Raw genomic sequence first — 72,089 nt, 5'->3', positions numbered from 1 at the left:
TTTTAACTTACATTGCTTAAATCTAAGCACGGTACCCTTGCCAAAGGACCTTTCTTTGGTTCTTTACAAATGAATTGAATCAATGTTTCTCTGTAGACATCAGTTCATTTTCATATTTTAGGATTACTTCTGTTGTTGCACCCTTTGTAATTGTCTGCGTGGGGGTAAGTTTCTGTTTTCAAGGTGGGGGGCTGTGCCTTTCTGCCATGCATCGTTATGACAAGACCCAACAGTTGTAAACCCTTCTCTTCTAGCTCAGTGGGAGGTGGGTTTTCATGACATCCTTTATCCTCTGACCAAGCACCTGCTTAGCCTGATTTTTGCCTTGATGTTTCTTATCTAGCTTATATCTAATATATCTGAGCTACAATACTGATAAAATATCCAATTATCTCATACACACCTTTTGGGGCAATTCCATTTGTTAGAAATGTTTTAAACATATACTGAATTTCATTGGATTATCAATGAGCCTGAAAGTCTAGCTTTTAGTCATAGTTCTTACTTAGCCTTAATTTATAGTTTACATTTTAAAAAACTAGAAAAGTATACAAATGCTTGTTCATATGTATCTTATATGAATATATCACCAAGATGTGTTTCATTTTTAGAAATTTGCATCCACAGTTTAATGAGGAAACCTTTTTCTAAACTGGGTTAAGTATAAGATTAAAGCCTCTAGCAAATACTATCCAGAGGATTATAGACTATAATTTTTCATTCACTTAACATTGTGATTTAAACAATATTAACCATCATATCATTACACAGTAATAGAAAGACAACCAAGATGAAATCTTAATTACTAAAGAACTGTGTCAAGAGACATTAACAATTTCATACTGAATTATATAAAAGTAATGATTGTCCTATTACATATGCTGTAATTTCTTTTCCTGACTATTATAATAGTTTCCTCACTCATTAAGCACTTACTTTTCCACTGCCAGCCATTTCGTAGGTGGCCTGATTAAAAGAAATTGAAAGAATATGAAATAAGAGAATATGAAAGAAAAAAATAAGGTTGGAAAGAAATAGAAATGTAAAATATAAAAACTGGTCATTTGGAAAAAAGAAAAAAAAAAGTACATGTATTTAAGAACTGCATTTGAGAGATGTTTAGAAGATAATGAATTATTAAGAAAAAATGATCAATAGCTATGTACGTATGAAATATGAATCATGATTACAACCTTGAATTAACATTATTAAACTGTTAACGTAGTCTATGTAATATTTTCTTCCAAAAAAATACATTAACATTTATATATCTGTTTAGTCAGTTCCAAGGGATATACAATTCTAACCCTAACTTTCCAGGATAAGATGAATACAAAATCTAGAAAAGATGCAACAAAGTAGAATTTTCCATATCAAAATTGATAGAAAATTTTGACAGAAACTTCTTGCCTGCTCACATCAAACAAAATCTTAATCAAGAAAAATCATTCAACATGCACTAGAGTGTAGTCAGATGCAAACAACCTCCAAAATAGTTAGGATCATCCAGGATAATCATACGCTTTTGAAGGCATACCTTTGAATAACTTCTCTGCTTGATCCAGAACAGAGATTTGAATGTGTTTATGTTGCAAATCCAGTGAATGATGGAGCAGAGAAAGTATACGCATACATACATGAGACTCTGAAAGGTCTCATTCCACCCCAATGAAATTAGTAACATTTTTGAAAGTTTGGATTCATGAAACAGGAAGAAAATCCTGTTACACTTGAAGTTTTAATTTTAATGTTTTTTTTTTTTAAACAAACAAACAACCCCCCAAACTATTTTTAAAAAGCATAGAAATGTTGCGAAAAGATTTATTGAATCCCTATAAGCTAAAAAGGCTGACATTTGTTAGTAACTTCCACCCACCTGCCAGGGCAGAAGAAGGGACTTTTGGTCACAGAGTTTGTATTTCTAAAAGCAGACACAAAGTGTGATTCCTACAAATTTTTTTCTAAACTAAACACAAAGAAGGCCACTGATAGAATAATAATGCCCTCAAAATTCACATACAGTGTCATAAAGATTCTGTGTCTACTTAAAGAGAATTCAGCTGTAAAATTAAATTTTGATCTGCTGTATTTATCTGCTATCATTTTTTACTTAGGCTTACTGTAAAATTAGTTAAGGTCACCTGGTTAAAAACCACTAAACTTCAGCAGTGTCCTACTCAGAATCATTCACCTTAACCATCAGTTTTGTGGGTTGGTGACCAGGTTGTTGGGTCTGTTTTGGATGACTCTTACAGTGAAAAAAATACCTGTAAATAAAACAACAACAAACCTGTACGCTCACATTTGACACTTTGGACAAAGATACTGTACGTATGTGAACTGTATGGGAATGTCACAGTCAGGATCCAGTTCTGGCTACTTTGGGAAGGTGGATTTACAGATCCCTCTTCCAGAAGATATTACATTAGAGTCTAGGAAACAGGAAACAGACCAGAGATGCTATCTTTAGCATCTTTAGAAACCCAGACACAATACTCTAAGTATGTCCAAGAGTGACTTCAAGTCAAAGGACCTGCTTGGAATTCAGATGGTGTAAACTGAGAATGTAAAATCTGGGTCATCAGATTATCATGAAGGCTGAATCTAACTGGCTTTTAGGGTTTAGGAAAGATTTTCCCTTTTTCCATATGGAGATTATGCCACTGTCATGATGCAAGAGGGTTTGTGCATTTCATTCACCTACTTCTGAAGCCCCTGGTCAGACAGAAGATAAAGGATCAGAAATACACCGAGTTTAATTTAACGCACTGGCAAAGCACTCTGAAATATCTAGAGGCGCTTCAACAAACACCCTCCATATACGCTATATCGTATTACCTTTAATCTGCATCATCCTTTTATACTGACATTTCAAGTAAGTAACAATGTCAACAGAGAGGACAGATTCAAAGGTTTTAATCAAGCTGGAGCTGCTCAGCAGTTGCAAACCACGTCACTTGTCACTTGGTTTCTGTCTTGAGCAGAGCTTCCAGTACACAGTGCATCTCCGTTTCCCAGCTACGTTCAGGGCTTGTGGTGCCCATCTCATCTCCCCCTGGCTCCGTTGATGGAATCTGAATGAAGTACCTATCTGTACTCCAACATTTGGGAAGGCAGCACAGTGTTTCAGAGCCCCACAGCCCACTTATTTCATAGTTCCTTACTTGAAAAGTTACAAAACACAGCTCTTCCAGTAACAACTGGGTGCTCAAGTCCTGTACTGTCCTGTGAAATCCCAGCCCAAGAAGGACTGACAGGCTGGGCTTTAAGCAGACAGGATCTTCTTGGAGCTCAGCAACATATCTAACGGCATGGGCCAGCGCATGGGATACTATGGAATTGCCTGGCTATTGTCAGCCACTGTCAAATCCCTAATTCTATTTAAACATGGTTTTCTGGCACTTAATTCCAGTCCCCAAATCATAAGAACCCATAAGATGATTTTTTGAAGTGTTTCAACATTTTGCGCTGCATTGTAAATAACATGCTCTGTGGCACGTTTCATAAAAACTAAAGCATTTGTTTTTCTGTATTTTACTGTTCACAATTTTTCCTTTGAATGAAGATTTATAGGGTATTTCAGTTCCAGGCTGACAGAGCAATATTAATGTTCTCACAGGGGTGTGTGAGTTAAAGTAATCACTTGCTGTATTGAGAGAATATCAGTAAATGTCGTTCGGGGGATGTTCCTGCCCTTCCCCCTTGCATCCAGATTTAAATAACATCATCCTCTTTAAAGTGGGCTTTAAAACCCATCAATATATCTTTCATCTTAAATTAATGACAAACCTATACTCCATGTTGGGGTTATATCTCCCACTTCTTAATATTGTAGCAGTTTCACAGTTCCTGTTGATTGGCAATAAGAAAGTGTAAGGATGCTCTCTCATTCCACTATGATAGGCTTGAATTAATATTTCATATAAGCTTTTTGTGCAAACTCATCTTTCTTAAATATTTACAACAAATATACTCAAAAAGAAAACGTTTGCAAAGTCCTTGTCTGATTTTATACCTTTCCCTTCACTTTAAAATACCCTGTGACTTATACAAAATGCACAATACTTTTCCCCTTGGAAAGAACAAAAAAGCAGGAGAAGTAGCACAATGCAGTTTTGCAAGCAGTAGCATTTCATCTACTAATGGGCTGCAATAGAAACAGCCCATTGTACAGCAAGTTCAGTCTTTCCTGTGAAAATCTGGGTTTAGGTTTTTAGACTGCTTTCTTATCCATCTGTTGCACTCAGTTATCTTTAACTTAGTATTTGTCAAGAACCATTAAGTCCAACTGACATATTAACAACTACAGTTAATACAGTTAAATATCCATCTAAAGCTCTTTCATACGTGGCTTTATTAAGAGAGCAGCAGAGACAGGCATGTGCGCTCCCACATAGCTCTATACTTTACTACTAGTGACCTGGAAGTGACATTTATACAAGACAAATTCGGATTATCAAGCACTCAAGTAATTCTTAGCATTATGTGGAGACTTACGAAGTCAAATTGTAGTCTTAAGCCAAAGAAAACAAAGACATAATATAAAAACATTGGTGACTAAAAGTAAGTTCTGCAGTGCTGTTTTAACCATAGTATTCAACGATATAAGCAAGATGAATCACAGAGAAATAATTACTACCTTTTATTACAGGAGTCAGTGTGGATGGGAAGAGGCAAGAGGTACTTTTAATAATAACTTTAAAACAGGGTGGAATTAACGCTTTGCTTAATAGGAATGCATTCTGTTTAAAGAAAAGTACTTCAAATCAATCGTGTACCTTCAGTTTTCTTACTCAGGAGTATTAAAGTATACCAACTAAACCCTGAGTATTTGAATGGATGCATGATTCCAGCTGCGCTTTTTTCATTTATAAAGAGATGCGTTTTAGCAAATCCAAAAATTATACTGAAAAATACTCCTCCTTTTCCTTGGATCCACTTGAAAGTCATCACTTAGTCCTTTCCAAGGTAAACACTGAAACTTGTTACATACAACATATTATTCCCTAGTAAGAGATCTCCAATTAAACACTAAAAATATTAATCTACTAAAGAAGTACAAATATCCTTTTAAATTCACTCTAAACCAGCTACAACTTCCAGTGCTTTGTGTGAAGTCAAAGCAAACACTCACAAGCATCCCTCTCCCACAGGATCCTAGTTTGTCTAATATTTTTATATCACGAATAGCTACAACAGAAAGCAAGACTCCAGAAATCAAAAGCTAACGATTTGTAAGATTAATATGCAAGAAAAAAATGAAAGAAAAACTAACTATAGCTTTGAAATGAATGTTAGATTTGTTTTCTTAGTACTTGTTTGTGCTATTACAACAATAAAAGATTACAAGAATTGTATATAGGCCATTCAAAGTAAACAATACAAATATCTATGCAACTTTTCAATTAAATGAAAATTTGGTTTTGGTATAAGTACCCAATGCGCTTGTGGTCAGCATACAGCACTAAAGACCATCACTACAACATAAATCTCTTACATAGTTCTAACTTACTACCCATCCTATCTCCCCACGGACAGTTGGTCTCTGGCTGCCTCTAGGCCAGGGTCTAACACTCGGAGCTAGCTCCCTGGGACAGTCGCTTTCCCTCTGTGCATGAGCTGTACCATATCGGGCAGAATACTTCAAAGCTGCAACAGAAACAAGCTATCAAAGGAGGCTATGGGTTTTCAGATGAACTTTTCAATAGCCACACTTAATATTAAGGAAGGCTTTGCAAATTGATGTAATCTCTGATAGGCTCTCACCTTGTTTCAGTTTTATTTCTATCCCCGTCACAGCCATATGATTCCCAGCTTGGAATAATAGTACAAAAGAAAGAAAAAGAAAAGGTAACAAAATCCCTATAGCTACATTTCTTAAACATGCTAGACCTCCAATACTTCATACTTTATACATTTCTTTAGTAACAGACGATGTGGAGGATGAATTGTCAGTTGGAAATCTTAAAACCATTCCTCAGTTCTGAATACTTTTGATATTTTCTCTTTTCACATCAATTTCTAACTGAATCTAATAACCCAACCAATTGATACAGATTCTATTCACAAGCAGGAAAATGATATATATATATATATATATATATATATATATATATTCAAGAATGCACTGAAGTCTTGTATTCATTCTGAATATAGCATTTCTACCGTATGCACTGATATCATCTTAAAAGAACAACTCTTGAGATTTTGGTGTTTATGCCTAAACCTGAATCCAATTTTACCCATGATTTGGCTTCAAAACAGTGTCTGATTTTTGCTAAAACATGCAGTTGTAGTTGAACATCTTTCCAGTGGGCACCTCTCCTCTATTTATATGCCTATTAAATTGCTTAAGAAAGTCTTCTATAAAAACAGTCTGTAACACTATAAAAGCTTAAGTGAATTACTTCATTTACCTAGCAATAGTGAAATGTACTTGTCACATACTGAATAGACTAGCTAATTCTAACAGGAAAAACTTGTTTTTGGCATTCTTAAGTTTCCTATGTGCTTAAGAGACTTAAAATCTAATGCAAATACAACAGAGAATACGCAGATTACAAATCTGTCACTTTGCAGAGCAATACGGACACTCCAGAACAAGTGTTACAGAAAGTTATAAGACTACCAACAGAAAGTTAAAGTGAGGAAGTATGTTTTAATTCAGCCTAAATTTACCTAACAGAAAAGAAAATGGTTTATGTCATAAGACAACCAACCAATCTTACATGGGGAAATTAGAAGGAATTAGAGACCTTAAAACACAAAACTCTGTAGAGGTTCCCAAAAAGTATCATTACAAAAGCAATAACCCAGGGTCGCCCCTGTGTAGAGCACTCCATTTTTTTTGTTAAAAGCCTTTGTCTCCCTTTTTATTTGTTTTTTAAAGTGGAGACTTCAGAGGCAGTTGTTAAACTAAAAACATCCCTCTAGGTTTGGGATGAAACTAAAAATAAAAATCTTCCTCACTGTAGAGCAATATTACATTCCCCCCCTCGCAGACTTATTTCATAAAAATGTCAGCTATTAAGTTAACATTATTTAAAGGGCTTTAGGTTGTAGTTACTGAATGCAACCTAAGCTATATCCATAAAGGTCTGACATTGATCCCTGGTTGTATAAAACATGATACAGAAAGGCACTAAATAAATAATCTGTATACTGCTTCCAAAGCATCTCTATTTATCACTGCATTAATGATAAGGATCTGATTTAAAGTGAACCCTAGTGAGGGTCAAATCCTAGTACAAGCTGTAATATGATCTGCAAGAGTGCTGATAACCTGAAACAATACGAAGAAACCCTGTCAGATAAATAAAACAAGCCAGTTGTCCATTAAACCTCTCAGAAAGAGGCCAACAAAACCAAATGTGGATGGAACCATTTCCTTTTGTAAAGAAGCACAGAAAAGCTGCACCTGAAGTCAGTCTAGGCTAAGCAAGCACACTGCACAGAACAGCTAAGAGTGATCTTAAAAAAAAAAAAAAAAAAAAAGTACAGCCGCTCATGAGAAATATTTTAGGTGTGACCTTGCATCTCTCAGTGGCCTCAAGAATTACCACAAACCTCAAAATATTCAAAGACAAATGTTTTTAAGGTATTACTGAGTGGTTAATGTGAACTTCACCCCACATCACAAATGAAAACTGCATTTTTAGGGTTAAATACATGGATTCTTAACATTTCCTAACACAAATGAAACTGCCTGAATAAACTTACTGAATTAAAAATTGACTTACTAAATAAAATTCTCACTCATCCTTTAAAAAAATGAAACAAAACAAAAGATGTCAGAGTTCTGTGGAAAAACAGGGAAAAAAATCATTTGATTAGAGATCAATCATACATATGTGGAAAATTACAGAAGGAAGGGTGTCTGGTTGCCCTTGACTCAAGCTCCATCCAAATGCAGAACGCTTGCCCAGCCTTCTCATAGCATTGGGGTTTGGTTTCTAATGTCATTTGTGTTAGGGCTATCAGCCAAAACAATAAGAACTTCAGAATTGAAATTCAGGAAATTCCCATTCTGCACTCATTCTGCTGTCCAAAAAAACTCTCTTATGCTGTAGCATATGAAACTAGACAGCTATAGTTTGATCTTTTTCCTTTTTTTTTTTTTTTTTTTTTGGTTTGCATTCAAGCAGATAAGTGACATCCCATCACTTCAGGCACTGTCAGAACAAACAAGTACTCTTGGCCTGAAGACCACAAGGATGAAATGTTAGGAAGGGAAACCAAAACACTGATAATTTATCCAAGCCTCATACTCATCTTAAAACTTAGAAGGGCTCCCAGTTTGTGGTTAGTAGCTTTCCCTGACATTATAATATTTTATTGCTTACTAAAATGATTAATATAAATGAATAACCTATTTTATATATGTATATATATATATTTTTTTTTTTTTACAGTGGATCATAGTTTTTTGACTGGTTAAGAATCTAACATATATATATATATGTTAGATATACATATACATACACACAAGCTACAGTGGTATAAATCATCAACGGATAACTCTCATTTGTACTGTATAGTCTCCAACAAGCTAAGACTGTAATTTAGAAGAAATACCTTTGCAACAGCAGCTCTGTGTGAGGCCTTACTCTACTGGACACTTTATATTGTGCGTAAGCAGGTGGAAAAAATACTTTCAAATTTTATTTTCTTTCTGCACACTATGGTCTCACGTTTTAATTTGAAAAAGGATTTTTTTTTTTCCTCAGTAAGTACTACTTCAATTCTACACATTCAAGGAATTACTGTTATTTTAATTTCTTACAGAGATGAAAACAAATGTGTGTGCAATGTACAAAAACTGAATCTTTATGCCCCTCCCCCCCCCCCCAAAAAAAAAAAAAAGGAAAGAAAACCAGAAAACAATAAGCATCAAATACCAGTAATAAAAACTTCACATCTCAAATGTCAGCGTTGGAGCCCTATTTTCTTGGCAAAATAAGATTTAATTCTTCATTGCTGTTGCTGTAATCCTACTGATTCCGTTCTTAAAACTAGATCTTCCCTCTTTTACAAAATGGCATATGTGGAAAGAGAAAATAACAGCTTCTCCATTTTCTTCTTTGTGACGATTCCCACTACAAAATAGTTTTGTTATAATTTTGCCTGTGATGGCATGACACCCTTCTTGCTTCCTGATTTTACTAAACCATTTCTATGGAACTTGCTTTCTGCCTCCTGGAGTTCTAGACCAGCCAGGAGGGACAAACCCGGTACGGGGCACGGGTAAAGGCGAACTGGAGCTTCTCCTCCAAGGTCATTGTTCATTAGCCTTCTGTTCTGCCCACTCTCCATTCATCTTAAATAAACCCCTGTTAACAAGATGATTATATAGCTATTTCAGGGAATCAAAATAATCTATTATCCCAAAGTACGTTCAAACTGCCTGCTCAGGACTCGGAAGTGCTCTGTGGTTCTCTTACAAAGATGCAAGCAGTAAGGGGTGAGCAACAGCTTCCCAAGCAGTTTAACTGTGACAGAAATCTTTATAGAAAGATTTATGCCTTTTCCAGAACTGCATGCAATTCATATTATTTCTGTAAAAGAGGAATTATTTTATGAAAACATCAATTTAATGCAAATTTAATGAAAAGCTAGTCTTCATTTTAAAACCCGAAGAAAATTTTAGAAATACATCACTATTAAGAAAGTTGCAATAAAAACAAATATTTGTACATTATTCATGACCTTGTTTCTTTGCTTTTTATAAAACTCTGCAGCTCTAGACAACTGTGTAATTGTAACTTTTCAAATCACTTTTAATAAGTGTTTAGGCAGAACATCTTGAAACTTCTTGGTGGCTTAAGAAGCCAAAATTTCACATATTGCGGGCCAACTTTATGATCGCTCCTAAACAACTAAATATTACTACAAAATCTGAAGTAATGAAGGGTACAGTATGTTCTTAGTGCTCAACATGATGGATGCTTTCACTGAGTTCATAGATACATCTATGGCTGCTTGTCGAACAACTTCAAATAAATAAAAATCTGAAAACTGAGAGCCTGTTGGAAGGTAATTTAAAATTACGGGAGTAATTAAACTGCACGCTTTGGTAAGAGTACAGCATGGGTAAGAGTACTCTTGGTAAGAGTGCTGCATGGGTGTGCTGGAAGCTGCAGCCCTGCGACAAGGGGTTTCCGAGGCTCCCCTAGCATCCTGGAGGGCTGGGTAGGGGCAAGAAGCCTTCTGTTTCCATCAAATTTTTCCATTCAATTTCCCTTCTGCCCTTCTGCTTTCCATTGAATATCTGCTCTGCCTAGCGAGCATCCGTGTGGGAATCTTGAACTCCTAAGCAGAGCAACTTCCAAAACTTTGGTCAGTTTTTAATATTAATGTAAGTAAAGTTAGGCTCCCTTTTCTCCATTCAGCTGAGCACCCATCCACATAATCCTAAATAGTACTGTATTCTGTCAGCTTGGTTGCAAATACAGCCCTGTTTTTTCGCAGTTACCATAATTTACTACAGGTCCTGCCATACACATGTCTATGTATTAAACTTCGTCTGCAGATGGATTTTTAGGAATACACTAGACTTCAAAGCATGTTGATCCCTTTTTCTACTGACAGAGATGCTCTGCATTGCCTAGTACTTTTATAAAACTCCCTTATCTTAACTTAACTATCACTATGAACTAGAAGATACACTGAACTCACCCTGAAACACCAGTAAAAATAACATTTTCTTTATGAAAGATTTTTTTTTTTTTTGAGACCAAGTAAACATTTTGTTTCAAGATACCTCTAAGGAAAACCAGGGACATGACAAACTACGTCCACAGTGATGCCAAAAAGAGCCACGATCTTTCCTCACATCCTTTTCCCTTCTCCCTTGGAAAATACATTCCGATTTCTGACTTCCTGAGAAAGCCAAAATTATCTGCTTGAGCTAAACAGCTCCACTTCTCTCAGATTTGGGGGCCTGCTCCAGTAAGTGCTTATTCTGATAAAGTAGAAGAGGGCCCCATATCCCCATCTCAAGAGGAACCCCTTGGAGATAAAAGGCACAGGTTCAAATCCTCCTAAACAAAAGCAATCTCAATTTTTACAGTTTTAAGAACATGTTACTACACACAGACTGATTAGAAATAAGAATTACGTCAGATTGATTTGGGGACCACCGAATCTACTTTTTTTCAGCAAATGTAACATTCAAATAAGTTCCAACAGCTCTGTCAGTAAGTCAGTTGAACTCTTCATCTCTCAAAAAGGCTGCATGCCATTCTTGTTTTACTGTTGTAATACTTGTGGTAACAAGGAATTTAAACCATTAACAACCTAAAATAAACGTTGAACAATTTTATCAAAGAGAATGGAGACTTGTTTTCCACAGCCAGAAATCTGACCTGCTGACATTTGCCAAAAAGGTACTTTGTGTTTTCTGCACTGACTGGAAATCCCATGTGCTCATACCACGTCCCACTACAAAAGTAAGTCAGCCATGGATTAACTTCCATATGTTCTTTTAATTGATTTAACAAATATAGATAAGATAAAGATACTTATGTGGCATTGTAAAGAGCACAGACTAAGACCTGGTCACCTTCTGCACCTTCTCTGCACAGAGCTTTGTGAGCATTTCAGACTATAAAGTAGATATGCAGCAATTCGTGAGCTATGATACAAAATAGAGGATTTCATTGGCTCATTTTAAGTTGAAATGAATATCACCATCATATTACTTTCAAAACGTTTCCACTGTCACTTTCTATACAGTTCAAAATAATACCAGCAGTATGTTTCCAAGCTTAATTGCTACGATTTCACTTCTATGTGCATGTATAATCTCTCACAGAACACACCCTCTAAAGCTGAAATCAGCTTTCTCAAAAGCCCCGAGAACCAGGAGCCCTTAACAGAATATTTTTCTGTCCCTCTGCAGACGTGATCACTCCCAGACTGGCTACTTTTCAGCTGTAATCTCTGAATGGGTGCAGGCGGTTGTTTCTTTTTGGTCATACCACATTACATGCTGAGACAGTGACGATCTGTGGGAATTCAGGAACCCGTTCAGAATTCTCCATTTTATAAGGGAGAAAATGTCAGCTGTGGTCAGCTCCCTACCCTTTTATGGCTGACTTTTATTATTCACTCCTGCCTCTTACTGCCTACCTCCTGAGCAAATGTTCAAATTTCTATTCAAATTGCAGAAGCTAACTTCCTCTGCAGAGAATAATACAAATTCAAAGGAGGACAAGTGTTGTTTATTAGCAATTACCATGAAAGTCCTTCCTGTAATTAACCTCAGCTTCATGGACACTACTATTTGCACTTCAGCTATCTCATAAACAGGGGCTACATTTCCATTATTGTTAGGGAAGATGAGTCACTGCAGAAGAATGCTTATCTCAAGTCAGTTTTAACTAGCTTTTGTCTGCTTGATATATTAGTCACTGGTACCTACAAGCTCACAAGAAAGTCTGGGATCTGCGCTGCTTTTTTAAAAGCCTTTTTCCTCTTCCCCTTCATACATTTGCAATGCATCAGTAACAACATCAGGGCTGAGAGATATATAAAAATTCTCTTTTCAGTTAAACATACACTTTGCCTGTATGATCCCTGAATCAGAATCAAGAAGAATTCCAGATTCTGCCCAGCTAACGGGAGGTCTAAGACACTGAATAACCCAACATTCGCTCTCTAGACCATAAAGAGAAAATGGTGAAGGATGTTTTAACATTTTTCAAGCACTCAAAGAGCCGAGTTACAAATCAGTGCAGTGATGTATGCCTTTTGCCAGACAAAACAGAACTTTATTTGCAAAACACCAAAAAATATGAAAATACCACAACATGCCCCTTCCTGGATTTTTGATCTGTACTTTCCTTTTTATTTATAATCAAAGAGTCTGGACATTAGGAGATGTTAATGAAAGCACTTAGCTCACATGGAATTGCAACATCTCACTTAATTCCTTGAAACTAAAAGGCTAAAAATCCAAAGCCCTCCAGGACCTAATCCAACAAAGATGTATGCAGACAGAATTCCCGTAGTCCTCCACTGATTTTACCAGGAGTCAACCCACACCGAGCTACGCGCAGGTATTCCACCACAAGGCTGGGGCCTTCTGAAGGGTATTCAAGAACATCTTTAAATGTTTTTCAGAGCATGAATGAGTAGAGAGGAAAGTTAAAGCTTTACCAGTAACGCAGTATTAAACAACATTGTTGTGATTCTTGCAATCTGACTGTATCCTAAAGTAAAATGTGATTAAAGGTATACACCATCTGCCTTCTTCACCTAATTTAGTTACTGGGCTATCAAGGAGAACTCCCAGAAAAATAAAAACATTAATTAAGACTAACTGGGATATGAAATTCTTCCCACATTCACTACTTTGAGTAATTTCATTTCACATTCCCAAGTGCTAATTCCAGACAGCCAAATCAAAGTCTGCAGAAGTTCGTATGAACTGCAAGACCACAGACAGGAATATTCCTTTACTTTATATGCGAGTTTATTGGGCATTTGCCATTTTAATGTTATTTTTTCTCTTGTGGGAAATGCTAGGTAATAGCAATACAGAGGAGTAGACCTGGATTATTTCATGCAAAAGCATCTATATTTGTTCGTCCACAGCACTATGAAGGCAAGTTTTAGAAAGTCTTTTCTTTTCCTTTCCTTTCTTTTTATTTTATTTTTATTTTTAACATTGTTAATGCGGTTGATACAGATGACATTTGACCAAAATGAGGCCGAATGCCATTCTCTTGACGAGATTATTTTCAATGTACACAGCAAACCAACTACAGACATAAACTGCGTAGAAGCTTGTTTTTGTCTTTCCCAGTGGGAGTGGCAACTGAAACCTGGACCTTTGCCACATTGGTTGTGCAATTCAGCTCACAGTACTTATAGAGACGGGATGGTCAGTGCACCAGCATACTAATGCATCCAACTACTAGACTGGCCATTGTTAGCATTTTATAAATTAAAGCAAAACCACATTTTAGTGTCACAAAAATACCACTCCACGTGACTTTATGGTTGAAGCATGACTTCCAGTCCTCACCACCTATTTCCAAGGGATAGTTTTGTTAACTCACTGTTCAAGCTTTCAGCTGCTCTAACAGTGCTGTTGAATTTGAAGTTCTCAAAATATGTATTAGAAAAAAGACAAACACTTTCTACATTTTCTCTCTTTTTTTTTTTTTCGTAGCCCATGAGCATACGACTTTATGGTTTCCAGTTGTGCATAGGAATTATATGATTGTTTGCTACAATCAGTTTCTGGTTAAAACAAAAGAGAAATTAGCTATGTAGTAACATAGCAACACGCCTAAATAAATCACCACTGCACTTCGGTGATTCCTCTGAAACATCAAATGTGTTTTCTTAATCAGTCCTCCTCTTTCAACAGTTACACACTACCATACTTCTAATTTAAACAACTTCATTTTGTTGTTATATGAAACAATAACATAAAATAAATCACAAACAATTGGACTATAGCATGTTACTTTTCAGTGTCACATGAAAAATGAAGAAACCAACTGTCTTCGATGTCTATATGAAATTTAAAAAGAAGATTCATATTTGTAAAGCTATTAATGTAAAAATATTTTTGTATGAAAAAAAGGAAAAAAAATCAAGTGATAAAGTATGGACATTTGGAAAAGCTTCTGTGGCGAGCTCTACGTTTTCAAAGAGAAGGGACATTTAAAAATTTTTTTTACTACTTTTAGAAATCATTTCTCTTTGCACCAGGAGTAGGAATAACTTTTCTAGTTTTAAGGTACTGTCAAGGATTATGTTGAATAAACTATGTTAGCTTTCCCTTCTGTCTAGCTTTTAAAATGTACTTAATTATAACGAAATGGTACTTTGCTCTGTCAACAAGTTGTGAAGTCACTTGCTTAACCTTTTTCCTCTGATTCTGTCTGCTATTCCTCTTCTCTGGTCCTGTTTAATTTTTTGCATTTCCTGATTTTTATCTTGGGAAAACAAAAGGCAGCTGCACTAAGTTACATGAAACAGCAAAGTGACTCTGCTAGTTAGTGATTTGCAGGTTCTAAACAGTGAGTTGTGTGAAATGAAAAGGGGAGTGTCATGTTGCAAAAACTCTTTTCTCTCCCCTTTCTACAGCTGTATTTCTAATCAGCAGAAGATACATCTTGCTTGGAGTCAAACCCCTTTCTCTCTGCACATTCTTAACCTTCTATCTTATGCATGGATCACTGGTTAGCTTAGAAATGCACAGACACAAAAGGGGAAGCTGACATGTGAGGTTTGATGGCAATAATGGCTGTTTATAAGCCTAATCCATCACATTTAGTGGACACCTCCATTTTTGTCCCTCTGAAAAGGTATAAATAATAAAATGGTATAGCTGCAGCTCAGAGGTGCCTTGGTAAATATTTTAACTATTTACAAGATCACACCAATAACAAAAGAAGCATCTGTACCATCCATGCAGAGGCCTGTGAATCATTAGAATAGTATCCAGATGGTTCTTACAATTCATCCACAATAAAATGTCTTCATGACAGAGCTTTTGTGACATCACTGATATTTTTATATGACACTGTTCAATAAGCCAAACTTGCAGTCTTTTCGCTGAGAATTTCTTAGTAAATATTCTTTCTTTCTCTAGAAACAAGAAAAAGTTAACAATAAGGATCCACACACAAGGTAGATCCAGTTGAACTCATTCTCTACAAATAATCAAATAACCAGATTATTAGTGTTTCTCTTTCAGACACACATTATCTGGAATACATCAAGGGTACCACTGTGTCAAATCCCTTGATAAGCTCATGGTGCTGTTGGCTACTTGGGCGACAGCATTTGATAGTTTTTCTTTGATTTTACTTTGCTTGTATCAATACCACATCAAAACAGCAGCGCATCACACACAGTAACCAAATATAGGAAAGGAAATTCAGCAGGTCACAAAATGAATCCAATGAGTTTGCTTTTTAAGATCTTTCACAGCAGCTCTGAGGATAAAGCAGTGCTTATTTTCTTTCTTCACAAAGTAAAATACTTTGAAGTGGCAACATATATCAGTCAGCATTACAGATCTTGTTATTATCTAACTTGAGGCTTTGGACACCAGTTTTTTAGGTGCCAAATCAAAACACAACAGACACATAGCTAGCAATTTTACAAAGGTGTTGAATACCCTGTTGCTAAATAACCAATACCCTTACAATGTTTGATACTGAACCATTACTCTCACTGAGCAACTTTAGCTGAAATCTGTAATAATTTTTTAATAAGGTCAGTCTCTAGTTTTTGGTTACTTTTAATCTTACTCATGCATGTTATAAATCAGGTTAGGCTTTAAATATTCTTGCCTGAATAGTTTACTCAATTCCTTAATATTCCTTAAAGCAGAAGTACCACTGAGGTTTCAGTCACTAAGTTAAAAATATTTCTTAAATGTTACTTTAAATGGCTTAAAATGTTACTTTACAAAGTTTGTACACCACTACCAAATCTCATCTCTAATTGTTCCAAACCTCGATGAAGAAATTAAAATCCACCAGCTCAATATATGCACAAGCGAAAACCTACACAAGAGTATGAACAGTGGCTCCAAAGAATATGTTTATATCCATCCATGCTCACGTGATGTGAGAAAGATGGGAAAATGTGAAACAAAAGAATGCTAACAAAGAGTAACAATAAAACTATATATTTTTTCAAAATAGAAATACTCTTAGATAGAGTCTGGACCCCTTTTCCTTCCCAAAGATAAGCAAAGTGGTTATAGAAGTAAAGCAATTCAGAAGCATTCCTGAATATCAATGCTACCCCAATTGCAAAATTCGGTCAATAAAATTAACAGCCGTCTTTTGAATGGAATATCACACCTCTAAATGAGTTCAAGCTGGTGCTGTTATTGTCCAGTGGAATGTGAGATTTACATTTCACAGCTCCTCACCAAAGTAATGAATGAATCTGATCTCGTAAACAAACAATTCCAGTTTCATGTTATTTCAATGGCCCTCCAACAATGTGTGCCTCCACAAAGAAAAATATTTATCATGTTTGTGCTCAACTCCAATTCTAAATGCGACCGTAATAAAACAACACCATAAAAACCATTTTCACAGCCGAGTTTGCAATTTAATAAACAGATGCACACAACAGTCTTTGGAGATCAACAGTTAAAAATAAATGAAGTAGAAGACTCCCCACATCACAATAGGAACAATTGAAATGGCCTCTAGCAATACGTAGTAGAGTCACAAGGTATGTGTCCTTGGACTTTTCACAGGCATCAACCTTTGAAGTGTTATCATGACATCAATGCAAATCAGTCAGATGATTTCAAGGAAAGGCCAAAAGTGATTTGCTTTGTTTGCATGGTCCTAACTATTAAATATTACTCCCCAAGCACTGAATATTTTCAGATGTACTATACTTGTGCTGGACTTGTCTAGTTTACTAATACATCCTATTACTTACTGAAAAAAAAAAAGTCACGGATATTTTTCTCAGTGGAAAGGTTATAGTTGGATTTAAAAACATTTCCAAACTTCAAAAAACACTTCCACATTTTAAAAACAAGAGCTTGAGACTCTATTGGGATGCATGTGGAATCTCAGACCTGCACATGAGCAGTGTAGTTCTCAGGGGCTTCCGCTGAAGTCAGTGGGAACTTTCCCCTTGACATATGTGAACAGAGGTAAGCTGAGGTCTTGAGAGTTAAACTATTCAAATACTGTATTAACTTAGGGGTGAATCTGCACAGTACTTGGTTGCAATTGTGTTTCAATGCAAGTCATTGAAGACATGCATTAGACTATCATTGAGTGACCAGAAATTTCATGGGAGCTCAGTAACACACCAATTAAACCTACTATTTTCAGCAAATCTGTATCTTGGTATTACCTGGAGTACAACAATACCACATCACAGCAATAACAATGCAGTGGAAGGGATGCAACCACACAAGAATCTAGATTTCCAATGAAATTTTAAGAAAATGCCTACATTCAGTGTATTGCAATTAGGTTCTGTTGCTTTTTCCCTGAATTTGGATATAGACTGTTAATTCCTTGAAGAGGTCAGTGGTGGGATTCAGGCAGAGGCATTCAGAAGGGTTACTGCCCAAGGTGACTAAAGGTAATAGTATCTAACACAACTGAAATTCTACAGTAATAAAATTTCAAAAAGACAAAACAAACTATTAAGGTAACCAGAAATCTACACTATGACAGGAAGACCTTAAACTGAAGTATTGCAACAGAAAATCTGTCTTCATTTACTGTTTTCTACAACTGGTGCAGCCTTCCTCAGGGCTACTAGCTCAAAATGAGAGCATTTACATTTTCATATTGCTTAGGCAAACAAAGTACTTAGATCTTAATGGTCTTCTCACCTTGTAGGATCTAGCATGGGATGCACATCAGCTTAACATTTATTTCAGTATTCGGTATCTAATGTGCTAATTGTTTTCTTCAACATTTTTTTTTAACACCCCCCCCCCCCCCCCCCCCCCAAAATAAGCCTCCCAATAAAAGCAAATTTTAATGAAAAAATGTACTTTAAAACTCTAATCTGGCCAATTGCCCAAAAAAGGACTCTGCCTAACAACAGACTCCAAATACAGTATCAGGAAAGAAATTATTCAGTGCTAAACATTTTGTTTGTCTTTGGTAGATTTTTTTGACCTGATTAGTAGTTTATTTGGCCTCTTAAATGATCATGAGAATCCTCTGGTATATGCATGATTATTTTGGTGGAAGTCCCATAATAGCTAAATTGGGCACTGATAAAAGCTTCAAAGGAGATATCTTCACCTGGAAAAGGTCAAAATGCTTGAAGGGTCTCCAGCTCTTTAGAATAGAGTGTCCTGACAATCAGAGGCACGGAATCATCTTGGTGTCCCAGCATTATTCATCACAATAAGCTTTAATGAAAGACTAGAAAGGCAGCAAACATGATGACACGCGAAGCATTTTCAACCTACACAGGTCACAAGGTTTATCTATACTTTTTTGATTGGGATAAATAAGATGAATTTTGAAAGTCAGACCGTGAATCCCTTTCCCCACTGACCTAGATGGAACTGCTCTAATTATCAAACCAATGATATGATGATAAAGCTAAGACCTCAGTCTTAAGATGCCGCATATGCATTTTGAAGTCTGCATTTAAGAGAGGTTCTTAAAGGAATCTTAAAAACAGTTTTATTGGAATACAGTAAAATTTTGCGTGATGCAACACATTCATTCTAGTAAAATATGTGCTACTCCACGAATATATAAAGGTATCACAGAAAATGAGCTAAATGATGCTCCTCTGAAGTGTCAGTTAAAACAATTTTATCAAAACACTCATGACTTATAAAGTGCAATTTTTAACAGTGATTCAAGGATGTACAGTTTAATGCCTTAGTAATCAAGAATCAGCTCAGAAATTAGTGATCACTTTTATGGTAAGGCACTTCACAGATTTCTAACCCTATCAGATAGTATTTTAAATACTGAAAGTATCGTCTGTTCCCCCAGAATAGACAAGGCTATTTCATATTCCTTTACACCTAACATATGACTTAAAACAATGGACTGTAAACACAAGACTGCAGTGCTTGTAAGCATCCCTTCAACACAGTCAGGTAGCCAGCTGAGCACACTACACGCTGCATTCTTAACAATCTTCTCAGTATACAGTGAAAAATCCTGGTAGTAAATTGCTTCTCAGGTGATTGTTCAGGCTTTGATCCAAGGTCCACTTATATAAACAGGAGCATTTCCATTTACTTTAATAGGCTTTGGCTCACACTCCAAGCAATGCACATTTCACTTACATTCCAAGTTAGCACAAGTCCACTTAATTATTAAACATCTGAAAACTAACTGGACATTTCTATAGAATAAAATTTCCAGTTACTGATCAGAAAATACTTGTTTTCTTTTCTTGTTTTCTTTTCTTTTTTTTTTCTTTTCTTTCCTTTTTTTTTTTTTCCTCAAGAGAAATTATTACTCATGACAGATGTAATATCAACAGCTTGAAATTCCATCCTTTCATGCTGGAGACTTGTCCTCGGCCCTGCCTGAGCTGATGGTTGAATTCCTGCTTAAGACAACAACAGCATGAAGAGTACTTCACCATAACCTCAGTTCTTCAGGTTTTTCATTCTGCTGAAACTTGCACTGTGCAAGCTTATTATCATCAGAGTGGGAGGTTTCATGAGATAAATTCAACCAAATGGCTGATGTAGGTTATATGTCAAATCCACAAAGGATGCGAATCTGATACAAGCTGAGTCTCTACTGAGAGATGTGGAGATTTACAGATCTGGAAGCTCCCACTTCAGTCGAACTGAAACAATCAATACCCAGCTCAGACAGACTTCAAATGGAAGCCACTGCACAAATATTTGCTTTGATATGATTTTGTACCTTCTGTTCACTTTAACAGTCATGCATTTTAATATTTCCAACAGCTGCTGGTAAGATATTTCACACGAGAAGCCAAAACTGTTGATTTTGACACAACATTACCTTTATTCAAAATTTAATTTGGCCTTCACAAGCTCTTGCAGACTCTTCAAATACTAAAACTGAAGTGGCAGGCAAAATGTAACAGAGATGTCATCAACTACCTTGCCACTTCCTGAGTTTTGAGGTGGTTTTGAGGTTTTGAGGTTCTATGCAGAACCAATAACTAGAAGAAAATGAAGCAGGATTCAGAACATGAGATGATAATGGCTCAGCAAGACTGACATCCTGTCCCCTTCCCTTCCCTTCCTCTTCCCAGTGTGTGCAATCAGTTTTGGTGACAAATGGAAGACCTTTTTACTTCCTCAGAATTCTCTTTATGTTACAGCATTTGTCCCATGTTTGTTTTATCAACTCACCACTAAGGATTTGCCAGAAAGTTTACACAAAATCCCAGTATAACATTAGAAGTGGTCCTAAATATTTAAGTTTCTAGGTATTGTTGCAGTAGCTAAAGCCTTTTCCTGTGACAGACGGCTATTGGAGGCAGAATCACAGCCATGGGGAGTATCAGCACATCATTTCCAGGAACAAGCAAAAAAGACTTGTCTGTAAACCATGAAATGGGCAGACAGCAGCATGTTCCAAGACTGCAGCAATTCCCCAAACATTTCCAAAGTCAGGATGAAGAGCAATTTACAGCTTTTAATATATGCACAAAACCTAATTCTCATCTCAGTTGGTATGAAACATGTATTGCTTTTAATGACAAAGGAATTATTAAGGGAGAGCTTCATTCTCGTGGTACAAATGCAGTGCGCTAATTTTGGAATTGGTATGGTTGATTCAAAGGAAGTTCACTGGACTGACATCAGTATAAAACTGAGGACATAATTTGATCCCTTACCTGTAATAAGAGTGATAAGTCTACTACCAAAAAGCGCTATTAAAATAAAATAGACCTTAGAACTGAGAAATATTCAGAGCAATAGAACACAACAAAACAACTTAATAAGGATTAAGTATTAAGGATCAAGCATTGTGTTCAGTTAACAATAACTTCACTACCTATAATTTACGTTGGGTGCTGACCACAGGGCTAAAAACAAAAGGGAAAAAACAAATTTAAGAGTCATGGTCTCTCTTAAACGCTGGATTCATGAAGTGACTATTAAGCATATTTCTTGCTTCCATTTATGCCTCAGTTTCCCTACCTGTAATCTGAGATTACTAATAAATTATTAACAAATATCCTTATAAATAGTTCTAAACCTCTGTCATCTACATAACTTAATATCATTATAAAATTAAGTTTATGTACAATAAATTACTATTATTTTTTAATTTGCCTACTGCCAACATGGTTCAAATTATACAACACATAATCCATGTATGTTTTGTAAATTTAATTTACTGATTTTAGTCAAAAACATCTTGTAAATTAAATGTTGCTATCCATTTTATTGCTCAGCTTGTACTTTGCTTTTTTGCTGCGTGCCTGCCAAATTCATCTAATCAACACAACAACCTAGCTGCAATCAAAGACAGTGGGAGTATTTATAAATCCAATCTGCTGCAGCAAATATGAAAGAATACAGAGACAGTGCAGTATTTAGTAATAACCTAGAGGGGATCAGAGTATCTGCTGCTTTCAAAACTTTTTCTATTCCTTCCAACATTTCATTTGCACTTTTCTTACAGGCAAATGGCCACATTATCTTTAAAGGCATACTGCATATAAAAAAAATTAAGCTAAATTAGCAAGTCAAAAAATCAGGAAGTGCATATTTCCAATGCAATATGCCAAGAGAACTAACTGTTATGTAAGAACAGGCCACGTACTTTCTGCCCATGGCAAGGAAAGACCACATGTTATGACTTATTTCCTGCCCAGATGCACTGAGCACCTTTCTTGTGACCACCATCACTATGTTCTCTGAGACATTGCTAAGCAGTCATGCATTTATTTTCATAACAAGTGTTTCAAATGCAAATTACAGCAATTTTAAGATAGGAAACTGCAGGAAAGAAAGCTAAGATCAAAGGTGCTAAGTAATCCCAAGTGCCTGCTTTGGGAACCCTAATTACTAACACCATCAAATGGCTTTGCAGTGTCCAGTACTGCATGTGTCCAAAGGCTCTATCAACAACAACATTCATAATTCAATCACACTGTGAAATCTTATGCCAAGATGCTCGCACTAAACAATGAATGATCATAAATTGACTTGTCTAGCATCATATAATACTTCTGTGGCACTCCTGGCTATATCTATAGTGTGAGTTATGCCAAAAAAGAACTTGAGTGCACTACCTCATCTAGTTCAGGCTAATTGCCCCAAAACTTCCCATATGACCAGGTATTTAAACATAAGTCAGTCTCAAAACCCACATCTAATTGTCTTCACCTGGCAAGCCATTAGCCTCACAAGAGAAAGTCAATGCATAAACTTGTCGTCAAGAAGTTTGGTTTTGAATATGGTCTTGACCGTGATCTCACAGGATTACATGGGCATGGACACGTAGCCTTTATGGCAGATGCAGAAATATATCTTAATTCTCAAGGACAATATAAAAACCTTTTCTTTCTATAGGCGATGCGCTCACTTTCTTCTCCAGCCTATCTAGCCTGCTCCATTTTCTTCCCACTTCCCTGACAAGCCACTCTGTCTGTTTCTGATCTGAGTCTCATGCATATGAAGTACAGGCAACTCCAGTGACTACATCAGTGTAAGTGCGACCAGAAACCATCCTGAAGAGCAATAAAAGTGAGGCATCGGATCCAGGGTAGTTAAAGATGTTTTCATTTTGTACGGCACTGCTTTCAGGAATGTTTTACATTTTTAATATGTTGAAGTTTTAATATGTTGGGCCAACTTCAGTCAGGGTAGATTAAACAGACTTTGACTTCAAGAGATGATAACAGGGAGAACCCTGGCTCACTGCACAAAGCAACTGTGACTTACCTGATTTCTGCCCTATCCGTAACAATTGAAAAATATTGTGCTTTGGTGCATTTCTAACAAATTATTGGACTGTCACTACAATACTGAGAGATGTCTTCTGACCTCTTTTGGCACCACTTCATTTCAATATTGTGGGATGGCCTGCTAATTTACATGGAAGAGCTCATATTTCTCAGCAAGCTTGAGTTGTTTTTAAGTGGACCTGTCAGAGGGCAGAGTTTTTCCAAGTGAACTAAACTTCTAGAGAAAAAGGCTATTTGTTGATTTGTTTGTTCCAGCTGAGTTAGACACTGGTTTGAAAAAGACTTCTAGGTTTCTTGGGTTCATGGAAAGAATTAACCCAACCATACACATCAATTGTCAGGTGTTAGTACATTGAAGCAAAACAAAGCTGTCCTCTTTACAATACCAGCATATCTTACCCTAAAAGTTATTCGCAATTAACCAATATTTGGATGAACTACTATTTTTTCAGGCAATTTCTGTCATTAAGATTTGCGTTAGTAACACAAGATTTGCAGTATTGGAACTTTGTAACAAATTCGCTAAGCAATATGACTTGTCAATGAGAAAGGAAAAAATTCTGTTCGTTGACATAGAAAATGTTTGAAGAGAGAAAGAAATTTAATTCAGAAAATAAACTTTTTGGAAAAAAATGAAGAAATCTGCACTCAAGGCAAAGATCTGATAAATATTGAGTAAATAAGTTCAAGTTATAGGAGTTGAAGAACAGTTCAACTTCAACCATATCATTGTCAGGAAAAACAAATACAAACTTGCCCCAAAGCAAAACGACATTAGAGAAATCAGGAAGAGGATAGATAGACAGACAGTAAGTTATGGACATAAAACTCTTTGTACCAAAACCAATTAACCCTAACCTAAGGCAAGCCTTTTTCTTCTAGCCCTTCATTTAAAGGTTTTACAATTTATAGCCTGTGTTTCTCAGGGGAGGTCTAGCTCTGCTCTGATTTCACATTTCACAGCAGCACATGTGTAATCCTGCTGCAGCACAAAGCACACAATCTAGCTGATACCAGGAAATCCACTTTTCACAAGTTAGAAATACACTGGAGTGAGCTTTAACCAGAATTCACTTCTAATGCAAGAGGCCAGACAAGTATGTTTGCAGAACTGACAGCTTGGAGTGATATTCATCACAAGGCCTTCCTGTTCCCCATCTGATATCCCGGGGTTGGGGCAGGTGGAGGGGGACAATTGGACTCCCACAAAACCAACCCCTGACAACACCGTTTGAAAGAGAACTACATTTTAAAAATGATTTTAAAAAGTTAAACTTAGGCTTTGGATGGGCATGTTTAATTGCCATTAGTAGCAAGATTGGAAAATGCAATAGGATAACAATTTCATTTACTTAGTGTCCTCAGGTATCCAGGGAAATGCATAAAGTCCCCACTTGGCAGGAGCAAGTCACCAACTTCACAAAGAAAAAAACTCATCTTGCATAAACTTGCATGTTTAATGATCTTTTAAATATTTATGATCTCAAATCAAAAGCAAAATACATGTGTACCTAATATGACTTCCAGAGAGAGTTGTTCCTACAAAATTTCAGAAGAATTTGTCATTTATCTTTGCGATGTATCTCCAGATGCAGGCTGAGAGAAAAATAAATCCATTCTACAATAATTATTTACAAATACACAAAACCTAACTCATGTCATGGAATTCATTAATTCCACTGAAATGCTTCCTAAATTCTGCAATACTTAGGGAAACACAACTTAATGTATTTTTTTTTAATTTTTATTTACAAAATCACAGAATCGTCTAGATTGGAAGAGACCTCTAAGATCACCGAGTCCAACCTCTGACCTAACACTAACAAGTCCTCCACTAAACCATATCACTAAGCTCTACATCTAAACGTCTCTTAAAGACCTCCAGGGATGGTGACTCAACCACTTCCCTGGGCAGCCCATTCCAATGCCTAACAACCCTTTCAGTAAAGAAGTTCTTCCTAATATCCAGCCTAAACCTCCCCTGGCACAACTTTAGCCCATTCCCCCTCGTCCTGTCACCATGCACGTGGGAGAATAGACCAACCCCCACTTCGCTACAGCCTCCTTTAAGGTACCTATAGAGAGTGATAAGGTCGCCCCTGAGCCTCTCTTCTCCAGGCTGAACAATCCCAGCTCCCTCAGCTGCTCCTCGTAAGACTTGTTCTCCAGACCCCTCACCAGCTTCATTGCCCTTCTCTGGACTCTCTCAAGCACCTCCATGTCCTTCTTGCAGTGAGGGTCCCAAAACTGAACACAGTACTCGAGTACAGGGGGACAATCACTTCCCTAGACCTGCTGGCCACACTGCTTCTTATACAAGCCAGGATGCTGTTGGCCTTCTTGGCCACCTGAGCACACTGCTGGCTCATATTCAGCTGACTATCAACCAATACTCCCAGGTCCTTCTCTGCCTGGCAGCTTTCCAGCCACTCATCTCCCAGCCTGTAGCTCTGCTTGGGGTTGTTGTGCCACAGGTGCAGGACCCAGCACTTGGCCTTGTTGAACTTCATACAGTTGACCTCAGGCCATCGTTCCAGCCTATCCAGATCCTCCTGCAGAGCCTTCCTACCCTTGAGCAGATCGACACATGCACCTAACTTGGTGTCGTCTGCAAACTTACTGAGGGTGCACTCAATCCCCTCATCCAGATCATCGATAAAGATATTGAAGAGGACTGGCCCCAGTACTGAGCCCTGGGGGACTCCACTAGTGACCGGCCTCCAACTGGATTTGACTCCATTCACTACAACTCTTTGGGACCGGCTATCCAGCCAGCTTTTAACCCAACGAAGCATATGCCTGTCCAAGCCATGCGCAGCCACTTTACTTACAACATAGAAAAGGATCATGTACTTGTTAAGCACTGTGCATTTCTACAGCTTCCTAATGAGAATATACATTCATGTAGATGATATGCATATGCAAAAATACTATAATTTGACATTTCCATTCTGAAAAAAAAAAAGAAAGTGCACCTCACATATGAAAATGTATGCAAGACCTAATCTTATAGCTTACACAACTTCTAAAATATCTGTTGTACTCATCTTATGAACTCCTGTCTTCACTGAAGTCTATCTTGGGAGACAGCTTTTCTGAAGTTTCACCAGCTCTCTACTAAATACACAGTTATTTTTTACAATACAGTTTTGGGTAGGAAAGAAGTTGTCCTCCATGAATCCAGAAACAGATATACATACATATGTGAATAAAGCACCACCAATAACATCAGGAAAAAACACTTAAGAACAGCTTGAGTCAAACAACACTAACTTTACTGTGTTTTATATTGAATCCCAAAGCTACATCATGAGCAGGTGGAAGTACGATTTTGAGGGCTACCTATCATTTCCTTCCACCAAAACCATAGAAACACCTGTGCTAAATAACTTTTGCTTTCCCATTGTGAAAATTGGTTCTGAAATTATATTATTTCTTGGGAAGAAATACTGGTCCCATGATGGGCTGGAGTCAAATGAAGAGGGACACTGGTTCAAAGCTACTTTAAGATTTTATTTTATTATATAATGCCTAAAAAGTGCAGCTGTGCTTCTTACACATTGATACATGTTTACCTCTGAGTATCTTGACTAAAAGTCTCCAAAAAGAAGCAAGTGATCATCTAATTATCTGTGGAATTTGAAACCGAGGTTAAGGCCATAAAATGAAAACCTAGATCATTAACTGTTTCATGCCATGAATGAACAGCCCACCAGCAAGCCATACATTTAAAATACGGAGACAAACTATGAAAGATGCAGTTTGACAGAGTATCAAAAACATATACAGAGTACCTTCCTCAAAGTAGACACTTTATTTCAGTCGCATATTCAGGTTTATGTTTTCTGATTAGGTAAAATTAGACTATATCCTCTGAGATCTTAAATCCTAGTAGGCAAAATTATTCCTTGTATAAGTATGTGTAGTCACTTAACTCAAGAACGTGTCTACTTATAGACTGGATGATCTTTTTCCAAAGAAAGAAACATTACCCAGAAGTATATGCTGCTCCCCCAAATTAATATTTTTCTGTAACCCATCTACAATACAGCTGCATAGGAAGACATGAAACAACAGGTCTATATACTAATAAGCAACTCAAACCAGCAGCCTGCTCTGAGATGCCACTATTCCCTTCAGAAAGGGTTGTGATATACTAGAGCTGAGAGAATGAATGAAAAGCTGCCTTCTTACCAACCAAAGCTCACACTGTTATATATTCAATCCAGCCATATGAGGCTAAAACAACCTTATTCTGGCTGTGACCTCACTATGAATATCACCAAGTTTATAGTTTGTAGTATGTTATCCTTCTACTTTCACAGAGAGTTATTTTGTACTTTATTTAAACAGGTTGATTTTGAATTCCCATCTTTTGATCCATCCCTTCTGTACCCCTGGTTCCTCCAGCACAAATCCATGGATTTATCCATGGACAAATATAAATGTCACCAGTGAAATCATATAAGCTTTGTTTCCTCAGAAAAAGAAAGATTTTTCTAAATATTCACTCTGCCCATATGACATAATACCTCTATAACCAAGAACCGCAAGGATATTAGTCTGTGCAAAAAAATTTTGGTATAAATAAACATTAAAAATGTATCCCTGGCTGACAAATGACAACAACATGTGGAGCAAATAATGATACCTTTTCCTGTTATATTTGTAGTATTAGAAGAAAACATCTGTGTTACCTAAAACATGGAGAAACAATATCCAAACCAAAGATCTCACTGCTTGATTTAATGATTTAAAATTTGTAACAAGACATGACCAGACACTTCACAAAACATTGGTTCTCAGAGCTGCTTGGGGCGGTGGGGGGAAAGCAGCAGCTGTGAACCCAAAGGACATCAAAGTGGCAAAACCAAATGCTTCTCCCAGAGTCAGAGATTTTGTGATTAGACCTTCTGTTTTAAGCTAAGCCTTTCAAACCAACTTGTGCAAGAAGATGGCTTTTCTTCTTCCATCTCCAATGGGAGACCACTTATTACATTTCTGGTTTTAGAATCAGTGTATACCTGACTGTAAAGAATCTCACTTTAGGGTCATGTTGGAAGGATCATTCTGTATGATTCACAAATGTCCGTCAGCACCTCTGAGAAGTGTGTCAGGTTAATTATTAGATCACAACTGCTTCCAGTGATGTTTGTGAAGGGTAAGCATTGATCCAGCAAGCTTCTCAAGACCCCAAAGATCTCAATCTGCTAAGGGATGCTATTAGCCTGATCTTTACCTGAAATCTCCCTTATGAGCATCCCAACGCAAATTATTCCCTTTCTGGGTTGCAGTGATCTACGCCAAGTGACACTGCTGACCAGAAAACAGGCTCAAGGCACTTTTGTTTGCTCTTGTGCCTTACAGAGCATTTCAACATTTATTTTTGTAAATAATTTAGCACATTTTTAGTTATCTGTTTTGCAGTGTAGGCAATTTAAATTACTGGGACATCACTTATATTAGGGAATTGCTCATTATTTAAAGAATCTGTAACAGTAATAAATTTTTGTATTAGATAGGAGACAGTATTAAGATTACATTTAACACTTACGTGGGTACTGTTTGTCATCTACAGCCTACACAGAAAGACATCTTTTCTATGGTAATATCACCATCACAGTCTTCTTAAAGTATAACAGGAACCAGCATCTTGCTTTTTCCATGCTTCAATAACTTTATTAGCCCAATCTCTGTCTGTTCATGGAGGATGACATCTGACCACACTACCTTTGTGCTTCTGTTCCTGCAATGTACTCTGGGTCCAAATAACTCCTCTGTGCATTATTTTTGCAGAAAACAGAAGCTTGAAAGATCCTTACAAGCTCACCCAATCCATCCTGCTGCCTAAAGAATGACCAGTTATGCACTAAACCCTCCATTAATGACATAATAGCATGATTATTTTGAAACATTTTAATGCTAATATTCATGTCACAATAAGCCTACCTCATAAGTTGTTTCTAAATGAAGGAATTAAAATCCTGTCTTAGAGACAAAATATCTGGAAGTATTTCCATTTAAGGGCCTCGTTTTGAGTCTGCTGAGTGAATTACCCAAGGAAAATATTTTTTGGGGTAAACAATGAGAGTAACACCTACCAGACATGAACTCTGAAAAATAGGTTTCCTTCTCTTTCTCTCCCCAGCCTGTCAGAAGAAGTAGAAAAACTAGACAAGGCAGATGCCAACTGAGGCAAACATACTGATCAATTCTTAATGGGTTTCAGACCCTTAATATTTGTACTCTGTGCTGGGATAAGACAGTTAGCTTGCCTTACTACAATCACCACTGGAATGGTCTAAACCATAAAGATCTGGATTCCAGTTTCAAACTGGAATTGTACATGACAACGTCATACTGGACTTGCAGAGACTTCCCAAACCGTTATGACATCACAGCTGACAGAAAATTCATCTCTGCCAAAACCTCATTAAGAGTGGGGTCTGAAGGCCTTAACCAGGTTTAAGAACTGAGATGAAGAGCAGCAGCCTTTTGGATACAAATCTACAGAGTTGATATTCCATAGCTTCTCTGGGTAATTCCCTCAAATGATACTTAACCATTTTTGCTCTATAGTTACTTGCTAAATAGTTGGTTTTCTGCAGCTAAATTCTGCTGAAGTCTAACTCAGATCAGCTTTGCCATTTTATACTTCTGATTTAGAATTTGTATTTACGTACTTCACCCATTAACTGGAACCTATGCTTGAGCTGGAACTATAAATAACCAGTACACCAGAAATGTGAAGAAATCTAGTTTTAAAGGGCATAGAGGGAGTGCAAAAATAAAGTTAGTTGGCAGAAAATAATTTAGCAAATCTCATAAAAACAAACACTGTGCTACAACTTGGAAGTTAACAAAGATATTTAAAGCATGTTTAATTGACATACAAATTTTCAACGTATACCAACAAAACGTTTATAGTATAAAAGTACTGACAACTGGAAGTTATCTGCAGAATTTTATAAATAAGTACTTGCAGATGGAAATGTAAATTACTTTTTAGGAAAAAAAAAAAAAAAAAGCCAGTGCAGTGAAAGTGGCTTTTAATAAAACGTGAGTGTAGTTGGTTTTTGCCAGTTAGGTTCAGAAAAAAAAACATAATTACTCTTGTTCTAGCTAACATGTATCACTAAAAAATGTACTTTGCTATTATACGTTCTAATTATTTTGATTCATTATATTTTTTGTTTTAAAATTATATTTTTTAATTAGAATATTTTGAAGTTAAGATATATGTTTATTTCAGCTACACTTTATGACCTGACAGTATAAAAACTGTGCAGAATTACTCTTAACGCATTACTGGAGAGAAGATTAAAACAAATTATAGAGGTTGGTTCTTAAAATATCCCAAACACTGCTTATTACTACACCACACTTTGCAAAAGGCTTAGTTGTCAAATAGTATTTAGTGAAGCTCATTTTGGAAAACAAGAATCACTTGGATTCAAGGACCAGGATCAACAGTCAGAGAAGGGGACTCCTTTTCAGACAAAACAAAACATTCCAGCTTTTTCAGACAAACCCTTACCAGATGCCATGTTTTCATCCCATCTCTATAGCACAAAATGTGAATAAGGTACATGAACAAACTCCAAAGGACATAACATATTACTGTACAATGCATTCTGTCTTCTGTATTGCAGGCAAAAATATGTGTTCACATGTTTCAAGTCAGCAAATAACATGAAGTCACTGGAATTACTTGAGCAATTTAAGTTGATGCATTTTTAGAAGCAAGATTACAAAGGTCACTTGTTCTCTATCATGATTAGCAATGTAATACCAGCCCTCAGAGGAGACAGCTCCTCAGCCTATAAGAAGCCAGCTTGAAGAAATGAATGCGATACTGCATTTGAAAAAGGCTAAAAACTTTCCAAATTGACTGCTATTGGATAAGATATGTCTAATATTTGACTGAGTTCAAAAGTAGTTTAGGATGGCATACAGAAAGCAATTTAGGCAACAAAGGTTACTTTTGTGGAATAAAATACATAAACTCATCATATTAAATGTCTTCCTTAACGTTATTTTTAAGGGTACAAGATGATACTAAAAAAAGCACAAACCCTATGCCTGACTGCCTGTGTTGAAGCAAAAATTGGGTAGCATCAAAACTTGCTTTGAACTGCCTGAAAGCGACCTTGGAACTAAGAGATCCTAAGGTAGGATCATGGTGAAAAGGAAAGCCCACCTGTGATGAATGCCTTGTACAATTTGCCTACTCTAGCAAGAAACAACTAACATTCTCTGAGCTCTTCTTGAAGTGATGACAGTAAGTGACAGTACAGCTGTCACCATTAGGAGCTGCTGACACTAAACTTTGAAGGCAATAATATATATTTTTACTCAATATAAAAAATGCAAACTATCCATTCCTAATCATGGTGACATTGATCCCTCCGTGAAGAGAGTAGACTTCACCGGGAATTTGCGACATATAAGTAAGTAGGTTTTAAGGACATGTGGATTATTATTATATAACAAATATAAAAGATATGTTGATGTCCTCAGCAACACTGTTGAAGGGGAAAAGACTGATAAAAGTTATGTTGAAACTTTGAAAGCCAAGTCTCTTTTTTGTCTATTATTTTGAATGCCTTTCTTGCCTAATGAGTTCACCTCATTTTGAGGCAGGATATCAATCTAAAGAAGAGTCATTTTGCAATGATACACATAGTTCATATAAGCACTGTTAATTTTCATTCCAATTTTAGACTATAAATTTGAACCATTAAAGCTCATTGCTATTTGGATTGAGAAGTAATACTCTACTGCAAAACAGTCTAATACTTTTACAGTCATTAAAAAATTATCATAAGAAAAAATAACTAGTTCAAAATCCACAGAAACGGAACATCAGAAAAAGGCAATACACAGGTTTGATTTTGTCACTGTGGTATGAAGATATGAAAGGCAGTTTAGCCCTTCAAAAAAACTATATCAAAAGAAACTATATTGTTGTTTACTTCCCAAGACAAAAAAAAATAAAAAATCCTATTCTTAAATGGGGGTGTAGGGGGAACAAATTCAAAATATATTTATATTTGAACTAAACATGCATTTAGTTTCATCATTGCAAAAGGCAAAGTGGCTAACAAAGTGCAAAATAAAAGCAAACTATCCGTTCAAAGTCCATCCATGAACAGTCATGCAGAATCATAATGAATTTTGGTTCCTAAACATATTATCTATATTCTATAAAATATGGTCATGGCAACTGTCAATTGACTGAGCATCCTTGACAGTCAGCATCAACACTGGATTTTGTAAGGAGCACAGGATACTCTTCTATCTACTAGGGCCTAACAAAGACACTGCTCAGCAACTATTCGTTTTGTTCAGTAATTCAGAATTAACTCGGATTCTCTTTAAGCAGTATACCTTACACGTTAGCTAAAAAAACCGGAAATCATCCAGAATAGTCAAAGCTGGTCACAATAATTACAGCTTGCACTCAAGAGTTTCTCCTGAAGCCTCCAATCCCTGTGCTTTCCACCCCCCCACACTTTTTTTTCCCCTCCTCCTCTTCATCCTCCTCTTTCTCTTCTTCATCATCATCTTTTCATCCAGAGAAATATTTCCAAATAAGTATTTGCAAAGTCCTCTACCTCCACACTTTTCTCAAATATATTAATCATCCAGGGATCCTCCCTCCTGTCCAGAAAAATCTGAACTGGCTCAAACCTGCTACTGATTTTTTTAATGAGATTAACTATAAATTCCTCAGCCTGCTAATTTCAATAGATAATGTTCTTATTGTTTGTTTCAAGTACAATTCTGAAAGAAATAGTTACTTCGTGCTGTCCTAGATTCTACATGCTTTGAAATGTATTCTAGTTGCCCCTCCAAAATCTGAACGTCCCTTTGTGCGCACAGAGTTTTGCCCAGAAATACATGCACAGATGCCGCTGACACGCAGAAACCCAGCCAACGCAAATGAAAAAACCTCTTGGGCCTAACCTGGCATGTCCTAAAATGTTGTCTGATTTTGTAAACATTTACTACCAATTGAACAAGCACACACAACCCTGCTGAAGAATTTCCAATAGCTCAATTCAAAACAAACGTCTGGAAAATCTGAACTTTTATATACAGTTGGTTTGTGACATATAAAAAAGTCTCCAAACCCTTCTGTTTAAAAGATTTCTTTGCAATATGTTTCAACACTAAAGCAAAATTGGTTAAATTTCCTCTTCGTTTACCGCCTGCACCATCTCCTATTGAACCAGAGCTGCATCTGTATACAGGAGTTCTGTTTAATTGCTATGCTAAAGATACACTGCAGTTAACTCACAAGATTATCATTAATCAGACCTTCATAATTATGAAAACTGCAATAAATTGATTTATTATTTTGCTTCCTGTATTTGAGCCATTTCGGTACATTCAGATCACAACCCTCTCTTCCTAACCATATGGACGATATCCCTGTTTGCTTCTCTTCAAATGAAAATTCATAAGATCCCATGATTACTTGTCTTCCTAAACCAGAATTTCAGAGGAACATCAGCTAACACGGAACACAGTAAAACTCAAAATTCATGTCAGTGGGATTGCATTTATGCGAATAAAGGTCAGATGTAGTACAAGGGACTTACCCAGGTTTCAATACAGATAGTGACTCGCACATTGCCTTTACCACAGGACCTTTCCTAATGAATTAACATAGCTTCAAAATGTCATTTACAAAGAAAATAAAACAGATCACACGTGCATACATAAAAAAGCAAAACCAGTACAGCCCCGGACAGAGACTGTAACTGGTATCACTGTAATTTCTGATGCATCAGAAAATATCCTTCAGCTGTTTGAAATCCTTTGCTAACTCTCTGCAAGTAAAACTATTAACTTTAGGATGTTCTCAGTCTCTCTTCTAAGCTTTAGCAGTAAAGGCAGGAAATAGGACTTGTAGATATCTCCACCTAGGTTTCTGATCTGAAGACAACACCAATGAACAACAACATAATAACCTAGACAGCATAAAAGGTAAATAATTTTGCCTACAATCATACCTCTATGTATCTTTCAGAAGACATATATAAACACTGCAATTACACTTTTTCTCCTGCACAGAAAGCTCCAGCCAGGTATGCCTTAAGACATCCAGCAGAATTTAGACATGGATACTGCAGAATTAGGAAATTCTTCCCAGTGCAATTCTTCCCTCTGTGTATGGAGGGCAGAACAGTGACAGATCTTATTATTAGGACTGAAGGAACAACAACAACAAAAAAGCTGCAAGAATTGCCAGGATAGGATCTACCAGCCACCGAGCTTTGTCACTTGTTTGAACTTCCTTGCAATTACAGCACATTTATATTCTTTTCTTTGTCAGAGAACAATTGCACTACACTATATTGGCTTTGCTCTGAAACATTTTAGTAAACTGCATGGTTTAAAAGCACTGTCTTTTGGATCTAACTTCTTTCTTGCACAATTTTGTGCGACTAAATACCAGCAAATCACATGTAATTAAAAAAAAAAAAAAAAAAAGTATTGACCTAGGATTTATTAAACAAACAGACCAGGCTAAAAAAAAAAAAAAAAAAAGACAGGTTAATATAAGCATCACATCTTGTTGAATTAGTCCCTACTTCAGTTAGATTAACAACATTGCTACTGCTGCTTTATACATATTTTTTAAAAAAGCACTAACTAGGGTTTATTACTCCCACACTTACTCTCCTTTATGTTCTTTTAGACATTCTTTCACCCTTCTGTATTGATATATTTACTCTGTTGAATGCATCAAACCCTCTAAGTAAATAGTGACTTTAACTGGTATACCGACAATTTAGTCTAGTATGGTATTAATGAAAATAAAATACAGAAAATCTACACCCTTTAAAGACCTACGACTATGGTCTCTATTATCACAAATTGGAGAACCATTTCTCTTAAAGCAGCAAGACTTGTGGACCAGATCAATGATTTTCAGATGCAGTGAGTCTTGACAAAGCACAGTTGTGAGTAGTCATCTGAAATGGACTTAGATTCATCTCTCTTGAGTCAATGTCAGCATCAACGATGAAGGTTTCATCTAAATTCATTAAACTGACAATGATAAAAGGAATTCACAATGATCACACTTGCTCATCTTCTCAGGGGTCAGCCAACTTAAAAAGGTATTGCCTTCAGGCACACAGTAACAAACGTCCCTATCTTTAAGAATCAAATTGCAGCCAACAAGTAAAGCTAAAATTTACTATATGCATCTATAAGCTGCTATGAATAACAATATAGTGTGCTGCCAATCTGTATGCTAACAGCTCGAATCCTATTTTATGACCACGTGAACAACATTTACTGACTGTTATATCAGATATTCTAGAACTGTACTGGAATCTAAAGGAGTGCAAACTAAGTAACAGAGAAATAGCAGAGATGATGTGATAAAGAGCTTAAGTGGAAATAAAATTAAACAATGTTTTAGAAAGAAGTAATTGCAACTTTTTATTAAGGGCCTAGTATACTGGTGATGAGAGAGGCCGTAAAAATCTCTTATGCTCCTACAAGCATCTAAGAATGATCATTGATTCTCTGATTGTATCAACAGTTAAATCTCCAGCACATCCTTTATATGAAACTATCTGTTCTATTTATTCAACACATCCTTTGTATGAAACTATCTGTACCTTGGCCAGATACTAGAAAACAGTGAACCAAGATTCAGCCTCAGTACCACCTTCAGCCGTACACTAGTAAATTATATATTGTAATACCCATTTCTTACAACTTTTGTCTACCCCAGGAGTTGGTGGTTTGATTCCAGATTGCATTACAGTAATTTAAGGAGGCCATCTACTGCCTTTGATGAAGGATCTGTTGCTTATGGAGATGAAGCCACATGAAAAAATATCACTATGCTCTTCTGGGTGAGAAAATCATTAGTGAACACTTCAAATCAGGTCAGTGAGATTAAGAAACTACTACTACTCCTGCATTTCCTGCACGGCACTAATACAAATATATATGTTGTCAGTGGGCCCCAAAGTTTAGCTCTCTCTCACCCTGATCAGCATAGATCACAACTGAATTCCTTTTTCCTTGGCCTCACTGTTTTACACCCTATTTACAAATAGGCCAGCTATAAGGCCAGTTATAGGCCAGCTACAAGGCCAGCTAAAATAAAGAGGATACTTCAAAACCCTCTCCCAGTGAAATCAAACTGCCTTTTTTTTTTTTTTTTTTCTTTCTGACACTTGGGAGCAACAATATAAAAGACTTTTTAAAGGTTTCAAAAGACAGCCATTCTTTCCAGCACAACACATGGAACATGAATAAATGTTTGAAACTCCCTGACTCAGTTTTTCATCAGCAGCCTTCAGCATTCCTTGTTTTCCTCAGAGTCACTGAGGAGTCCTCATCCCTTCTGTATATCCTTCTCCTCTGGCAGAAAGAGATCAGCTTTCTCTTTCTGTCCTCATCCATTATTCTTTCCCTTCTTTAGGCTAGTGAGATATCTGTTTCCTTCCTTTTTATGAATCTCTAAGTGTCTTTATCAGGTGATCTGGGGGGATTGGCATAATCAGGTAATCTTTGCAGTACTGCCTAGCAATATGTTATTTACTCACTGTTTTGCACTGAGCAGAGCATTCCCTTTGTCCAGTTGTGCCACGCGTAAGAGGATGACTGTCAATAATTCATTCTACCAGGTATAGAAGTTTCTGCTGTAAGCTCCACAAGGCTTTATTTCAACATAGAAATAAAAGACAAAGAAGGTATCAAACAATGCTCTATCTGAAAAAGAGTTTACAATCTGACAGACGCAAAGGAAAATTCTTACCAAACTCAATTCATAATTCATAAAACAAAAGTGTCAGTATTTGCGGTAGTTTAAATCTTCATCCCCACCTTTTCTGCTTTTCTGGAAAACCAGGGCAGAGACAACTGTTAAAGCACACTTGTTAGAAAGAGAGGAATGACTGCTGACCCACCGGAAGCCCTGGCATCACGATGTGTTAACACTTGGCCTACTCATGTTTTCTGACTGAAGAGACAACAATTTATGTAAACCAAAATCACAACTAAAAAGCAATCAATACTTTATCTCAAGGTGTAATTTTAATTCCTAGTTAAATGTTTTGGTGGAAAATTACTGCTGTGTGGGAAGAAACAGTGACTGACAAATCTATGCATATGAAATATATCTTTCATACTAGTAACCTAGTCCACACTAGTCCACCACAAGTGCACATCCATCTAAAGTTGGCCAGATTGGCAAGTATGCGTTGCAATTCCCACAAGCCTCTGGGTCCATAGGATTTTAGACTATACCCATATTCTGGTGAAACAAACTGAATCGGAACCCATTACCCTTGTGTAAAACTCTGAATTTTGCAAAATGGCTTGTTTATTTTGAAGGCCCACCCACTATACATGAAGTTAAACATGGCTCAACAAGAAAGGAAAAAAATGCGTGGATGCTCTTCGCCCACAAATTTGGGCTAGTTCCCAGCGTATGAGAAAGAAGTCATCTAACACTGTATCATTATGGCAGTCTCCCCTGATGGAGATGCAGGGAACACCTAGTCAGCCTTTCCTCACTTGCTGTGCTGCCTGTGCCATCACCATGTGCATGAAGCAAAGGAGGGATCCTCGTTGCGTATAGCAGGAGACTAAATTGTTCTGATCATTCAGTTACAGCACTAGCAGGCAGCAAAGCAGCTTCGACTTAGAGGAGAATTAAGACATAAGCGTAAACCTGATCCTATGATTTATATCTGCATAAATTTATGTTTTGCTTTAAGCTACGTAAAGAAGAGTAGTTCATAAACACAACAAAATCTATACAAATTGTTCTATGAAAATTTCTGTGTGCTTTCTTATTATGCAAAGACTACTTTTATGTATACACACAAAGTATGCACACATATTCAAGAGGCTTTAAAATATAAATAAAGAACATTCTCTGAAACAGCTCTTTCAGGCTATTTATATGATTATAATCTCTCTGAACGTGCTTTGTTTGTTTGTTTTTGTGAAAGTGGATGTGCAAGTATAGGTTGATAATAGAAATCCAGTTTCCCCCTATGATACACTGGTGTCCTCAGTTATACGAGCACAACCATGTTCTTGACTGTAAAACACAAATGGAAGCACTATTTAAGATGTGGGTTATAAGGTTAAGCCAACTTTGACCTACAAAATACCCAAAAAATGATTTTACAGCATTATCAGTTTGGACTTGCAAACATATTATGCACTCATCTGGCAAAACACCCCAAGCATCTGCTAAAACAGGGTCTCGTATATATGGGAATGGTTGATTAGCCTTTTCACCTGACTAAATTTTTAATCCTAATACTTTTGGAGGTTTAAGGGATTAAAAGAACAATTTGTTATTGTTATTTCTGTTTTGTTCTTTAACAGAACTTACTACCAGTATTAGTATAAACTCAAGCAACATGAGATACAAGGCACATATCTGTCAATAAAGTCATTTTCATCAATAGGCTATGCTGCTGTAATAGTACGGGATTCAAAAAGCAGCAGAAGTTTGTGTTGGAAAGCAGACTGTACATGTCCAATATTAGTAATGAATTTTAAACTGGACCTAATTGAGAATGGATTACATATTCAGAAAACTTTAAAAAAATACTATATTTGAAATGTCAAAACAGACCAAAGTTCTTGATTTTTCCAGTGTATTTCTGTAAACAAAATTAGAGCCAAAATAACATTTTCCTTCCTATCCATATCCATGACGCATGCCATATCTTCTCATAAGCTATCATTTTTCAATGAAGGAAAAATGGGAACTATTTAGCACTTCTTCTTGGACAGACAGGCTCCTCTTTAAGAGGACAAAATTAGTAGCAAAAATACATTATAAATGACAATTCAAGCTCATTATAATTAAAACCACAGCCAACTACTTGAATATTTTGATACTAGAATCGTGCTGTTTAAAGAGCTATGCTTACTTCCAGCTGTGATTGTGCGCGAAAATAGCTCCTATAGCAAGCAAAGTAAACAAGAAGTTGAAATTAAAAATATTCTACACTTATGGTAAAGTATGGTAATCTTAAGAACATTGTTTGCTTTTAAGTGAAAACTTATCACAAAATATCATTTCCCCATGTGACTTAACTTTGTTTTATTACTATTTTTAAACCTATAATGCGAGCATTTTTAAATTAAGGTATGCATATGATCAAAAAAATCCAACCAAACAAAAACCCCCAATCCAAAAAAATGTGTACCTCCCTTCTCTCATTTCCTATGTCACAGACCCATCTCACTTGGTATACATCATCTCCAGTGAACCAGAGCTGCTTTTTAAATGATGGAAAATGCGCTATATCGAAAGTAAATGAATTTCAAAACATTTCATAATTTGAAAGAAAGTTTAAATGGGTTTAATTTTTTTTTTCCTTATATCTTATGTGGCTTCAAAAAGGGAGACATGATTACAGAAAGCAGAAGTGGAAATTGCTTTTGCCATTTTCTGATTCAGAACTTTAATTTTTCAAAATTCCTCATGAACAGTTCATGTTGTCCCCTGGAAAAAATTGCAAAATATTCTGACGCCTGTCTAGTTTACTTCCTCCTATTTTCTCTCCTCTCTAGCAGCTTATCATCTAGCACTGTTAAAATTTAGCAACCTATCTACGTGTTTTCACACAGTGCACAAAGCAGTCTGTCTCAAAGACCATTCATTCCTGGTCTAGAGCTGCCTCAGAGAGACAGAACTACTGAGATTCCAACAAGGGTTGTTCTCTCTTGAGAACGTAGCATCTTCTGCAGCTGCTGCAGCTGTATATTCTAGTACCTTTTTACTGTTACTTCTCAGGAGAAAAGAAAGGTGAAAGTACACGCTGGGAGCTTTATCTTTGCAGATCTCACTGTTGACCAAACTCTTCATTCTACCTCTCCAGCTTCCCCATTACTGGTACAGTTTTTTTCTGCACCACTTTGTACTTAGACAAACAGAAGCCATAAGGTTCTGAAGTTGCAAAATTGAGGAACAGACCTGTCTGCACTCAAACTTCAAGAAGATATCAAAGACTCAGTGAAAATTTGCCAGAGGCAGTTTTTTTGGATTAGTCTTTAAAATCACCTGTCTATAGCAAAGTACAATGCTCAGAGCATTGTGCTGATAATTAGCTTTGAAGACCAACTTGCCTTAAACTCTTAAAATGCTTTCCAGCACTGAAGAACCAGAAAGGCAGGTGCAGAGTAAAAGTTTTCAATAAATACATTTGAATGAACATTAGATTTTATGTAGTACAATACGCCTGCCAAATTAGTTTCTGCTTCTCAGACACGCTAATACCTTACTTGTCAGACCAGGACAGAGAGTTTTCTCAAGGCTATATGTGGCCAAGATCTCAGTCTGCCCCCTTATTTTGGCTTGCATCTGTCTAAATAAAGACAAAGTAACAAGCACTGATGCTGAGATTTTTTCTGTGGCACCTAGACCTCATACAGAAGGTCCCTAGGAAGAAAACATGAAACAAAAAGCTCCTTTGTAATGTAAAGCTGTAATTCACATAAAGGATTTTCAGGTGATTTACAGCACTATACTAAAAAAAAAGAAAAGAAAAAAAAAAGGAAAAAATGGATCCCAGGTATGGTTTGTGCATTTCAAATTTGAGAGGAGGATGCACTGTAAGTGACTGGCTCAGCACTCTTGCTCTGATAAATCTCCATCAGGAAAGAAGGTGACATTCTTCAATTAGTCAAATGAAATAGAATTAATGACAACTTAGATATCCTATCACCCATTTGTTTTTTACCTCATTCTAATATGAAAAAATTTCACAAGCATTACAAGTTCCAACTGGAGTCCTTAGTTGTGTCCCAGCATCATAAATGCAAACTTCAACATTTTTTAATTAAAAGTATACCAGCACTTTTTTTCCCCTGTAGTTTTAATTTACTGTTTGCAAAGCTAAAACTGCAAAGTATTAATACTAATAGCTGCTTTAATACTCTGCTTACAAAGAGAAAATCAGCTGAATAGAAAAAAAAAAAGATTTATACAAAAATTTAAAAGCTGCATCTGTTTAACAGAAATGCTTTGCACTCATAACACTTGTTAAAATCAGTGGGAACTTTGGATATTCATTCCATCTGAACCTCTGGCCCTGAAAGCCCTGGAAGAGGTTTTATTTATTATTTATAGCACATACTGCTGTCAGCAAGGACACAAAAACCTTATAGGATTATTTACCATATCTACTCAAGTATGTAGCAAGGTTAGAGTATGTATCAAATTCTGTTATGTTCCCCAGATTAATGAAGGAAGAATTAATGTTGCAAGGAAAAAAAAAAGGAAAGAAAAAAAACTTAGAAGAGGAGAGGTGAGTGGAAAGTAGGAGAGCACCTGGATTTCTGCTTTGTTAGATGTTTGCTGTGGAAACAATCTACTCAGTTTTAACAAGAGTTGACATCATCAAGAACATTCCCTGCCATCATTTCACAACTAGCTGTTTTTCCTGATTTTTATTATTATATTTTTAAGTACTGAGATAAAATTTTTATTCGAAGAAGAATTAAAAATAAATGTTTCTAAGAAATTATAAAGGAAGTAGAAAAATTCAGGGAATGACAAATAATGGAATGGGAAGGCCAAGAAGCTGTAATTGTGTTATGTAGACACCTTATCATCCCTACTTTTTTATTTATTTTTTATTTATTTCTGATTGGCAAGTTTCAGTTCTACTGAATGCCAGCCAAAAATTCAAGGTGGTATAAAACATTTTAAAAACATTACTTTTTAACTATGTTGAGAAACAGAATGGTACTTTTTTTAACAGCCATATGTCATAAAGACTATTTTTATTTAGGAAATTCTATTTTAATTTAAACATCATAAGCCCATGAGCTATAACAAACATATATATATTTTTTAACCATATGCTCTGAATTATTGCAAAGAAAATTGCTACTTCTCCTCCCCCTCCTTTAGAAGCTTGAATACATGCGTGTGTTTATGTGTGTGTCTGTTTATGGTGAAGGAAGGAAACCACTAAAATCCATTAGTTAACATAATGGCAAAATCCCAAAAAAGAGGTCTTCCATTGGGGTTGCTTTTCATCCCATATCTTTCACTAGTCCATTTTCCATATGATGCCCTTCTTGAACAAGCTCTCCGCAGCAATCTGGTAGTGATGACGGCCATCAACCCAGATGATGTGGAAAGTTGCTATAATTCCTTTCATCTGCTGTTTTCCTGAATTCATGCACTGTATGGTTTGAAGGCAAGTTCCTTTCACCAGGTGCAAAGAAATGGAAACATGCATGTGTGCATTTGTTAGCACTGACCCGCATAATACTGGAAGGAGAACTACAGCCTCCTTTCCCCTAAATCTTTGAGCAGCATCACTAAAAATGAGTTTTGAAGAATAACTTCTGCAGCTTTTCCTGTGCAGAACATCAGTGAAACAAATGTATGCACGGGGCTCTCTTAGATCTTTGCTTTTATTTATTTAAGTCTAGGACTATCAGTTGATAAAGGAATTGGTTTTTAATTTCTAATTTTTGCTTTTGATATAACATCTAGAGTTTTGGAGGCTGATTTAATGGCTACTTCAGGTGCTTATAACCTTGACTATGCACATCTGATACCTTACAAGATTTTAGCGTAAAATTGCAGATGGCATTGTTCACATTGGACTGCCCCGTGAGCTGCATTTGTCTACAAAGGAATGTAGAGAATGGAAAAACATTTTCAATAACTTAAGGCTTTTCCATAACTACTAAACATAGAGCAAACAAGTTATAAGCTCACCAGTATTTTACTTAGAGAAAACAGAAAGCCACCCTTTACTTGAGATGGAATTTCCTCATTTAAAGAGGTTTTATAAATAAATTAGCCTGGCTCTTGAAATTGTAAAGACCATATATGTAGCTAAACTGATCATGCAATTTACAGAAGTCTGAGAGGAAACAGTGTAATTTACCTTAAACTGAACAAAATGTTCAATAAACCAGAAACAAGAAGCAGTATAATTGATCATCTGCTGTTTTTTAAAATTCAACTAAAATCATATGTATTTTTATATTCACTGTTAGGACATAACCAAGCCAAGAGTGTTAGCACAATCACCTCTTCTCTATGAAAAACAGCTTTCTATTCCTGATTAATTTTGCTTCACAGCAATACAGTAAAGATGAGAAACAGCAGACTTCATAGGTAAGGACTTATTTCTCTCTTGTTAAAGTTAACTTGAACTCTTATTCAAAGTAGAAAGTTTTTAGGTAGAAGTATATTTAAAGTCACAAACGCTTTTTCACTCTATCACCAACTGAATCTGTGCCTTGGAACAATTTGTGCAATTCTGTTTTCTACAAAATGCAGATATGTTCATGGCTCACTGGTGACTGTGAGCTAGAACCATGCATCTGCAGCTCAAAGATTTCTTCCCCAGTCCAGCTCCTGGTGCAGTCATCGGCAGCAGGGGACAAGCCCACAGTGTGCCACAGCGCTGGGACATACCAGCTGCATGGCCGAGAGACCAGAGGAACTCCAACTTGCCAGCGGCAGCCGAGGCTCACAGCCCTTCCTCAAACAGGCATCACACTTGCTATGAGCAGACCACTATCTTCTGATCCACCAGATCTGGTCTCCTGTACAACTCCTGTCTGGTAAAAAATAATCTTAAAGGAAAGTTGTAAAGTTCAGCCAGTACTATACAAATTCTTGTGACTCATCAGTTTGTCTTCTGGTCATATGCTTTTACTCACTATTTTCCAAAAAGCACTGTGCCTGTCAAAATATTCTGTGCTTCTATTTTCTAAAAACCACCTTGGTCTCCAGCTCTTTGTAGGTACTGAGCATTTGCAGATGCTATTTGCAGGATTCATCCACTTACATACTTACGGCATTTAAAAGACCAACAAAATTGTAATACGTGTAAAAAAAATCCACACTGTTAGGATCATTTATCTGGGATTTTACCTCATGATATTTAAATACAGCCAATGGCACATTCAAACAGATGTCATCCATTAAAGTTTCAATTTTGCTATTTTTTGTACTGACAATTTCCACTGAAATACATACTGAGATCCACACCAATCAAAATATTTAACGCTAACAAAATCAAACCCTAACCACATTCATAAGTATAGTAGTCCAAACTGTAAATCCTTCCAACTGCAGCAACTCTGGGATCTGCCCATAAAGGACCCATGTGCTAGGCTGTTCAGAGGGACATCTATTTTGGGGTAAGCAAAAGTCCAAAGGGCAAATTGCTGTTGTTACTCTTACTCACTGCAGCACACAGAAACAGAAATCATATTAGCAAGAATAACCTCCTAATCTCTCTCCTAGTTTGGTACTGCTTACGTGAAACTCCTCAGAATTATTATTAAACACAAACTAAACCTGCTCCTCTAAACAAACATTTTTGAACTTCAGTCAGCCCCCCTCAAACAAATAAGCTGTTTTGAAAATGATTTCCAGGGCGATGCCTGTTGCCATAGAGATGACATTAAGTGAAAAGGACAAAAAATATAGAGGGTGATAAACTGCATGGTTGGATGACACACTTGACTTCCAAGTCTGTGTTCAAATGAGGCATACATGCCAAGATTTTTTATGAAAGACAAAATTAAAATGTATCACTATCAAGCTGTAACTGACAAGGTATTGTGTGGCGGCTGTTAACATAATGCTCCATATATTTATTGTTTGTCATTTTTCTGGCCCTGATAAAGGTCTTTTAGAGCTGTAAATCATACCATTAAATCTGCCACTGGAAACAGAGGCTGTTTGGAGAATGAAAAGAAAAGAAAACATGGAACTGAATCACTACTTACAGATTTCTGCTTCTTGACAGACTTTAACTATCACATCAGAGATGACATTTATTCTTTGAATTTGGCACACTTTCAGAAGCCAGGTTGTTGGCGGGTGACCTAACTTGAAGAAAAAATCTCTTGGAGACTTGGCTGTTCACCACAGCAATTCATTGTACAGATACAGTATTCATGGACATCCTAGGGCTTAAGAGCATTTGAAGCTATTCACAAGTTTAAAAATATTGATTCATTTGCACTACACATGCCTGTTTACAAAATTAGACTTCTCTTCACATTTTATTAATGAAGAGACTAGTATATCACTATGATCTTGATTGGTAATAGATGTAATAAAATGCAATAAAGCATCTGTTTAGGTTCCTGCATGAATACTTCGATGAACACCTGCGAAACACTGGCTTAGGGGCACCCAAAACTGACAGCTGGCAATCTCAAATGATACAAAACAGAGAGATTTGGTGGGAGAAATGTGATGCATAACACACAGAGGGGTAAGACGGAATGTGTTTGAAGCATGGTAAAAGGAAAATACATTATTAATTCTGGCAATATGGAAACCACCGTATTAACCCAAATCTCAACACAGATCACAATCCAGATCACCTAGGTACAATGTGCTGCCTCAATGCTCAACTGTGGCAAAGGATAGGATTAAACAAAAACCAACAAAAGCCCATATAAAACAAGTACAAAGTGATCTTTCCTCTTCAATAGAGAAATAAAAAGACTATATAGATTTTTTTGGGGAAAAAAAAAAAAAAAACTATTTTTTTTTCTTCCCCCCAGGAAATGCAGGACACGGTAAACTTACTGAGTTGAAATAAAAGCTAGAAAGTGTTTTAATAACTACAGGTACAGGTCCTTTTTTGATTTAACAGAATCCAGAGCTTCTGTTTGCTACTTGGAACCTGTCAGCATAACTTTTTTAGACATGCTTTGGAGCCTGGGACTAAGAAAAGAGAGTATCTATAGTGTTAAACCATTAAATGGTAATGTAACTAACTGAAATATTACTGAATTTCACAGAATCATGTTTGACAAAAGGCACATTGGAAGAAAGGCAGATCTGGAGAATAGCCAGAGCCTATTCAAGCCCCTGGAACAAGCAATAGCATTGAAAAGACAGTTATGTCTAGAACCACCTAGTTACAGGAGACAATTTTGGAGACAGGAGACAGTTAAGAGCACTCTTACACATTAGCAAAATGTTGCACATCTTGTGCCCATCCAAAACCACACCTTTTAAAAACATGCAACTTTTAAAAATTCTTGTTAAGAATTAGCACTTGTTTTCACCCTTTAATGTTAATGCCATTAACATTTCACTATGCATTTCATGTCATTTAAAAGAAATGTGTGAGATATAAATACAGTGCATAGAGCAAGACCACCGAGAAGCACAAATCAAAGCTGAAGTGTGGCATCTGCATATAATACTCATGTCCTATTAACTAGAAACAAAATATACAATCAATTGCTGTAATTCTCCTTGTAGCCCATTCTGAAAGAGCCACAGAAAGTTACTACTAACATCCCAGTTTTACTCTTGCTAAAAACAAGAATGGTAGTTAATGCAATGTCAGGTATGCATAATTTAACTAAGAGGATGCCTTTGACATTGTACATATTGCCAAAATGCTGCACAGGCAATAACATGAACTGCTGCAGGCGTAATAGGATAGACAGCTGTGTGCTTAGTAATCGGAAACTTTTTGAACATCTGAACATAACTAGGTACCCTTTATAGCCTACTCTTATTAATGAAACTTTATAAATCTTTTATTGGATTTGTCAGTTAAAATTAAACAAATAAACAGCCTATTGCAGCATGAAACCTCCTGATTTTATCCCCCTTGTGAATCACTGACCTTTAACGATTAAGCAGAAAGGTAAGAAGGTGTAGGTTACAGAACTTAGAGTATCTCAGGTTCATTTGTTTGCGCATGAAATTGGATGTTCATATTTCGTTCAAAATTCTCTTTAGAGAAAACAATTTTCTTCGTAGCATAATATTCAATAGTTTTCAATGAATTCGTGAAATATGATCACTCGATCACCTGCATGTACTTTATTTTCCCAGGCTATTAGAAAGGACCTTTTTATGTTTGTCCTTAAAATTCTTCTAGAATATAATCCTGAGGTTGGCTTAAGTGTAATTAACACTAAGTTTTTATTTTTAACACAAGCAACAAGGGAAAAACACTGCTACAAATCCACTTTTCCTGGTGTCTTACATATATCAAGTATTTTGCCCAGAATTATTTTGCAATTTTAGTGAAGGCAAAATGTGACAGTTTATTTCAAAATTAACAAATAAATGAGAAGTGCACATAGCAAAATATAGAGGGAAATACATTACTAAAACTATAACTCAATTCTCTGAATATATCTAGTTTTTATGGAAGACTACAGAATTTAGCAATAAATGAACTCAAAGAAAGGCTTAGTGCAACAACTGTATCTCAGCAGTGATAGATAAGGACCATGAAGATTCTGCTATCTCACTTATCTAGCCACTTACTCTAAACACTATTATAATGCTTACGCTATAAAACAGCAGGGACTTCATGGTACTTTATCACTAGAACTGAAGAAAGAGACTGAAGTAGTCAAAGGTAAAATCTCTCTTATAAACTCAAAGCCTAGAGAGAAGAAATTTTCACTTTCCGGAGTTTCCCTTGCTCACTCATTAGTGGTGACACTGATACCTCTGTTACCTACACTCTGCTACACTTATACTTTTTTAAATGCAATAAAGCTGAAAGACACACTGGAAGATTTCAGCATACATGATGCCAATTTTCTTCAAAAAGTTGACAATTCAGGTTAAGGTAAAGGAAAGAACTGAAAATGTTCACTGGAATTAAACAATCCTAACTCAGATGTATCATCCACCTGACACTAAAAAAGATCTTCCTACCATGTATCTATAGAAAGAACCTATGACTTTATTCACTGATTTAAATTTAGACAAATGTTAGCATGGGTGAAGTTCAGTTCTACTCAAAAAATCTAGGCAAAACGTCTGTGTACATACATCCAGAGCTCCACTTAAACTCTCATTTTGAGAAAAATTACTGCAAATGAATTATTTTTAGCCAATCTTTTAAACATAAAAAGTTAATAACAGTTAACATTGTAAATAAGCTTCCTTTGCTGTAGATCTGAAAGGGGCCAGTAATTCTCAAACAGCTTCTGAAATCTCACCTCTTTTGTAGTCTAATTGGTTACATCAGTAAATTTCTTGGTGAGTGCTTTAAAAGGATGCAGAACAGGAATAGAAATACAGCTTTATGGGAAGTGAGGTGTGAGGCCATTAAATGCATTCACTGCATTAGAATGTTTTTAATCCTACTGACCAATTAAGTAAAATGCATCTTGGAGCAAGTAAACGTAACAGTCCTGTTGCTGACTGTAATAATAGATATGGCTGATGTGATAAAATGTGAACATTAATTATTAATTAACACAATGAAAATATTTCTTCTTTGACAAATTATTGAATACTTCTCCAAATCATATTAGAAGAAAAATAATGAGCTATCAAACTAGAACCATCTGAAAAATAAGTTTTAAAATCCCATGGTAGTAGATTTCTTTCATGAAGACTATGTTAAATTTGCTGCCTCTTTCAGAACAAAAGGATACCCTACCTTGAATACTATGTGATCTTATTTTCTACTAACACTATAACTTAGGCTAATTTAGACTCATCATTTAAATCTCAGAAATTCCAGAGCTTGAATGCCATGAACTGGATTAATCAAAATCACTGTAAGCAGGTTTAGCTCGGTTGAACTACCTACCTTATTTACGTCCACTTTAAAGAGCAATTCTAGCCCCTAATTAAACTTCCTACAGTATTTCTAAGTTCCTAATTTAACTATGTGAATTAATTAGATCCCAACTCTAATCCTAAATTCCTTCAATACCACTTCCTCTCCCTCTGCTTCAGTTGCACCACATGGAAGAAAGAATATGTACTTTCCTTTATAGAGCAGTCTGAGATCCATTAAAAGAAAGGACTACATAAGAGCTCCTTAAATTCAGAAATAAAAATCAGCTTTAGTGATTAAATAAAATGCTTGGTAAGTAAGGTTAAGACATTAGTGATAGCTTTAAAATACAGAAACAGCAAAACAGCACATTGGGGATATGTAAACATCAAATTCAGAGTATAAATGAAGCATAACAAGCTTCCAGAGATGCTTATGGAACAGACTAGGCTTGGGTTACATAATATTAACTGCCTACCTAGTTTGTTTTTAAAATGAGAGTTAATGCAGGAATTTGACTAAACAAAAAGCAAGATGAATGATGAAATAATTTGGTTTCCATTGTTCACTAATCTGAAACTGGTTACTGTGTTATTGATCAGTATGAGGCATGTTTGGACAAACTAAAGATGGATCAATGACAAACACCAAGGCTGACAATGCCAAGTTTTGTGACAATGATCTGATACGGGCAAAAATTTTTTAACTTCAAACTTTTAACTTTGGTACACAAGCAGACAGAGTGTTCTGGCTCTACGATTTAATATCTATTTATGTAAGCGAATAAATATTTATTGTCCTATGTATATGTGAAACACAGCGGTGACTTAGGGCCTTAAACTAGAAATTGATCACATATGCTCTTAACTGAGCCTGCAGTTATTTCTAATATAGGTCATCTTAATAATGAAAAACATTAATTTGTATGTATACAATAACAGTAAATACACTGTTTTTAGGGTTTGGGTACTTGAGTAAAACATTTCTCCAAAAGTGACTGAAAGAATAGCTATCATTACATTAATGTTGCCCAAGTATTTGGAACATCTCAAGCTATTTATCTAAAAGACATGAGGTAATAAGGAGATGTAGGAAAATCTGAGAGACAAGAAAACTAAGGGAAAGTTAATTCATTGTTTTTCATTACATTTGTTTGTGCTGTCTCTATTGACGACACAGTTTATTAAAAGTTGTCTAACTTTTGAGCTACTCTGACAAGAGGAACTTTATTTTTCCTTAAAAGTAGCCCAACAGAATAACCTAAACCAGCTTAAAAGCAGACTGCTTAGAGCAGCCTTCCTTTTTTTTTTTTAATAATATTTTAAACACTGACAACTGTAGAATACTGAGTAGATAATACCTCTATTATTTGTTGATATAACTTTTTTATAGTTTAAATGGTACATGAATTTTAACAACAAAACCATCCCTTGCACTAATAATCAGGTAAGTCACAAGAATGCTTTCATATCGTGCAAGTTCTGATACATATTTACAAACATGAAAAATTTAATTTAGGTAAATGAAATTACCTAACTGAAATTATTTAGAGATGGAAATATAATAATGATATTCACTTTGTAAAAAATCCATCCCTATTCATAATATAGATGGAACTACAGATATCGAACTGGAGAAAACTAATTTTTATACTTGTAAAAAAAAGATTAATGCAAATTTCAATATTATAATTATGAAAGAAGTGGTTAATCATTTATTGTTCAATTTGTTTAATTATTAACTATTGTAAAAAATAAAAATAAAAATAAAATAAAAAAAAAGTTTTTCCTGAAAACTATAAAGTAACTGCTACTACTAAAATTTCATTCTGGCACATAATTAGTAATGGCCCTGTAGGAAATAAACAATAATTTCCCAAATAACATTCAGGAATCTGAAATTTGAAAGCAAGGGAATGGAATGTGGTTCTCATCTTTATCAAAGTTTCAAAGTTTTAGGATACCTTGGAAAGTAACAACCAATATATCTAGAATTAGTTCTCTTCTTGTAATTCAAGAGGTGGTTAAAATTTAAAAAAAAAAAAAAAAAAAAAGATGGTTACAGGAAGAAAAAAAAATCAGTGCTGTCTTGAGAATATTTTCTCTCTGTGTTACAGCATTGAGTCAACTCTCATGGACATTCATGGCAGCAGGAAAAGATCGTAAACATGTACTGCTCTAAATAGTCTTTTAGTTTAGGTATTTAAAAAAATACACTGTTATTCACAAAGCATGTACACAAAAAGAAAATACGGAGGATACCTAGACATCAAAATGGAAAATATTCTGTGTATTAGAACTTTCAAAGTAACATCACCTTGGTTTATGATACTTTTGGCTCCATAAGAATCCTTAAAACTAGCAGAATGGAAACAATTTGCTAGCAGAATGCAAACAATTTGCCATGACCTACAGAATTACAGGCAGACGCTTACATGTATTACTCATCCTTAAACATTGGCTTCTTCACTATTGTTGTTACATTTATGCATGGCAAACATACAGATACAGCTATATACATATATCTGAAGTAAGAAGGATGTGCTCTCTAAGAACTAGAAAACCTAGAGTCATGTCATTAAACTTTTGGGAAAAAAAAAGTAAGCCTTCTGGAAAACAAATATTGTCTATAAGCACCATTACTCATCTGGGTGTTCATACTAGAAACAAAGAAAAGAAAAATTAAAGCCAGGACAACACTAGATTGCTGTTTCTATTAGAAAGTTCAGATACACTGACACTGAGTGACATTAGTTCTGAAAAGACTACCTGTAAAACAGGAACATACTGTTCAGGAACACATTGTTGTACTAAACAATACTTTTCTTTGTATTGTTTAGGAGGTATACATTTCTTACCATACATCTACAAGGTATCCACAAGAACAGATCTGAATAATAGTGCTGCATATTTCTTGAGTGAATTTCTTAAAAAACAACAACAACAACAAAAAAAAAAACATTCTCTCTCAATAGCACTGAATTTCAGGTAAGTAGCACGATGTGCAACAGTTAGCCACAAAATGATATTGCAGGCTGCCATCCCTGTGTATCCTGACAACATGCCATAACCATGATGCAAAGGATAACTCTCTGGATTTCTGATCAAACGTGTTCACAGTTTGCCTGCCAGTAGTAAAGTTAGACTCAATACGATGATGGTTTTTGTCTTCCAGAACCAAGGAAGAGACGAGAAACTCAAATGTTTTTGTAAAACCACTGGATGGAAGCAGATTCCATTCATTGCTGATCAGGTCTCAATTTCAAATCTAGGAGCAGAGTGTGAAAGACACTGTCTCAGTAACAATCTCCAAACAAGACAGGCTTGGAAATTACTTCTTTCAGGTAAATGCATCGTTCTTCTTTTTTTTACTCAGTCTCTTTGTATACGTTAGTTTGTCTTAGTTTGCATTATTTGACTGGAAACTGTCAAATAAAATGTTATTGCAAAACTACTAATTTTTATTTTATTTTATTTTTATTTTTAGTGAAATCCTTCAAGAGAAGGTGTTATGCTCATGCCCTAAAGGTAGGGATCCATAAGGCTAATGAAAGAACAATTTTAATTCAGATTATTAGAATTTATAATATTCAGCAGCATTTTGTAGGTCTAAATACCAAGACGTAATAAATATTACATGTAATAAATATTACAAAAATGTATTTAAACTGAAATTACAAAGAGTACACACTGCTTGCTTAGTTATGCTTAGGTTCAGCTATGTATTTCTTGCCATTAATGGGAGCACTATACATTTAGTTTTCTTCAGAAGACAGGAAAAAGTATATATTTGAAGAAAGTTTACTGGACCACCGCTAGCTTTTGATTTGGAGAGGTCCTTGGCCATCAAAACCATTAAAGAGTAATGTTAAAGCCTGTTGGAGACTGGAACTTTCAGGTCTACGTTCTGTCTCATATCAAACACAGATAAGTGGTCCCCTGTAATTTTTATGACTACGGTGTCAAAAGTCTTCCATCCAAATCGCAATAAATATTGTAATGAAGTCTGGAAGCAAGGCCATTTGTACTTGCTCGGGGCTGAGAATTAAGATAGCCTGTTTCTAGTTAGACAGTCATTAGAAAGATCTAACGTCCATGGTAAATGGTTTCCTGTTCCGAGTGCTTAAAACTAGTTTTAGTAAAATTGACTTCCTGAACATTTTCTTACAGCTTCTTCAATATATGAATTTCAATTTTACACTTTTTTAAATGATGGGTTCTTCACAGACAGTCTGCCAAATAAGTATGCTTACTCTGAGTAAATTAAGAGTTCAATCCTGCAGGTAGCTGTCTGTACTAGTACATTTTTATGTTGATCCAAACCACATTAGATCAAACTATAGCAAATTCAGATACATGTTGCCAAAGACTTTGGGGAAACAAAGTGTAATATATCCTCCTTCACTTTCTCTAAAACAGCACTGATGCTGTTTTATCTTTTTATCCCCCATGAGCCTTTTTTCCACTCATGATTCCAAGTCACAAAGGTAAACTAACATTGCATTTTGTTAGACTTTGAAGTTGGCTCAAATGAATTTATAGATGCATTTTTCAAACAATTTCTCTGCCTATGAATTACACTTAGACTTTTAGCTTGAACATTGACACAAGATGTGAAAATTAGCTATATTTTACATTATTACTTCATAATTATTTCAAATATATGCAGTTCTCATAATACTGTGAGTTGACTTCTGAAAGATGAAGTGTAGCAAACTTTTCAACTAAGCATATTATTACTTTATACAAAAACATAAAACAGGCTCAGTTGAGAACAGTTACAGTGCATACAACTCTATATGGGAATGATTACTATAGTTATTTAAAGAGAAATTTAAGAGTCCTGTCTATACAGGTCAGTCAGACTGGCTAAACAGAATGAGTTGCTTTGGAAAATATTGTCCATCCTTCTGCTCTTTAAAATCCTGTTAAAGATTGTAAGACTTTGTATGGGTGGCACACAAGTATTTTGATATCTGACTTCCATTATATGCCTACAAACTCTCATTAAGGCAGGTTCTGAGAAACTATTCTGTGTAGGTTTGAACAAAACTGTTCAAGACAGGTACCTCCTCATATTTCCAAATTTGACCTTTCATAGTTTGTCATATTATAATGCCATCTCTTACCTGTTTATTTGCTTACGAAAAAGTATCCAACAAGATAGATCTCAGCAGACAAGACAAAACTTAGGCATCTTCAATGATACATTTGGACCGTTTGTCTAAAACCTCCTCCCCAAATTCTTGGGATCATCTGTACCAGCTTTCTGCAAATCAATCTTAATGGAATATTTCATATACTGTAATCTGAATGCAAAGCTCTCTTTCATATGCTCATATGAACACAATGGTGGACAATGCACTCAGTTCTGGACGCGTATACCACTTACACAACAGAGTAACTAAAAAGGTAGTAAAACTATAGGTAGTAAAATAAACAGACCTCACTATTTATACTTTTATACTTGCTAAAGTAAAGATAGTGCATTTAAATCTGTATTTGATAGAATAAACGTCCCTTTTTGTATTCTTTGACAAAAGCCATGAATTATTAATTTCTGACATTGTATTCACTGAACAACTGTAATTGTAAGTAAATGCTGAAGTTAATGAAAAAATTAAGGCAAAGGGTTTCTTTATCAGAATTAATGAAACATTTGCACAAAATCTTTTCATACAACAATAATGTCTCATAATTCCTTATGAAACTGCACCTCCATCTCCAAATCTCAATAATTATAAAAAGTGAACATTCACCAAAAAAACTTTTTTTTGGTGTTATTTAAAATCAGAGCACTGGTTTAGGTAAGCATTTGGGAACATTTTTCACTAAACATACTTCGTTGATGTCACTTTCTTCTTAATCACAACCTCCACTAACCTTTTATCAACAGACTGGCATATATTAATGTTTGGACAGTTACTTTTTTTTTTTTTTTTTAACATTGCTGAAACTGCTCTGAAGGTTTTACTCTAGCCTGTAAAACTAGTGAAAAGTCCTTTTTCATTGACAGTCAGTAATGTACACGAAAGCTTTATAACCACGCAGCACATGCAGCAGCTCATCCTTACAGCCTCCTAACCTCAGAGGCTGTAATGTTATCCAGTACGAAAAGCTGCAAATGTGTACCAAGATAACCAGAAGATTTGAACTCTTTCATATTCAAGGAACTCAAACCCTCTACTACCAGGAAGAATCGTGTTCCCTCTTTTCACAGCTTTTTTCTCTTGAGGAGTTGAAGCATTCTCACCAGCTGATCTGCTTTGCTGAGGCACCTTTGTGAAATGTAATAACATAAAATTACTTTGAATAAAAATGACATGTTATTCGGCAAGTTTTTATTCTACTTAGCCATGACTGGATTTACAGTGTGAAGAATTATTGTATTCCTTCATTTCTATTGTCAGTAGGGCCTTCTCAAATATTCCTTGAATTGTGATATTCTCATTTTTTTTCTGTGTATACCTTTAAAATAAGAGATGTCTATCATCCACTGCAATACTACTGTAGTTTCCTCTTCACAAGCTTTTAAAAAGTTGTTTTATCTTAGTTTGAGGTCTCTGAATACAAAGTGGAAAAATACACCAACTGTTGATAGCAATGCTCGCCCACTATTTTTTTTTTTTTTATGTACACAGTGGACTTAAAAAAAAGCAGCTATAAATGTGCACAGGATCAGTGTTAAATTCTAAATTCTTCAGAGCTGTTTATTAAAATATCATGTTATACTTTTTTTTTTTCAGAAATACCTATATCTTTCATAGATATAGCTATCCATATTGAGATGGACATATGTTGTGTATTTATATATTAATAAAACCTAATAAGATATTAATAGTGGCAGCAAGGAGTGTGAATATCATGCTTGGAAATATGTAAATTGCTCAGGGAATCAATTTCTACTAGAAATATGAAAAATATAAAATGTGCCCCCAAACTGCAGTTATGCAACTGAAAAGAGATTTGTTTAATGTGAATAAAGGTAATATATACCTTTATTTGACAGCAAGAGAATTCATATGGATTTCAAATGTTCTTATTTCAAAGAAATACGGGATACTTTCACTAACGTTGCAGTCCTCTATGAAGGAGTTTAGATATAATTATGTTTGTGGTCTAATGTAAGTGACAATCAATAAGCACGCCAGTTTTCTTCCAGATGAGTATTAGTCATAGAATACGAGAGCCACAGAAGTGTAAACAGTGCCTTCATTTTAGTTTATGATCCTGTGGTTTGTATTTGAGGATCTTTTCCATTTCTGTCTCACGGAATAACATTAACTCCCATTACCAAAGAGGGAGATACATTGACAAACTTGCAGTCTCCTGTTTTCATAGTTATTTCAGGATGAATAATATGCAAAATATGATGAAATTGTTTCAAGAAATGTGTGTTTTAAAAGAATAAATAAATAGAAAACTGTCCTAAAAGTACTGTGTCTAACCAAGTTTAAACTATCCCTGACAAAGGAAAGAGAATACTTAGCCACTTCACTCAAACTTACCATAAATTCTTCTAAAATATTACAACCAGTTGATGGTACTTGAATGGGGAAGACAACACAGAGATTAAATTAATACCAATAAAAACTATGTTTATTTGCTCATTAAAACAAAATAAGAAAACAGTAAACTTTCCGCTCTTTTCCAGACTACCATTTTACAGTAGCGCACAAAAATTAAGGAGTGTAGAGTACACCTTCCATATTTGTATTTCCCACATCCACAAAGTCCTGCCTATAGATCTGAATTCATGTTTTAGACCACTATATGAAATCATTTGGTTATAAATTCATAACTTCAAGTGCATGTTAGAAATTAATTTTAATAGTGTATCTGTCTGAATCAGAAAGGCCAACATAGAAGACATACAGGATGAAATTGTTTACTGTGGTTTTGTTTCTAAGTCAAATTCAGTTTTTGATCTGGTATGTGCAGAAGACGGGTTTACAGTGAGTCTAGCTAATGCTGTTTCAAAGCCAGAAGACTCTCTCCAGACACCTTCCCAAAGAAGCAGTGTATGAAGGAGAGATTCAATTAGGCCAGCAAAGAACAAACACAAAGTTTTCCATGCAAAGGAAAGCATTTCTATGCATTTTAAATGCATTGTGTTTCATTCTTAGTTGTAGAAGGAACACTTCCTAGCTCCTGAGTATTTCAGACATTGACAGTACACACAGAATTCCACCTAAGCAGCAAAGGACTGCAGCAACAACAGATTTTTATATGCAGAAAGCTAATTTACACAATAGAGGTAGCTAGTATCACTGTTTTCTTATATCCCTATCTGTTTATAAGAGGACAAAGACTCCCCTCTTTAAGAAGAGCTATTAAAGAAACAGTATCCCAAGAAGCATTTGTACAACGCTCTCAGACATAGGGTCTGATTTTTGGGTGGTCCTGTGTGGTGCCAGGAGTCAGACTCAATGATCCTTATGGGTCCCTTCCAACTCAGGATGTTCTATGATTCTGACAAGAAACAAGATTTGCCACAAAACACTTTTGCAACTCAAGAGATATGAGTTACGTAGGTCACAAAAAGCAAAATATGTACCTAAAAAAAAATAGAGTACTTTTGAATTTCATAAAAATTAATTCAAGGAAAAGAAAAAATTCCACATGTTACTTTTTCCCTTCCTGATCTCTCTTGACGCATGCACACTATTGTCAGTTGCCGAAATGGACTTTACAAAATATTCTGAGAAAGGGTAGCGTCTTCAAATTTGTCTAAAGACAAAAGTTATCATGAATGCTACAATTTAAAAGGCTCTAGTAAAACAGATGAGCTTGTTAGGAGATCTATCTACAAAAAAACAAAGGCTCAACAGGTCTGATCATCAAAGTGCGATGCAAGAACTACATTTGGGCCCAGTTTAAGTAGATAGGCACTGGTACACAAAGGTCTTTGCCTGCATAGAAAAGCTACATTTGTTTTTGTAAGGTCTACACCGAAAATTACTGTCAGCATCCATTATACAAATCAAGCACCTAACACATTCTGTACAAAATCAATAATTTCTTCATCTAAGAGCGACTTACAGCTGAAGTAAATACCTGCTTAGAAACTTCAGTTTGGATGATAACAGTTTGCACGAATATAATTTCATAAATAAAATAAACAAGTAGAAAGTTTGTTGTATTTAAATGTCAGCAACAGGCATCATCATTTGCTGTTATAATGCAAGGGCAATCAATGCTATGCTATCGTCATTAATAAAAAAATTAGTCAATAGACACGAATTTTTAATATAACCCTAATTATGAGGGTCTCTTTGCATGAAACTAAACATATTGAAAATGTTGACATTGGCAATATGCCCTTGGACCAAAAGCCAAGCTTAAGTCAATAATCTATTATGATTTTCATTTTCCAGAAGTAGTACCATTATTTTGAAAGGTCTCAAAAATCAATTTAGCATTTAGTATATCTGTGTAGTAATGACATCCTAATTAAAAATCCCAATCTGAATAGCACAAAGGATAATGTTTAATCTCTAATCAATGAGCACTGAAAGAAGTTATAGGTACAATAATCTTTATAAATGAAGTTACTGTTTTTTCATAAATTACATATTCATATTCCATACTTCACATTTCTGACAGCCACTCACTCTGAAGAGATGTGGACGTAGACATTCTCCAACTAAAATCAGTCAATATGATTACAAGTTATTTAGAGAAGAATAATCAAGAAAGAGATCACTGGCTCATTATGGATTAAGGTGCAGTTGGTACATACAGAACTTGACTGGTAATTTTTTAACACGCTAAAGATCTTCAAATTGACAAGCCATCTCAAAGTAAATGCAATTATTTATACATTTTAACACCTCTGTCAGGCTATTTACAGGATTAAACCTATAGGAGATTCTTTCCATTTATCAGTAAGAATGACATTATATTTGACAATTATTTCTCATTTTCTTTTTAAAAAATAATCCTTCATATTAACTTGAAACTGCAGATTCTGAGTAGCTACCAACAAATAAACAAATTCTGCTTTCCTTGCAGCATAAAACATCTTACATGGCAATGAATACATTTCCTTACGAGTGTTCATCAGTGCTCTGGATAGCTGCTCAATTACTTGTGTGTCAAATGATTATCTGAGAGCTCAATTTCCTCCCCATTACCCTTCCTCCACCTCATATTTAAAATGTTACTGGAGTGTTAACACATCTTTGAACCTGCTTTTTCTTCAGTTTATTTCCCACTAAGAGGCGCTGGAGTAACAGATGTCATAATTATTCGTTTATTATGCACATTTTACATCCATTCTTTCAAGGCTTTGTATGAGTTGGAGATGGGCCCACTGGACATTAATTTCAAGAACAGTGCACTCATAATCCACTACAGCCTGTAGTCCTCTTCATGTGCAAGTAAAAGTCTAATATACGAGACTATTGCAGACGTCTGTCAAATGGGAAATATAAGTATACAGACACTTTTTACATTCTGTGGCATTCTGGTACTTTGTAAATGAGCATCAATCAGTGTATCAAACTTCCCCCCCCCCCCCCCCCCCCCCCCCCCAAATTAAAATGAAAATCAAAGTTTCGAAGGTACTGCATTTTGAACACTCAAACTTTAGTGGGTTGCTTAAGGGCTCATGGCATCATCTACACAAGGTGAAAGATCATTCAGGATAACCTCTCCATGGCATCTAAACAGCAAGAAATCCTTCCTAACAGTTTAACATGGTATTAGAGCAGGTCTGTGCTACCGAGCACAGTAGTTAAGATCGTAGGTAACACAGTTAACGAGGGCTCACAGAACCCTACAGCAGAGAGTAAAGACTTTCATGTTTTCATCTAAGTGATGATAAGCAAGTACTACAACACAACTTTTCATTAGTATTTCATGGTACATACACATGGAGATAGGAGAAGAAGAGGCAACCAGTCGGCATAAGATTTTTTCTGTGTCAAACAGTCAAACGCTAGGAAAGTTCTAACAGCATTTATAATAGACCTCTGGAAACCTTGGGAGAAAAATAATAATATGCTAGATGCAACATGCAAGATGCATCTAGTCTTTAAAATCAAAACCAACCAAAAAAAAATAAATCTTACTTTGTATGTAGCAATGCGTGTGTTTTAAATTCAATGTAGCACTGATTTAAATATTTAATTTTCTGCTTTAAATGTATACCAGATCCCTGGCCCTATCCTCAAGGTCACTGAAAATCTTAGACATTTTAGGATTTTACTTAATGTTCTAAAATATGGGAAGTAATTTGTAGTACAGAACAGGAATAAAGGATTTGTAATAAAGGATCCCTACACTGTAGATGCAAAAGGATGCCAAACAGACCAAAAGCTACAAGTCGAGGTGTGGAATTGATATTCTCCCTCTTTCCTTCTTCTCTCTACCAATTCAGGACACTAGAACTATTCTCAGTATGTACATACATAGGAATTGTGCCCTGTTCTTATTTTCTAAAATACTGATAAAAATACTTCTTAACATGCAAGACGGTTTTACGCATCAGAAATTACTATTTTTATACACTGTCCCCTCAGGGTGTAGTACAGTATAATCTATACTTATGTGCTTTTTCATTTAATGTGCTTGTAGCCAAAATGTGAGACAAGGTATGAGAAAATTAAATAGAACAAGAACTGCCATGTGCTCCGCAATTAAAGGAAACTCTAAGTAGCAGCAATGGGAATTAAACAGGACACTGTGTTATGCCAAATACCAAATGTGAAACCAAAATATCTGCCAAGCCTCCCCTATTTGTTACAATTTTTCCATATTTAGGTAAATTCATATAATTATGTACCCTGCAGTGGTAATGGGACTGTTCTGTAGTCCTTTTGCAGCATATGCTGTTGGCACAAATATCCTCTTTGAGGGGGGAAAAAAGCCAGCTTGGCCAAGATTACATACGTTGATTTTATATTGGCATCCCGACTGTGCCTAACAGCTGGTCCTAAATGTAATGAAACCATGATGGATTTATTCAGTTAAACAACTTTGCAGACTCTTTAAGCATATGTATTTCTTATAGCTGCCTATGTTTTTGAATCCACTTTGATCAGAGCACCAACAGTTGCACTATTTTTCTTAACATTCAAAATGGAGCTGTGAACCAAAAATATATATTTATATACATATTTAAGATTTTCTTCTTCCTACCCGGTTTTAAACAATGGCGAGCATGCCCACAAACCTCTCTTGACTTTTTCCATACATGTGCTTAACAGAAGGTGTGAAATGAGCACGTCCCTGCTGCTATTCTTTCCACAACCACTATGATGTTTCAACGGTTTCACAATCTCTAAGATGTTCAAATTGTGTGTGTGTGTGTGTGTGTGTGTGTGTGTGTGTGAAAAAGATGCTGTAGAAAAGTCACTACTTTATATATATATGTTTATGGCTAAACACTGGGTGATTTTGTTGGAAGTACTGCAAACATGAATGTGAAATATTTTCCATAAATATAGAACACAGTATACCAGCCATATTCAAAGATAAGTCAGGCCACCTCCACCTGTAGAAATCTACCATTACAACCCAACCCCCAATTACCGGTATGCGCAAATGCTGAAATAAGTTCAATATTTCTGAGTGTTTTTGAAATTACTTGAAGGCAGTGGCAGCTATTGAAACTTAAGACAGATTCTAAGCTGACCTATCATAATCATAAGCAACCACAACCTGCAAATGCATGAACACATGAAGAGAACAGTAGGAAGCAGTCATGAGGTAGAGTGCATCACAGTTGTGAATAACCTGGAAAACAATAGTAATTTATTCATAGCACACATTTTGTGTCTAAAAACAGAAAACTACTAATTTTACTACAAATGTCAAATAAAAAAGTTCTAAACACAAAAATGATATTCAAGCACACAGCTATATCTGTGTATCTCAATCTAACGTAGGAGTTATCGAAACATATCAGGAGTAGAATGTAATGCTAGATCCCATATTAAGGATAAAAAAATCTCACTTTTCGAACGGTTCTAATGCTCCGTCTATCTATTAATGTTGGTGTTTCATTCGTGCACTCAAACTAAGACTTCAGGTCCTTTAAAAAGATGGGGATGCGGTGAGAATTATTAAATTCAACAGACTGAGGAGTTTGCTAATGTTTCTCAAGGGAATTACCATTGTCTGTGCAGGGGTGCCTCCATCACACTGACAGGAAAGTCTTAGATTTCTAAGAAAAAAACTTGATTAAGTTTGAGTTCCTGCATAATGCAGACCATCTAATCTCAGTGTAGGAAGTTCTTTGTTATTATTATTATTTTTTTTCTTAAGGACTAATCTCCATGGTAGGTCCTAACAAAAGTTTGTTATACCTTGCTGGCTTCCTCTAATACATTCAGACAACTCTGTTATTCAATCTCACATTCCAGTCTCCCAAACAAATTCAGGGAAGAAACTAGTTTAACTAAATCACGCAAATATTTATTTTCCTCAGAACAGTGAGATTAAAGTGCATTAAGTACCTCCCACCCTGTGTAAAAGGAAACTGTGCTGGTCTGAAGGCTGAGATGGCCTAGCTTCACCTCTGGGCTGCACAGAGCTCTACGTGACTTGTAGCAGTGATAACAGAAATCAGCCGTTATTTCAGGTAAGGCAGGCTTACACAACTCACTTCCAAAAGGCCATTCACAGATGAATTCTAAATTCTAAATTCTAAAATGATTTTTTGTTACCAGTTGCTCTTTACAAACACTCCAGCTATCTTACAACAAGCTGGGCAGTTTTAGAGCCTATTATAATAGCTACAATAGCAGCAGATGATCACTGGTAGAGAACATACAGCATTTACCAGTAGTCTGCTACAAAATGTTCAGATGTAATAAATTATTGAACTCAAAATAAATCCCTCCAACAAATTTGACAAGTGTCTCAGATACTGATCTAAGTGACACTAGCTGATTTAAACCAACTATGTACTTTCTCCTTACCGTCTATAATAATAAAAATATACCTAAAACCACAAGTAAACAAAATGAATACTTTCCCAGACAGATACAGAAACTAGTCTGATTTTCTTTCCTTTTTTTTTTTTTTTTTTTTTTAAATATATGACTTAAAACACTCAAGGATATAACCTTAGCTAGTATGTCTTGTTTTCCTTGATGAATAAGGAAAATTAAGAGTAAGTACAGGAGTATTTTGGGTATATCTATCAGAAGAAACTTGTTTCTTTCACTAGTGTTTTTAAAGACAACTAGTTTGGTGTGAACTTCATTTAAGAGTTCTGGAATGAGAAAATAAAACTTTGAAGAAATAAGAAAACAGAAGCTTTGAAAGATTTATCAGAAATAACTAGAAGAGATCTTTACCTCTTGCACTAGCAGATGTCACTAATACAACATTTATATTAGAAGAAACACGAAACAGGACATGGTCATAAAAACTCACATACACACAGGCTGCACCCCATGCAGACTACATGGCAAATGAGCCAAGTCTGTCCCTTCCTAAGCAGAAAAGCAAAGCCCATGTTATCAACCTTTATAATGGCACAGTGAAAGCACTATTATTCCTTATATAAACACTATAATATAGCAGTGACTAGTAATACTGTATAAAATTCATTTTAATGTATCTAATTAATAGTATATTGCCTAATTTTAGAGATGTGATCTACATCCTTTCAAAGATTCATACTTTTATCTTATTCCATACATTAGTCATCTTTGCACTTTTTTTTTTGCACCATTTTTACCAAAGCTGATTCTATTTACCTTCAGTGAAAATACTTTTGAGTTCTGCTATGAGCAATTATTCATTTAAATTAATACAGCATATGTACTTATGCACTACATGCAAATAAGTTATCTGATAAAGTCATTTAATTGTACCAGAAACATCGGGGCAGGCTGGGAAAAGAAAGCAGGTGGGATAATTTTCACAAAACATTTTATCAAAATTGTGCATCATTTAGGGAAGCGGAATGGCTTTGTGAATTGTAGCATAATCCTATAATATATAAGCACCTAAAGCACTAATCTTTTGTGTATAAAAAATTAAAATCAAGACTATTTCCAGTTTACTTTATCTTTTCTGCAGATATATAAATGTTGGTTTCCCTGTTCTTAAGTTAGTTCAGCAGTCTGCTATGGACAGCCAGAAAAAAAAATAATAATCCAGATATTACCGCTGGACTTAAAATTTGATCCAACTTTTTAGTAGCAATTACTATTCCCATGACACCTAACTAAGTTTAACAATTCATAGTAGCAAGCAAGCTACAGATGCTTCTCATCATGAGAATATCAAAAACAGGAGAAAAATCACGGATTTATGCATTCTTATAAGCAAACAGGCTGGCAATGAACTGAAGTGATTCAAAACTGGTTTGGGAATTTTGGTTTAATCATGAAGAGCACATGGCTATTACACACCTACTCATACAACTGGCTCTTCATAGCGAGTCCAAAGCTCAATGCTTATGAATGAGAAATTCCAAAATACTCTTCTTGTGCCCTTAACCAAAGGTAACAAAACTATTATGGATTTTCACTGGTGAACAGTTAGCTGTCTCAAAAAGGACTACTCAAGGAGAAACTCACTGAAGTGACTGAAAAGTTCTGAAAATCTTAACCAACCATGTCATGTCGGCGAGCTTACAATTCTTTTCTTCAGTTTTCAACCAGATCTCTATTTAAACCTCTTACTACTTGATAGCTTGTCTTCATTCATTAACAAAACTTAGGCAATATATATTTCTGTGTATAAAAAATTGTGTAGGAACCAGAAAATATACTAAAACATTTTTGAGTGATTTTACTATCCTCAACATCATATCTTCTCCCTTCATTGTAAGTGGTGACAAACAGCTTAACATAGCCCTGCTGCATATAGTAGCAATACTTAGGGTGATGGCACCAGAAGTGCAACACTGAGTCAAATCTTGAGAATCTGGTAAATAGCCATGCCTGAATACCAAGGTAGCGCCCTATTCCACCACTCTTACTAATGAGATAAATTCTTTTGCGTAGTTATTTTAATTGGTTCACTTATGGAAAAAAAGTCCCACATCGCATGATTAAGGGCAGTAATATAGCCCTGGGTAAGGACTGGACTTACTTTAAAGTCTAATGTAATACACAAATTGTCAGTATCACAAAATCTAATTTTACATACATATATGAATGCATGTTTTACTAGTTTTTTGTTGTTGTTTTAATTTCAAAGGTCTACTTGAAAGCTTGAAAGACTACATAGAATGTATTATACTGAGTCCTAGTGCAAACAAAAAAGATACTACATTCATAAAAGCACTTAAAACTACTTTCAGCTGAGAAGATTATAAGTAATGCTTGTAGCTGGAAGTTCAGTGATATATACAATAGGAATTATCTGCATTTAATATAAATTTAGACCTTCATTGCACTGACACACTTAGATGAATGCCTGATATTGTGATTCTTCTGACTGTATAGCTATTGGATTTGTGTGTGTATATAGATATATATTATTCTATTTAATAGCATAGTGTAGTTGTAGCCATATACGTTACTGGAAGGACCTACCACAAGATATTAGTTATGTACATTAATGACTAAGCATTTCTAGGGCACGTATCAGCCAAAGTAGACTTACTTAGGCAGTAACAATTATTTTGTTTGATAAATAACAAATACCTTTATGTCATTCTAACTTTTTAGTTCTCAAATGAGTAATTTCTTCATTCTATTCTACAAGGCTCTAATCGTTCAACTTTGTAGGTGCACTTCAAAAGCTTTCTTTAAGAATCTTACATTTGATTTCTGGGAAGTATTTTCTCGTTAACATCTAACACATGTACCCTGTAGGCATGATTCACACAAGCCTCTGGAATTCTAAGGAAATGATGATCAGTCACGGAAATGTGTAAAGATTCAAGAACTCTGGCAATTTTCACTTCAAATGTTGTCAGCGAGTTGCTATTATAAAAGTACTTTTCTCACCATATCACTGAAAAAAAAAAATCTATGTACTTTGCAGCTATGAGAAAAGTTACACATTTAATGAACTCTACCATCTGAAGGTATATTTCCTCGAAGTTGATAACTGAATCTGTTACAATCAGCAAAATGCTAATTATAGATAAAAAGATGCTCAGAACATCCTGAATAAAGTTTATATCTTGACAGAGGAAGCAGGGTAGAGAAAGGAAAAGCTCACTGATCCACACTCAAAATACATGCCTAAAAGTTCGTGATCCTAATTAATCACAGAATTAAGTGATACAACAATAATCTAAATGTCAAAAATACAATTTTGCTCAGTGGTAGCCTTGGAAAGGCCAATACACATGCCTAACAATAATGCATATATTTAATTGACTGGTTGTTTTTCAAAAGTTGAAAACTATTCCCTGAATTACTAAAGAGACGGTAAAAATTAAAAGTAATGAGCTCATTTCAATAAAAATTTATGAGGCTGGTTTCATGCTGACAAAGTGGGTCCTGCAGGCAGTACACCCCTCCACTTGCCTGCCAGAAAAGGAAAAATGATGTATTTCAAAATATTTAAAAATCTTTTAATGAGGTACTAAAATACAGCTTCAACTATATAGGCAAGCTGCAATGATTCCGTGTCTTTATACATAGATTAGCATTACCAATAGCAGCCTTTTACAATATAAAATTATTTTTTGATTAAATCAAAATTAATATTTTTCAGCATTAATTACTACAGATGGTAAATTCTGTTGAAGGTGTATTAATAACATTCAGCGAGTGATGTTACAATATCAACTGAATCCTCACTTTTTTAAAATTAAAATATCATGGAAGTAAAATATAAGAGGAAGAAAAAAAAAGAAAAAAAAAAACTAAGATAAAGAATCCAGTTCACACGGACCAAGTAAGAATACTTGCTCATTTTTCTTATGATGGGGCAAAAGACAGTCTAGTAATGGACAACAGCAGCAACTTGAGCTCTGATAAACATTATGCACAGTTAGATGCAAAATATCTGATTTACACACAGACTATAATCCTAGAAACAAAATAAAGCAGTAAAATAGATAAAAATATTCACATATAATATGAAGGAGTCAATGTACGCATCCACTTTCAATATGTACTCCTGAAAATACTCACCACTACAAAGCCAATTATTAATTCCAGCTATTTTTGACATAGCACAAATGTCTGTTTACATATTTTAATGGCACGGGTTATAGTAATAAACAGTAGAAGTCTTTATTAGATTTCTGTAACAATTTTATTGAATCAAATTTTATCAAAATTGTCAATACGAGGTACTGAAAGTTTCAAAATTCAACTACTTTGACTCAGCTTTAGGTTTAACAATCATTTGAAATGTGTTGTGCAAGTTTTTGTACAAAAAGTGACCCACACTCAATAAATGTAACTGCTGTCTTAATTTACACAGATAAGCTACAGCAAAAGGAAGAAGTGTCATCTATGTTTTGACAATATATTATGACAAATTGCCAGTATGAAGTAAGAATCCTTAATAGCCAAAAACTCTTAATAGCCAAAACTGTGCATGTGTCAGGAGTACCATTAAACAATTATTAGCCAGTTCAGGTAGACAGAAACTGGATGGACTTCCCCATAGTGACCAACAAGGGACAAGATAGCTCCTGTCCCCTGGATAATTTCCAAACGCAAGAGACGGGCAGTAAGAAAGACGTTTACAAAGATGAAAAGTGATATGCTCCTTTGAGGAGGAACTTGAAGGCAGATTTTAGAAGCCAGTTGAATTTAAGAAGCTGTTCCTAGCATGGCTCTGACTTACACTCCCCTCTTGCCACAACTTATATATATTAGAATTGGAAATTCTGGACTTTCCTCCAGTAATCAGGAACAAAAGTTTGCAACTAAAAATGTTTGTAGAAGGCATCAGAAAAACCTTTTAGAAACTTTCACACACGTTTCATTACAATGGTGCTTCTTTTTCAATCTTAAGATTTTATTTCCACCACCATTAATAGAGATGTCAATGCTAAAATGGCAAAGGAATGCTTCACAAGTGTAGGTATTATGTGAGAAAGTTAAAGTATTTACATACCTTAAAAAAAAAAAAGACCATTTCAGCCATTCTCTAAAATGGTGGTTCTTCCACAGACACCCTTTACATACAAAAATGTTTACGTACCATACACAGAAAATATTTTACAGTAACAAAAGATTAGTCACATTAACTTTATGATAATTATTCACCTGCAGAATGGATGATGTAAGAATATTACAATTATTGAAATAGTAGAGAAGCTTGTTGGAGAATTGCAGTGTTCCTGACTACATTGTTACTAAGCAGAGTGATTAAAAAAAGGAGGTAAGGAACCTAATGAATAAGGCATCTCCATTTCCAAGAGCTCCTTTAGATATGAATATAGAAGGAAAACGGCCTAATGTTTAGAGAAAGAATGGATATCAAATATCCTTTACAGCGTGCACTGTAAATCACAGAAGGACATGGAAGTCCTTCCTTTCTAAAGCACTACTTTAAAAAGTTAAGAGGGAAAAAAAAGAAAAAAGAAAAGAAACAAGCAAAATATGAAACTACAAAAGGGTATATATAATTTCTATTTATGTCCTTAAAGATTTAGTATATGTATTAAAAATGTGCATGCTGTAAAACCTTGGAGTCTTAAGAACTCTTCTTGTTACAACCATGTTACCAAAAAACACAGAAGCTATTCTTAAACCAGCTTGCACATTAGGAATATTATGTTCTACGTCACATTCCCCATATTAATTCTTTTAAGGAGTTTTGATTTCTTCAAAATAGAGAATTAGGCTTTAAATAAAGAATTTTGCAAATGGAGTAGTGATTAGTGGAACTCATGTTCACAGCAAGAACTGAAGTAAAAGATGTATTAAACTAACTGAGAGCTAATATGGAACTGAAGGTTTGTTTTTGTTTATTTGTTTTGTTGTTGTGTTTTGTTTTTGTCTTAAACAACTTCTGGCTTTGGTTTTTGTTTGTCAATGTATATCAGAGCACTTTAGCTAGAGGACTTTGGGAACTGATGATAACTAGAATGCAAATCTGGCTATAAATTAAGTTTCTTATTCTTCTCTGAGATAAAGTAGGTGTTTGAACAGGTTTAAACAATATATATATTGAAAAATATAATCACAAGAGACTCAGAAAAAGTAGACAAATATTGTCATCTCAAGTAAAATAAAACTTCATTTACCCCACTACTACAACCATTTCTTTTAGTAAAGTGGGACTTTTAGTATTACACTATTTTTCTTCTCTGTACTGTTGTTGACACTCTCAGAACCATCTTCAAAGCACCGTACGCTTTTGTGTGGTGTAAAACCAGTATGCTTCCAATTTTGCCATCAATCATCTTTAATAGCATATGCTATTAATGTAATTTTGTTATTGAAGATTCCTAAGTCTATTCAGTGGTTTGCACAAGACAATTATGGTTTTTGTTACATGCATGCAGGCAATCAGATAGCGCCTTTTTAAATTAGAGCAATTAAGCATGGTCATTATAAATGGTAGATTATTAAAAAAATCATGAAGTGTCAATATGACATTCTTTGATTTAAAATAAAACGGCAGCAGAATGAGGAGAGATGCATTTTAATTATTTCATTTCAAAGTGTATTTGAAAGATCTTCTTTATGAAAGCTTTCTGATGTGGGGAAATGTTGTCCACAGCTTTTACTGGGCTATGACTGGTTTTATAGATAATTCCTAAAATCTTGAAAATCAGCAGGAAACTTTTTCCAACAACAACAAAGTCCCCTACATATTTATTAGCATGTATAAATGTCCTTTACACACAAATTATATATACATGCACACAAATCAGATTCATGCAGAATAACTCCCATCTGAAGGTAATTTTGAAGGGCTCCTGATGTATTTTACCTAGTTGTTTTTTTCATACTGTGTAATAGACAAAACTGTTGATCATTCCATTCAGATTGAAAAAAGGAATATGTACATACTACGGAGGTAAAAGAGTGTTCATTAAAAGCTCAGTAAAAATAATTTTCTCCAGAACAGACAGAATCTAACAGTATCTCCCCATTTTAAGTCTCCTGCTAAATTTATCATGTGATAAGCAGGAAGTGCATGAAATACCTTTTAGCTATTCACTGTTTGGTTTTAGTCAACAGGAACTAAAATATCAACAGACCCCAGCGATGTCCAGTTAGGGAGTATCGGACTGACTTTGCTGTATGCTTTCCATTCACCTACTGCACACTGAAAGAGCTCAAAGTCATTAAGGTGTTCGCAGTTTTTTTTTTTTTTTTTTTTTTTTTTTTTAAGTGGCATGAGATCATTAGCAAAACCACTCCGGGAGTGATGTCAATCCTTTAGTGACAAGAACACATAGCTACATGGGGGTTCACCCTCATGCAGCGAAAAGTCACTGCAGAAAGCCTCCACAAAGTGGGTTTCCAGAGGTTTCAAAGGTCTGAATCCTCCATCCTGACCTCAGCTTAACTCACTGATACAAGGTAAATCCAGAGAAACGGTGTGCCAATTAGAACCATCAATAACAGTGGAGAAGAGAATGACAAGATGTTTGATTTTCTCTAGATACCATTAGATGTTCTTAAAAATAGCTGGTTCTATTCTGAAAACAAGACTTATGACTTACATAGACGTTATGTATCAATGTTGTGAATTAACAGAAGTGGACACATTAAAAAAGGTTGTTTTTTTAAATTAAGCTTGATACTAAAGATACAAACATTTAAAATAGAAGCTTAATAATGGTACTTTGCCATTGGAAAATGTGAAACACTAGATATCATTATAGTAGTGCATTCTGTGGAAAAAAATCTACTTAAAACCTGGCAACTATTCAATTCCAATACTGTGCAGTATTATATAGAAAAATAATTAGGAAATACAGTCACTGTTCAGGTATAAGCAATTTTAAGTTTTTTTTTTTTTTTTTTGGTAATCGTTAAAATGCAAAAAAAAAGTCAACACTGATACAGTAATATCTTTTTAGTCAACATTAAATACATTTTCACATCTTTGTATAACAATGAAAATGCAACAAATTATGCTTATTTTTGCCATAATAAGCTAAACAGTGACATTATTTTGTCAGACCACTTATTCCTCTTTCTTCTTTTATCTTGCTATAACTGATTACTCCCTGTCTACCTTGGCAATATCCAATACTGGGTATTGCAGATAACAGAGTAAAAGGTAACAGGATGATGCTGGTAATCATTAAAATTTATCACAAAATGTCATTGTCAGGGGTAGTTCCATGGTTTACTGTCCATACTGGCAATATAAAAAAAAAATATTTATCCAGTGTAAGTATTTATACTGAATTTAAGCTTGTGCCTAATATATACACATTCCTACAGATAATAAAATTCATTTAAATCAAAGTTAATAAGTTACTATATATTATTGGATAGCACACCATGCTTTCAGTATTACTGTAGCTGTAGTTGATGAATGTCAGAAAGAGACCTAAAATTTCTGAGTGTTTCCCTCCTTCCAGGTCTTAGCTGGCAGAAGTGTGAGGAATCCTAACAGGCATATCTGGTTCATCTCCATGTCTGATGAAGTTTGAAATATGAACATGAACTATGATGTTTGATAGCTTCTTAGGCCCAGATGTCATGAAGTACAATGAAACATCTGCAAATTTTGACATTACACAGACAGTATGAAAGACCTGTTAAAACAGCTTAAAATATGGTCCAGAATGCTACGTATAGTAACTCTCTCAGTCCAAAATTTAGGGCTGTATCCTGTAGATGCTTGGGTACAGTTAAGGTAAGATATTTATAATCTTAGTGCTTTGTAACTTACTCTTCTTACTTAGCCTTCCTGAATGCAGCAGACTGAGCAAAGTAAGGAACTGTTTATAAACTACAGCTAAGTTCACAATGCAGCCATTAGAAGAAGCCTGGTATAGCTGCAGTCTGAGATGTGTATAACAATGAACGAAGAGAAATGTTTGAGTGCAATGGCATTTAACATGCTACTGAATATGGATAAGATATGGTTCTTAACTCTTAAACAAACACTAACGCTGATTACTAAGAATAGTAAAAAAAAATAATAAAAATTGCCTTACACATACTTTGCACTTGACTGCAACTGATAACCACGACCTGCCTGGGGCTGATATAAGAATTCTCCTTCTCCCACCTCGGTTTCCATCTCTCCCATCCCAAAAGGAGTCATT

General features: G+C 35.4%; 1 long non-coding RNA gene across 1 annotated transcript; it reads left to right on the top strand.

The window, feature by feature from the left end:
* Positions 1-29,838: 29,838 nt before the first annotated feature.
* LOC121076790 lies at positions 29,839-37,535 on the top strand. Its single transcript, XR_005823711.1, has 4 exons — positions 29,839-29,941; positions 31,448-31,574; positions 36,164-36,320; positions 37,292-37,535. It is a non-coding gene; the product is annotated as an uncharacterized LOC121076790 (long non-coding RNA).
* The last annotated feature ends 34,554 nt before the right edge of the window (positions 37,536-72,089 follow it).

Source organism: Cygnus olor, chromosome 12 (assembly GCF_009769625.2).
Source record: "Cygnus olor isolate bCygOlo1 chromosome 12, bCygOlo1.pri.v2, whole genome shotgun sequence".
In the NCBI taxonomy this organism is placed as follows: Eukaryota; Metazoa; Chordata; class Aves; order Anseriformes; family Anatidae; genus Cygnus; species Cygnus olor.
The sequence above is the reverse complement of the archived record's forward strand: the minus strand, read 5'-3'. Positions and strand labels throughout refer to the sequence as shown.